This window comes from Pyrus communis, chromosome 4 (assembly GCF_041283825.1).
Source record: "Pyrus communis isolate YQ-2024b chromosome 4, ASM4128382v1, whole genome shotgun sequence".
Classification (NCBI taxonomy): Eukaryota; Viridiplantae; Streptophyta; class Magnoliopsida; order Rosales; family Rosaceae; genus Pyrus; species Pyrus communis.
In genome coordinates this window covers 673274-735000 of record NC_142568.1, presented here as the reverse complement: position 1 = coordinate 735000, position 61727 = coordinate 673274, and the positions used below count along the sequence as shown (strand labels likewise).

Sequence of the window (61727 nt, the reverse complement as noted above, 5' to 3'; positions counted from 1 at the left end):
GAAAAAGAACGGCGGTGCGCAATCCATGAACATAAAGAACTCATGGCGAATTTGAAGATAGGAACATAAAGAACTCGTCGCCTGTGTTCTGCTGGAAGAAACAGCTAGAGAAGCTCAATCGTGAAAATGATCGAGGGTAATTTACACCATTTTCAAAAACAAACGAGGACAATACAGGCATATTGAAAATTTTATTGAACCTATCCGCTGTTAACTTTGTGTAAAAATTGGATTCCAAAATCCGAAAAAATGAACGAAGATTGTGATGATGAAGGCAAGATGAATGTTCTGTAAACTTGCAGAGAGAGTTCGTCACTCTCAGTGCAGTGTGATGTATTGGATCATACTCATCTTCACACGAGAAGCATGAAGGCATATAAACAAAAGGAATGTAGCCGTTAGACCTCACACGCTTCACACGAGTCTAGAGCTAACAAACCCCATCTGAGCGGCACATATTTTCACTTAAACTTCTAATAGAAAAGACAGATCGCACAATACAAGCTATTAAGATGTTTTAATCTCAGTCACACATTGTGACTGAGTGTTCTAGATATAACTAAGAACAACACTTCAACTTTTACAGAAAACTTGAAATCCAAGTAAACTTCAATCCTGCAACAAGCTTAATCTCCAACATCTGCCTCTTCCCAATTCAGTCTGCGAAAAAGCAGAAAAACTGAAATAAAAGCATCAGTTTAGCTGCTTTTGAATTTTAGTATGAATTCAACTTTTTCTCACCAATTCAGATTGAGGCTTTTAGCAAAAGCAGAAAAGCTGAAATAAAAAAGCATTTTAAAGTGTGAATTCAACTTTTTCTCACCAATGCAATTTGCGCAAAAGCTGAAATGAAAGCAGCATTGTAATTGCTTTTGAATTTTAGTGTTAATTTAACTTTTTTCCCACCAATTCAGTTCGAGCAAAGCAGAAAAGTAAAGTAAAAGCAGCATTGCTGCTTTAGAATTTTACTGTGAATTCAACTTTTCCCCACCATAGTCTTATCAAACACCTCAAGCATTGAAAACATAAAATAAAAAAAAAAGCAGAAGTCGCCCAAATAATCTTTCTTTCACAGAACGACTTTCTCAGATTTCCTACAACGCGACATCACAGCGAGCTTACTCTTTCTCTCTGGGAACGACCTCCTCTGCGCTACTTTCGAAATTGAAGGCTAAGGTAATTAAGATGGGTTGATTTAGTGTTTGAATTTAAATTGTGGGAATTAACGAGCATTCATTTGTTTTCTTATATAATATGTCTTCAAACTAGCACACTTTCTCTCATATAATCCCTCGAGTTGAAAGGTGATTCTTTTCTCAATTTACACCGTTTATTAATTTTCTTAAACTTTTTAAATAAATAATTAAAAATTAGTCGATTGATAACTCTTGATATATGTTTACATTATATCTGGATTTCTATTAATGTAGATGGAAGATGAACGAAGATGGGAGGACTTAAAGATGGACTGCTTGGTGAAAGTAATTGAAAAAGTTGGAGTGGAGTCGCTGCTGTTGGATGTCCCTTTTGTGTGCAAGTCGTGGCACAAAGCAACCCTAAATCCTTCATGCTGGAAAAATCTTGTTTTCCCTGAATTTGAACCCGAACCTTTTGAGTTCGATCCATATCCCTTTTACGATAGATTTCTTACTGAATATCGGGTCGGTGAGGATCGCTTCTCTGTCAATGATTTTATAAAGCTTGTAGTCAATCGTAGCCGCGGAAGTGCTGTTTCTGTCAAGCTACCTGGTTGCTGCACAGCTGAAGCGTTTGAGCATGTTGCTAATGTGTAAGTCGTTTCTTCTTGTCTTTTTTTTATGTCTTCTGGTATACCTTGAACTGTTGTTATTTTCTATCTGGGACCTGCAACATCCATTGCGTCTAATTACAAAAATGACACACCCTCTAGAAAAATAGTATAGTTCTACATATAATGGTAGGGCTCGCCTCTCTGTTAGAGAATGTTTCACTCTTCAATTTCTTCGACATGGATTGCTTATATACTATTACATTTTTGCAGGTGTCCTAACCTTGTGATTCTGGGTTTACCCAGATTTCTGCTATATGGTAGCATAAATCTAGAATTAATTGGAAAGTTCAAATGCTTGGCGATACTGTCTTTGGGCTGCTGCCACAAATTGGAGAAAATACTTGCCGTGGTTAGCGTCCACTGCAAGTTTCTTCTTCATTTAATCTTGTCGAATGCCAACGTTGGAAAAGATGAGGCAACGGCGATTGTCAACTTGGTGCCTAATATCAAGCGGCTTACCCTGCATCGGGCAAACATTGATAGGGACAGTCTCGTCGTTTTACTGCAGGGCTGCAAAGATCTTGATTATTTGGATGCCAGAGATTGTATTGGGTTTAAAGAGGACGACGAGGAGATATCTCGGCTAGCTTCCAACATTAAGATGTTTATGTGCGAAGGATCGAAGGAGCGACTTTCTTTTTCTGTGGAAGATATGTTTTCGGCAATGGAGAACATTGATTTCTCTAAATTCGCTGGAATGTTTGCTGAGGTTGATGGTGATGAAGAAGAGGTTGACGAGGAGGTTAATGAGTGAAGGAAGTTCAACACCAAACATCTGATGATGTTCAAAAACATCGCACGGTAAATTATATAATTTGTTTTAAAAGTGCATGCTTAGCATGTGTAGTTTGTAAAATTATTATCGTCCAAAATCCCTATTTCGTTTAGGGGACTGTAACTTGTGTTCGTACTTACGAAGATATCGCATGTTTGACCTATATTTCCAATTCATTCCATTTAGACACACAATTAATAAAACTAAGAGCATTCCAATCCTGCTGAACAAATGTTTAGCTAAAAAGATAAAAGTTAGTCGAATGATAGGCGTTCCCTCCCTGACTCTCACAAAGTTGGGAGCTGTGTTGACTTGGGTCCCACGGCTCTCTAGAAAAGCTCTACTTCATTAGGACTCTCTTTCTTTCCTTTAGATTTAGGAGTTCCTAAATGACTTTTCACCTTAGGAGGTGTATAGAGAGCGTGATTGGTGTTCATTTTTCACTAGCGGACAAATCCGCAATTGACGAATACATATGAGTCTCATGCACTATTATTATGACCATATTATTAAGAGAATGTGTTAGCAAGTATGTCATTTTTTTGTGTCTGAATAATATCATTTTTACAATATATAACATGTATGTATGGAATTTTTTGACTTATTATCTCTTTTTTTTTTATTACTCTAACAGTAAAAATTACAATGCACAAAATATAAACTGAAAAAAAGTATTGAAGAGACGAACACACCTTCACTGCTCAGGTATTCGATTGTTAGTCTGATTGTGATTTCCATAAAAGATTAGGAAAACAAAATTGAAAGTAGTAAGTTACCAAACTCGCAAGGAACTTAACGGCTAGTATTTCCAATTCCAACTCCAACTCCAATTCCCAGCCGGATTTGGAAATAGCCATTTAAACCTATATATCTACCCACCAAACCATCACAATCCTTCTCTCTGAACAATTTTCATCACAACCCTAATTTGCTCAAATCGATCGCGTGCCCCTCTCTCTCTCACACAATACAGAATGAAGAAAATGGGGTCGAAACGCAAGCTACAAGACGAGGGGCTTTCACAGAGTGGAAAGCGCAGACTTATGGCCCCAAAAAGTTCCAATACTCCTGAGGAGATGGAAGGGGAGTTGAAAGAAAAGAGACAAAATATGCGACTGGAAAACAAAGAGATTGACGATAAGTCACGTTTTCTGTGCGCAAAAGTTGAAGAAATATTTAATGGTGATGTAGACAAGTACATCGAATTCCTGGAGCAACTGCACCAATATTCCCAGAAAGTTGTAGACCTGACCGAGTTTCTAAACATTGTCGATGACTCGGTTCGTGCCGACGAACCTCTCATGAACGAGCTCGAAAGTCTCTTGGAGCGCTGCCAGGAGGCCCAGAAGGAGTGGCCGAGCTGTTCCAGGCCGAGCAAACGTCTGAAAATTTGAGGATCATTGAATTTTTTTTGTTTTTTTTTTTTTGGTAGTTACTTCCACGACACAGAACCGAGCACAATAGCGTTTTCAGATACATATAGCCAACCCCACTTACCACAAACAATACTTGGATTCTTACATGTAAGAAATCATGCCTTATTAAACGATGACATGCTATCATTACTGTTTATACAGAACCATTCATTCTTTAATCATCATCATCTCTAAATTTCACTCATTTAGGAGACTGCTTAATGATTCACGTGAATTAAACCAATTAATTATTTATTGGACTAAATTCAAACATTGTCTTTCTTGTATTTCAAATACACCTAACTTTTGAGAAAATGGCTAAATGTTGAACACAACATGTCATGTGACAACATTTCATGTACATTTAATTTGTGAGAAATGATTTTCACCTCCGTCTTTATCCCCTTAATACTCCCCTTGTTTTCAGCCAGAGATTGAACAAATCCACGGTGAATCAAGGGAAAGAAACAAGCAATGGAGTGCTAGAGGAGAAAAAAGGAGTGTGAAAGTCGTTTCTCTTAAAACTTTATACACACAGATTGACATAAAGTAAACAAGACGTAGGCATGATTAAAAAATTAGGAAAACTAATGAAAAAAACTTGAAAACTTAAAGTTTTAACGATAAGGACAAAATAAAAGGTAAAACGAATAATATCAGTATTGACTTTTTAATGTAAAAATACGATTTTTCATTAAAGTGAACAATATCAGTAGCTTTTCGTTAAAAGTTCCCTAAAAAATTTTGCAGTATGACATTTTCATCTTAAAATACTATCCATACAAACTGTTTGGTGGAGAGTGTAAGTGATGTGCTACAAACTGAGTAATATAGTTTTACAAGTCCAATCCCCGCTTAATGACAACGTTGAATATTTTTCGTGGATCAACAAATACTACCACAAATTCAAAGGGGAAATTTTTTTTTAAAGGAAATGTGAAGCTTCTACAAAATACCACTGATTCAAGTATCCTCTTGCAAACTTTGACAAGCAGTAGACATGTAAGACCCTTTCAAGCTGGTAGCTCGAGCTTTACGCTGTTCTTCCAGCTGCAGAATAATAAAAGGAACTCAGCGTTTTGTACAATTATACCATATGCTACTGATATTAAAAAAATGGCTAAGCTTATACCTCTGGAAGTAATAGTAGAAGAAATCAGCATAGAGCAAAGTCTGGATAATCCCTGCAATCCAAGCTGCAGGAACAGAAAAACGGCATCATTGAGAAGTGCACATTTAGCACAGACAAAAGAAGATACAACAAGAGAGAGAGAGAGAGAGATCGTACTTATCCAGTGGACATAGTGTTCCTCAGTAAAGTAGCGATAAATCCAGTTCAATATGTATAATGCTCGGTATGCTCTGTAATAAGAGATTCAAATTACGGTCACATACAGCATAAATATGATGCTGGAAAACATGATGAGCATGAGAACACAACAAAGCGTTGTGATATAAGAAAAACGTATAATGTATCAAATACAATCTAATATATAGGGGAACCACAGTTTATTTTTCTGAAGTACCACATGCAAGTCAAAAGTAGTTACTACCCAAGAAGGAAAACATATTGCCCTGTTAAGTTGTCAATGTTTCTTGTCCTTTGCAACAGCACCAGTTGAGGAAGTATGGCAACTGCTTCCAAATATATGGAAAATGTCCACATCACCTGCTCAATCAATTTAGTAAAAGCACACAAGAATGTGAGCAATGTGAAAAGAACGGTATTTGCTGTCATAATCTCAATTGATACTTTTACTGTAAACCTGAATGTGGTCAAACAGTTCGACTAGAACATGAACATCGAAGCCACAAAACATAGAAGATAAAAGGATATCATCAAATTATCCAATAAGAATAAAATGGAATTAAATAGTTACCTCTTTAAAAGTGAACTTCTCATTTATAAGCAGGGCCAAAACAAGACAAGGGAGCAGAAGGAATAAATGGCGGAATGTGTCTTGGTCCTTATCATATGATCTACGAACAACCCTGTGGCGCCTTATGTACCAAACAATTGAGAAAGAGCTACCCAAAAATATCAACTTCATCACAGTATTATAAAACGAGACGTAGGTAATAAAAATATCCAAATAGCGGGTTGCAAAGACAAGAGCATAGAGTTCTTGAGTCTTCAAGGAAACACCTGCGTGGAACAAGCGAAGTAGAACTTAAGACTTAAGAGACAATACAAGTTTTAAGCAGGCATTACATACTAGATTAGGAGCGAAAAGAATAGGACATTACAATTAATTATTATCTACTCGACAATCAATTTAGCATATGATGTACTGGATGCAGTCAAATGTTTCAACCTATTCTATAGAAATCATTTTCCAATTTGGTGGATTTTTAGGATCACGTGATAATTTGCATATACTACTTTAATTCATGCGCCTCCGTATACATCCAAGAACCCCACATATAGGTATACCATTGTCCTTGGTCCTTTCTCCTTAATGAATCGGCCAAGCACGCCTCATACACATATCTCTACGCCATCATCCCAGTCTGATTGTTCAAACTCCTTGTATGAATTTAATAAAATCTTTCACTTAAAAACTCATACAGAACCCTAATTGTGAAGAAGCTCTTTATAATCTTGCAACTTGTGTGTCCTTTCAGACTAAATAATATGGTCCACATGACTACAAACATCAACCACATGACCTCTTCCTTGATATGCCTAGTCAGTTGCACTGCAGAATTTCTAAATCTTTTATTTTTGCATCAAAAGTTCACTTCAAAGCACCAAGGGGAAGCTACCCATGTGTGAAAAAAGTAAACAAGAAAAGCAAAGAAAATGAAAGTAAGACCATAAGACACTTAAGATACAAGGGCATAAGAATCTATAAACCATCTCTAGCGGCATTGTTTGATAGCTCTGGGGACACATTTTTCCCTATCTCAGTTCTATTTGGTGCTTCCAAGACCAACTGTGCCTTACTTTGAGGATGACATGGCATATTTTTGAAAAGAAGAAGCCAACGGGTTTAGAGGATCAGTACCGGCTTGCATGAACAAAAGGGAAATAGAAGTATTTTGAAGGGGTAGGACATTCTTTGATGGAGATGAAAGCTTAATCTTTGATGTGCCTGTTTGAAAGCTCCCCTTTAATTTCTGTATACAGCTTATTTACTTGGGTAACTCCAATGATTCTGTCAGCAAACTCTTAACTCTTTAACCTACCCAAAAGAAAAAAGAGAGTCCTGAATCCGTTTATTACCATGGGATGAGTGTCTTCAAAGAACAGCGTTTTAACTAGTAGTTATGACTCTATAAACCTACCCCTTTACCCATATTGGGATCGTATTACCAATAACACATAGAAGACCGTCTACCGGTGCATTAGTATCCTTTCCCTCCTCGGAAACATACAGCAACCAATCAAACTAGCATCAATAGAGGTAAAGGGGAAATTGACAAACACATCTGCCTCATCAATACATCTCACCATCACCTCCATTAAATTCAGAGGTGACATTTAACTACCCCGTAAACACCACAACCCAGCTATCTTTTACCGAAAAGGAGGCCACGACATTTCCAAATAATCCTTACAACCGAAGTACATAAGCAACAAGTAATGTAATCTTAGATCTTACACACAACAAATAATCCTATATGAAACTGTCACACCGCAATCATTTCTACACTCGTATCTTCAACCTAAACCTTCAAAACCTCCAATTCCAAAACACTATTTAATTACTGAGAGAGAGAGTAAATCCAATTTTGCAAAAACATTAAACCCTAGTGTTTAGCTTAAACTAATAGACTCTATAATGGATTTTTTAATGAATTTTTTAAAGTGATAGATTTCAAAGGATTTTAATAGACTCTATAATCCTATATGGATTTTGGCGGATTTATATGGATTTCTATCATAGATTTCTATGTATTTATATGGATTTCTTTCATGGATTTCTATGGACTTCTTTCATAGATTTCTCATTTGAACTGAGATATAGTTTTGTGTTCATGTGGGTTCATTTCAACCGAGTGAGGGCTTAACTTGAATGATACAGCCTTGGTCCATTAATATTTAGTTCATCAGTGAGGAGAGGATCTTGTTTTGTGGGATTAACCATACCCATATGAAGCATTTTGGTTTGGGTGCAGTTAGGACAATTAGGATCAGAAAAGAACAGACCATAAGAATATGTCAGAAAAAATGGCTGATGAAAACATTGGAGAAAATGATAATAGAGAAAAAATTTATTGGCTCAAAATTACTTCAAAATATACGTTTCATGACAACAAATTTTCTTTGCACGATTTAAAATTTTTCATTAGTTGGGCAGGATTGACAGGAAACGTATGACACTGCATAATCTTCCATTAGTTGGTCCACGAGCACAAGGACTATTGCAGCTTCATCCATCGACACAACTGCACCATTCCACCAAGTAAAACGTATGTTATCTGGGAAGAAAGGTGAGAGTATGAACACGAAGATGGGGATTTTGATTAATACAAAATTTTCTATTAAAGACAATAGACAACCAAATCACATTCCACAAGGATCTGTCTCTTCTTTTAGATGAAATATATCTAATAGCAAAAAAGCAAGGAAAACAAGTTCGAAATTCACTATGATTTGGTCAGTTATAATTTGTAAATGCAAGGACCGGGAAGTTGAGATTGCTCCAGTGGAAACACCAGCAAGCTGCTGGTGTAAATCACAGAAAGCTAACAATTGACTGACTATTTTCTAAGTTTTTATTTTGTGTATTCAATATAATTTCAATTGCTTAGTCACCTCCCCGAATTTCTCAATCTTCAAATGTATATGTCACTGTCTAGATTTATCCTTGATGTCACATTTATAAAATTCAAAATTGTATTCTCTAGATTATTTACAGCTTAGTAAGAGATGTTTGAACGGTAAAAATGCTTATTAAGATAACTCTTAGTTTGCTGGTGTCAGATAACAATAGCATTTGCCTAGTAAAACCATTACAATTAGTCTTCCTCTTGGTTATATAGTCCTTTCAGCTCCTGTTTTATCTTGCACAGAGATCATTTCCTGAATTTACATTCTTGGAAGTAATTTATTTGATCAAATCTTTGTTTGTGAATAAAAGACACCTTAATTTTTGTGAAAAAAAACCTCTGATGTGAAAGAATATGGAGGGTACGGCGAATGGCAGCCATGGCTGCTATGCGTAGCATAGAAAGGAAAGGAAAAAGTAGGGCGTGGTGAAAGAGAGAAGTCAAGTTGTGAGAAAGCTTGAATAGAAATCCTAGGGGTGGAGATGAGATTCTTTATAGCCTTTGTTATGCATAAAATTCACTCTCAAAGAATCCTTCAAAATCTATGAATACCAACAGATTTGTATGCACACTTTTAAAATGTTAATTGACTACAGCTAGATTTGGATGTATTCTTTTAAATCCTGTCAAATCCTACCTCGACTACACCATGATTTCAAAGTCTTTTAAAATCCTCCTTTAAAATCTTAATTGATTACACTCTGATTTCAAAGTCTTTTTAAAATCCTTCAAAATCTTGGTTTGATTACACCCCCTAAATCTCATAATGGTTAGCTTAAACCAAGTAAACTCATCCTCCAGATATCTAGAAAACTCAGCCATGTAACCCAAAACAGCGAAAACAAAACGAAAATGCTTCAAATTTTTCCTTTTATTCCGCCATTTCTCAGCAACCAAACAAAACCCAGAAAATGAAATCACAAAAGACGACTAATTGGGAGCTAAATTCACAGAAATTGAAAAGAGGAAGAGAAAGCTAACCAGAACAGGATTTGATAGTGTGGATCTTGAGAAGCAAAACCAGAACGCTGGCCAAATGGGTCATATCCCCTGCTAATCTGAATATATTCATCTTCTCTCTTCGATGGAGGAAACTTGAAAGTGTGGGGGTGTTTGGATCAACTGGATAATATTTTTATCCGATGCGTTTCCAGATCTCTCCTCCTATTTGATCCACCTCCCACAAAGAATGGGTTGCTTCTTCGACTATATTATTTATTTCGATTCCTTCCTAATTTGCGCTTTCCTGGATTTTAGGACAGCAAGAAGCTAGATAGATGAGCAAATAGTAACTGTCAAGAAATTACCAAAAGTAAAAAGGAAAAAAATAAAAAAAAAGGACAACCTATGGATTTGTCCAGTATCTCTCATATTATTGGAAGGGAAACGATAAGGCCAACTCTAATTGAGTGGGCTAAAGCTTAACGGATACGTACGTTGAATCGAATTATTTCGAACTATACTAATTTTATAGATTAAACTGGATTAATTTAGTGAAGTATTTGGTGCAGAGTAAGATTAAGAAGCATAATAAGGACAAAAAGGAAAAAAAGCTTTTTGTTAACAAAACTTTCTCCTGAATTTTCTAATGCAAAAAAAATTGAACCCAACATCAAAAATTTCTGCAGAATCCAACTATACCTAGCAACCAAATTTTATATTCTCTCAGAATCGGGATTTGAACCCTCAAATTTTACATTGTCTATACCCAAAAGCAAAACTTTCCGATAAATCAATGAGAACTCAACTTTCTCTTGAATTACCACTCATACACATTAGAAGAACCCAGATAAAAGTCACATTGATTTTTCGAACTATCAAACTCATCTTTCCATTGATGTTCAATCTTTCCTCATTTTCCAAAGGGAACTTTAACGAAAAGCTCTGGTACTGTTGACTTTAACGAAAAACCAAATTTTTACACTAAAAAGTCAATCATGGTACTATTCATTTTACCCTTTATTTTGTCATTATCGTTAAAACTTAAAGTTTTCAAGCCCTTTTCATTTTTCCAAACTACCCCTTCATTCCTCTCTTTCCCCCTCCCCCCCCCCGGTCAAATTGTCAAATATGCCCCAAAAACTCAACCCCTTTTTCGTTTTCCCCAATTTTTCTTTTAATAAAGAAAACTAATGAAAATGCTTGAAAACTTTGAGTTTTAACGATAATAACAAAATAAAGGGTAAAGTGAATAGTACTAAAATTGACTTTTTAGTTTAAAAATGTGGTTTTTCGTTAAAGTGAACAATACCGAGAGTTTTTCGTTAAAGTTCCCATTTTAATATCCAACCCAACTTGCAAATTTCTTAGGGCAGCAGGAAGCCAAACATCTGTTTTCTAGAAAAGAGAGAAAAAGCATTGAAATTTCCACAGAGCTCAAACACTTGTTGCTTATTTGAGTTCTTCAAATTCAATGCGATTTTTCAACCGGGGACTTGAAATTCAACCTAGAAATGGGCGTCTGCCATGGCCAACCTCTTTATCCGCTTCTCGGCTCGCAACATCGACAGGTTCTTCACCGACATGCCGATTTTGGTCGTAATGTCCACCTTCGGCTGTGAGCTACAGTTCTCGACTTAGGCCACAAAAGAGCAAGCACCACGACGCCCTGGTGACGGCGCTGCAGAAGAAGCGAGGACTAGATGTCAGTGAGCAAAACTTGGGGATTAGATGTCGGCCTTCCTTTCTAGTCCCCCTTAATACCAAGCAAAAGCTTGGGATTAGATATCTTGCTTTAGCGAACCCGGAGGGCCTCGTAGTCAAGGCGAGTCCCACTTATTTTAGTCCGAGGACATACCAAACACAATATTATAGTCATACTTAAGCCAGTCCAAGCCAATCCCTCCTAAGAAGTTAAAACAAACGCACCCAACGTGTTTTGATTTAGATAAAACCCAACTCTAATCAAAGGCTCAACTGAAAATTGATGAAGCTCACCAAGCCAAAATATGACCAATGGGGCATTGGGCTAGCCAAGTTTAGGCCATCTTCAACCGAATGTGTTATGTTTAGCCCCTATGTAGATTATATACAATCTCTAATTGAAAGGGGCCATTTTTTAGCCCCATCAATAATTTATTATTTTAAATTTGTTCTTTAATTTTATCGGTTAATTGAATTAAACTACCATATTAAAATAAGGTTTCTGGACATATTTTAAGGGCCACTTGTCACTAAATGTTGTTTTAAGTTTCATGTTTCTAAGCTTCATGTTATTAATTATTTTAATTTTACTTGCATGTTAACAATAAAAATAAAAAAAGGCTACAATGACATCAACTAGTAGCATAGATGGGCCCAACTTTCAAGGCTAGCTGGCTGGCTATGTTTGCCTAGCCTTCTGGCCATTTGGCTATATTTTGGCCCAGTGGGTCCCAAATTTTTTTGACCCAGCTTGTCATTGGAGATGGGTTTTATGTTAAAACGGACTATGTTTTGGCCTATAACCCTTTGGCCGGCTCGGTTGGAGATGACCTTAGCCTGATAGCTAACCTATTTGTTGGGACCCAGCAACAGATGCGTCAATTTGCCATTTGATCCAACGACCATATTTATCCCAAGGCTCCAACGACTTTCTCACATCTTCTTCACCTTTTTTATACTATTTTCAATCCAAATTTTTGCATTCTATTCACCTCAGACACTCTTTTATTTAAGGAGTTATGTTTAGCCCCTTTGCTTGGAGATGGTCTATGAATATGGCCTAACATTGTTCATTAAAAAAATAAAAAAAATTCTTGCACGACTATAATTCTGAACCAGACTATGTTCATTCGGTTGGAGATGTCCTAAACAATTACAGACATCCTAAACACTTACTAACACAGCTATACGTGTATTGTACATGTATTCTTTTACACATTTTCAATAAGACAAGCAAAATTCACGTATTGCATACATATTTCTCATTTGGTTTTCAAAAGAAAAGAAACTTGCCCAAAATTCAAGTATTGCATACATATTTCTCATTGCAATCCCTATTTTGAATTGTGACAGATTGAATCATAGAGCTAGGGTTTGAAGTTGTCGTAAGACGAGATGCTACGAATGAATACAAGTTGCGTCGGGCGATGAAGGATTCAAAATGGAAGCAATTACAGATTGGCAGAGAAAAATTGAGAAGAAAATTGCACAAGAACAGTGTTTGGTGAGCGAGAAAATGAGAAAAAATGAGAGAAAAAGATCACAGTAAGTCGTTAAACTCCGGCGATTAATATCATGTGAAGACGTGTAAAATAATCTTTGTATTTCATAAAATCAAAAGTGAATATGTGTCAATTGGTATTTATGCATAAAATTAAAGTTTTAGTATCAATTCGTACATTAAAAACTCAAATATTTCAACTTCTAGTTCACCATTATTAGAATTAGAAAGAAAAAAAATAAAAAAAATAAAAAAAATAAAAAAAAACTAATAGAAGAGAGAGTGAGTGAAGAAAGTGCACGACGAAGAGGTCTGGTCATATATGAGTTAAGGGAGAGATACTCTCTTGAAACCAATACATGTTATCTCAATAACACTATCGATGATATAGATGTTGTCATGAATTCAAATAAAACAGCATATGTTCATTAGATAATTGTCACGTGATGTCACTGGTTACAACAAAGAATCTCTCAAGTTAGATTTCATCTTTTTAGTTTTAAATTATTTAATGGCAAAACAAGATTTCCAAAGTTTGTTGGGTGAGGACAGCGAAAAAAGTGATGGGTGCTACTAGGAGCTCTCAATCCCATACCTAAAGACTAAAGCAAGAAACCCACTGCTTCAAAGAAAAAAAAAAAAAAAAAAAAAAAAAAAAGCAAGAAACCTACTGTAACAAACTATAACAAACTGATACCAGAAAGAGAAACATAGCACCTCAGCACTCACATTCAAGTTTGGTAGGGAAAGAATCGACGCGCGTTTTGTGTTTGATAATTCTCAAAGAGCTTGAACTAGCAACATGAAAATCTGAGTATTTTGTGTATGGTTTGCCAAAGAGGTTATCTAATTTCAAGGGCTCGAACTTGCTTCTTTCCTGAATGTTCTCTTTGCTTGAATGCGAGTCTTATATTTACAAGAAGGAATTGAGCTAATTGAACACATCTTGAGGAGCTTGAATAATTTGTGATGATTTTACATTAGTGATGTTGGCCTTTTGAGATTTTTTTTGGTTGAATTTGGATTTTCTTCCGTTTTGGGCTTTTGGCATTCATGATTCATGAGTAAATCTTGGGGTCATTTAGTCAGTTTTACCGCACCTATTAAAGGTTAAAAAGTAAATTTTGTTGACCAGGTTAAAAAGTAAATAAAATTAAACATAAATATTTTGAAATGTCATATGAACTTTTACACTTTTTTTAATCAGTCATATGTACTAAAAATTTTACCGACTTGTCATATCAAAATTTTCAAAATCGTTGATTTGTTATTTCACGCTAACTCAGCTAAGTTTTCCATCCAAAATAATCACGTGCATTGCACATAACTTGTGTTCATGATTATTTCGGACTTTTGACCATTTTTACATTTTTTTTTTAAATTTTTATACAATAATATATTTACACTATGAGGTGGATGAATAATTTGGCATCAGTCATTTGACATCCTTTTCACAAGTTGTCTACTTCTCTTTGGTACAAACCCAAAATTTGGCTAAAGAAAAAAAACATCATGTTCGTTTCAAAAACTTTATACCTAACTACTAAAAAAGTACATTAGCTTACTAACATAGAGTTTAACTAATTGCAAGCTTTGAGAATTCAATGCGGTCCATCGCGTTTTTTTAAAACAGAGTTGAAATGTCCAAAATAATCTCGAAGGGGCATGGTGCGAGTTAACAGGTTTGAAATAACCTTGAAACCAAGTCATGTGCCTTTGCACATTACTTATTTTGGATGAAAAACTTATTAGACTTTTTTTAAGTGACAGATTTCAAAGGATTTTAATGGATTTTACAATTCTATATGGATTTTGACATATTTATGTGGATTTCTATGGATTTCTTAGGATTTGTTAGTTGAATCTGATAACATAAAATAAATCCTTAGGATTTATTATGTGTTTCCCTTTCTCATTTGAATTGTAAATTTTTAAAAGAAAATTAACTCACCAAAACAAAGATAGATGATTTCAATTACATATCTTATAGTCAAAGCTAATACAAGTACATAAAACACATATAAATCAAAATTTAAGAAGATAATAGATAGTTTCAAGATAAACAAGATAATAATGTTGCTTTTAACATGCATTTTGCTCCCTGGCCTTCATATGGTGCTCCTAAAAATCAAAACACTAGCATTATTAACGACTCATTATCCTCCATTCACATTGTTATCATTCTGAACATCTCTCCACATACATTGTTATCATTCTGAACATCTCTCCACATGTCCAAATCTATGTTATATCTCCATTCATTAGCAATATTTCGTTGTTGTTCTTGTGTTTGAAAATCTTGGTCAAGATCCCCTTCTGAAACTGACAATGGTTGAGACTAAGAAGATTCATCATCTGGCTCAACAAGAAATTCGTCCGATCTACACTCCTCTTCCACCATTTGCTCCACTTCCAACCAAATAAACAAAATCATAAAGAAGTTTGTACTTCGTGCAGAAGAACAAGAACAGGAAATAATATAGAGTGAAAACGAAATGAAGCCAAAATCAAGTGAAAGAAGAGCAAGTACAGAGAAAGCTTGAATCTTAATAAAATTCAAATAGCAGAAAGTTTACTTCGCGGTCTAAGGTTCACACATTCAGTTAATGAATTAGAGGAATATAATTCACCAGTGAAGCTAGTGACAATAGAGAACTAAATACAGATTAAGAACTAAACACAATGAGGGAAGTAAGGGAGCAATCGGTGGAGCTCGGGAATTGCTCCACGTCCGATTCAATTCATCTTTATTCCAAAAAATATTGTAATAAATAAAATAATAACCAAAAAAAAAAAAAAGCAAAAAAAAGCAAAAAAACAAAATAGCAACAAAGAAATAGAGAGCAGACCTTATGGGTTGGTGGGGGAAGTTTGGAGATTGGAATCACATCCAGTCGGCCTGATAAAACAAAATTATAACAACAAAACTAGACACATGAAAGGGAAAGATGGGGTTTTTTTTGAGATTACTGGCAAGACTGAGTACAAATACGTACTGTGCCTATATGTTAAGAACAACTATATATAAACATCATGAAAATAATAAAGAGTCCTTATACAAATTCGGAAGAGAAAAAAAATACCTTGAGGAATGGGGGAAGACTGTTCTTCTTCTGTCTGAAAGAGGAAGAATGTTCTTCTTGTCTTCCATAACGTGAAAAGAAATCAGAGGGGTTAGAGTTGGATTCTTGATGGCATATAATATTTATATCACCCATCCTCAAATCCATCCAAATCTACCATTCATTAAAATCATAATAAATCTTTGGTATTCTCACTACATCTAGAATTTGGTACATTTTTTTTAAAACGTAATTGATTACCCATGGATTTGGATATATTCTTTAAAATCCTTTAAAATCCTAATTTGACTACCTATGATTTCAAACTCCTTTAAAAATCCTCTTTTAAAATATTGATTGACTACATTCGGATTTTAAAGTTTATTAAAATCATATCAAATCCTAATTTAACTACACCCCTTTGTATGAAATGACAAATTAATAATTTTAAAATTTTGATGTGACAGATCCTTTAAAATTTTAGTTTATATGATAATAAAAGTGTATAAGTTCATATGAAATTTAAAAAAAATTAAAAACCTAAATGTAAATGGAAAGTATTCTCAATCCAATGCATACATAACAATTCGGATTTGATATCCCGTGACTAATTAGTTACCATAAATCAAGCAAGCCTTAACAACTATATAGCACATGTGTTCATAGAGAAACAAAAGAAGCCTCGGCTTGAAACTGACAAAATTGTTAAATATAAATTAACTGCTTGCGACAAAATTATTAGTTTCTTGAAAAGAAACTCCAAACCCGTCATCATCTTCATTTCATTGAATCTGATCGCAAATGTTTGATTGTTCTGTTGAATAAAACGTTTATTTTCATCCGTAGTATCTAAGAATTTGAAGGCTCTCTCTCCCTCCTTAGAGTTTAGAATTAGATACATCGTTTGTATTCAAAAAACAAATCAAAACCGGCCATATTTTCTTTGTCCTTGTCTGTTTAACTTTTAGCTTCAACAGAGGATTTTACAACGAGCCTTCAATAATTTTGTTGGGTTTCTTTTTTTGTTTTTTTTGGAAGTCGTGTTGGGTTTCTATTTCTATTTAAGATAGAACTTCGTTGCTGAACAGATCAGCAGCAGCTACTGAATACGATTGGATATGTGTTCAAGTTTTGAAACTACTGATTACAACTGAACACGTGTTCAAATTTTGAACGAAGTCGAGTTCTTCTATTTATATTTGAGTTTCGTTTTTGTTTAATTCAAACAATAATAATAGTAAAAATAGATGGGTTTGTTTTTGTTTCCACCGCCCAAAGTTGCAACCTTTAATCTGCTGCTTGTGCTGACTGTGAGTCCCGTGAGCTTCACGTTTGTCAATGGAGGAATACCGACAACCCTCGAAGGACCCTTTAAGCCTGTCACTGTTCCTCTCGACGACAGCTTTCGAGGCAATGCCGTTGACTTGCCGGACACTGATCCTCGAGTTCGAAGAATCGTCAAGGGTTTCGAGCCTGAACAAATCTCTGTCTCTCTCTCTACAACCCATGACTCTGTCTGGATATCTTGGATTACAGGTCTCTCTCTCTCTCTCTCTCTCTCTCTCTCTCTCTCTCTCAAGTTTTTGTTCTTTTGTTCCTTTGCTTTCTTTGCTTGTACTTTCGGTTGGATATGTTGTTTCCAACTTCTTATGCAGATTGAGAGTTTTTAATCTAACAAATGAGTTTTATATTTGGTTTTCACATTTTAGTGAGATTGTTACGAGGATATGTTAATTTTTTGTCGTAGTCACGTTGGCCAGAGTGAATGTACTTCCACCCATGCATGCATGCGAGTTTGAACACCTCTTTCCGTAGTTTATGTTAGATTATAAGAAGAATATCTTCCTTTTGAGAAAAATAAAATCTTTTAACTGTTTCCTATTTGGGGCATTGATAAATGTTTGGTTGCACAGAAATCATAATTACTGTTAGAATTCAATTGACTGATGCCAGTGTATGGATGGAAATGTTACTTCTTTTGGTCTTTGGATGGGCACGTTTTGGGGTGGACTTGGGCATTTTAATGTTGTAAACCAAAACTATTGAGTTATGTAGTAACAGAAGACTTGGCGGAAAATCGAGCGCACTGGTATTCTAAGATTCATATAACGAACCCTACATAGTGAGATAAGACTTGGTTGTTGTTGTAAACAAAAACTCTTGAGTTATGTAGTTGCATGATGAATTGAAGACTCTCAGTCTATCTCATGATCGAATTTGCAGGGGACTTTCAAATTGGAGACAATATAAAACCGTTGGATCCGAATAATGTTTCAAGTATTGTTACATATGGAAGGTACGGATTCCCTATGGATAGCCAATCAACGGGGCATTCCCTTATTTACAATCAGCTGTATCCTTTTGAAGGCCTCCAAAACTACACTTCCGGAATTATACACCATGTTCGCCTCACAGGTACGTATCAGTCTTGAATCCCTTTATGAATAATTTGTATCCAAAAATATGAAATTGTTTTATGATCTGCTCCTTAACATATAGTTGTATCCATTGTTTAATCATTAATGTTCGTCTCACAAACGCTCGTCTGAATTTGCTTTTGTTTGGACTTACGGATGTATGATTTTGTGTGCAATTCTCTAAATTTTAATGGGTTTGTGCAGGATTGAGACCCAACAGTTTGTATCAGTATCAATGTGGAGATCCTAGCATTGCAGATATGAGCAAAGTATCTTATTTCAAGACTATGCCAGTATCCGGTCCCAAGAGTTACCCCAGAAGAATAGCTGTGGTTGGGGACCTTGGCCTTACATACAATACTACATCAACGGTCGATCACTTGTTGGCTAACGGACCTGATCTTATGTTATTGGTTGGGGACGTTAGTTATGCTAACTTGTACCTCACAAATGGCACTGGGTCTGATTGCTACTCTTGCTCATTCTCGCAAACTCCTATTCACGAAACTTATCAGCCTCGTTGGGATTACTGGGGAAGGTGAGTTTTTCTGTGCTTTATTTTGATGAGGAGGCACCTGGTCATTTTTCGCACAACGTACCTAATTGCAAAATTATGGTATGTTTTTTATCAGGTTTATGCAGCCGCTAGTGTCTAAAGTTCCAATGATGGTGGTAGAAGGGAACCATGAGATCGAAGAACAGGCTGGGAATCGAACATTTGCTTCTTATAGTTCGCGATTTGCATTCCCCTCCAACGAGAGTGGATCATCATCTGCATTGTTTTATTCATTCAACGCAGGCGGGATACACTTTATAATGCTCGGTGCTTACGCAGCCTATCACAAATCAGGTTATTGCATCTGCTTTCCTAAAAAGAAAATTTTCACTTCTTTCGCATGGTTATGAGTTAGGGACATACTAAGATGACTAGGTTTTCTCTCGCAGACGATCAATACAAGTGGTTGGAGAAAGACTTGGCCAAAGTTGACAGAAATGTGACTCCTTGGTTGGTAGCAGCATGGCACCCGCCATGGTACAGCACCTACAAGGCACATTACAGAGAAGCGGAATGTATGAAAGTTGAGATGGAAGACATACTTTATAAGTATGGTGTTGACATCGTCTTCAACGGCCATGTAAGTGTAGTATGTACGGTAACACATATCCTATGATCAAATACGACGCTCAATCTGATGCCCTCTGTGCAAGCAGGCCTTCTAGGATACTTGTTTTTGAAGTCCCAAATACGATCCAGAATTCTTAGTAGCATTAACAATTTCCATTATATGTGTTCAATTCTTTGTCAAGCTGTTGAAAAAATAAGACGACCTGCTTCTGATTGTTTGGAAACAATTAATAAACAGGTTCATGCCTACGAGAGGTCAAATCGAGTGTATAACTACACATTGGATCCCTGCGGCCCTGTTTACATCACAGTTGGTGATGGTGGTAACCGGGAGAAGATGGCAATTGCGCATGCTGATGAACCCGGAAACTGCCCAGAACCATCTACAACTCCGGATAAGTTTATGGGCGGCTTCTGCGCATTTAATTTCATAGAAGGGCCAGCAGCAGGAAAGTTCTGTTGGGACAAGCAGCCTGAATACAGTGCGTATCGAGAGAGTAGCTTTGGCCATGGGATTCTAGAGGTACTTCACTTTTCTCTTTGCTATGAAATCACAAACTCTTGACAGTATTACGGATAAATTATTTTCATATTTAAGTCCTTCTTCAACAAATTGCATTCAGTTTTTAGTACTATGAACGTTCACTTTCACATGCATGGAAAATAATATTCCGAATCCACGTTGAGCTGCAAAACTAGAACTTCATTAAACTGTGAAATCGTAATTCTGTGACCGCATCAACTGCCAAGGTCTCGACTCCTGATGAGTGCTGTTTAGAAAAACTCTACTCGAAGCCGACTTGAAAAATGTCTGCATTTGTGTAGAAAAATAGATCCAACCAACGCAATTTGTATAAAATTACGCGGTTACAAGATTAACAAGTATTTCTGTGCGACTTGCAGGTGAAAAACGAGACTTATGCTTTATGGACTTGGCACCGGAATCAGGACATGTACAGCACCTCTGCAGACGTAATTTACATTGTAAGGCAGCCCGATAGGTGTCCGGTTACAGACAACGGTGCATAAACAATGGCGAGCGGGAAACCGAAGGACGTTATTGAATAATATCATAATTAACAACAGATCGGTTCATCCCTACATTTTTGTAATACTTCTGCCGATTTCTAGTTCTGAGCCCTCTGTCTTCAACTTGTGGACGACAGGGTTAAATTATCTTCCACATAATCTAATACAATTTCTTCCAATAAAGTTTCATATCTCCTGTAATCTTCCAGCGGTTCACGTGCATAGCAAACCATAATTAATAGGTGCGTAGCAAACCACCATTGCAGCTTAGATTAAAAACTGATAGGAACTGATAGGTGCGTAGCAAACCACAATTGTAGCTTAGATTAAAAACTGAACTGGCTTGTACTGACCGATTTTTCCATTAAACAATGCTTGGGCACTCAAGAATGAGTAAGAACTCCTACTCAAAACTCTTCGTGTTATCATAGAGCTTAGAGAGATGAACATAAGGTCTTAGAGAGAGAAAAGTGAAGTACCTCTAACAAAATCAAGAAGAAAAGATGAACATAAGGATGAACACAGAGATCTTAGAGAGAGAGAGAGAGAAATATGATTTGTATTAACTGAAAGAATGAAGATTACACACTTTGTTTTTATACTAGTAAGCCTAGCAACTCTAACAAAATACTAACAAACTTGCTAACTCTATTTCTAACTGTATTACTGACTTGTACCCTTAATAAAGATTAGAACCGTTCATATTATGAAGCACATTGTAAAGATCATTTCTGCTAAAAATGAAATAAAATTAAGATCGTTTAATCAATCTATAATAGCGAATACATAAACGGTTTGCAATGCTTTTGCCAATTTTGTTCATTGATTTGTTTTTATATAGTTCGATAACTCAACCGATCCTAGTTTTAATTGATTTTTTACGAAAAACAATCATTATATAATAGTTTATAATATAAACGGTTTTAATCATAAATATGAAGTTGTATGAGTTAATAACAAACAATTTTGAAAAGAACAAATTTGATTTCGGTGATTTCGGTTCAGATTTTGGTCTTACCGAACCAGGAGGTTGAAGTTTCGGTTTGGCCCACCGAACCGATTCCAGCCTACGAAAAAGAGGGAAAAAGAGCTTTCTGGAAACACGGGGAGTGTGCAGTGATCTATACGTATTCATTCATATATAAAATTTCCATTTCCTGAAGAAAACGCAATCGACGGCGACGCGGTCGAAATCCCTAAAACCTTCTCAACCAACAGAGATGCTGATAAAGGAAGAAGAAGAAGGGAACGGATGCCGTAGCGATATGAATTCCCCAAAGCCCTCCTCCTCCTCTTCCACCGCCACCAAAAGAGATGCCTCCGACGGCTTCGAAACCGCAAGCGACGGCGAACTCAACGACGACGAAATCCCTCAACAAATCCATCTCCAAGACGAGCCGCAACAAACTCCCTCCCAGAACGACGACGTTGAATCGAATCAGGTATCTCCCAATCGAAGCGACTCTTCATTTCTTCTTCTGGTTAATTTCATTGGTTATATATGGGGTTTTACGAATCAATTACTTACTTGATGCTTGAGGAGTTCAATTTTGTTCTGAAATCTGAAAACTCAATTTGTTCATATCTGATCGGAGAACTGATTTTGTGTTGAAATATATTTTTTTTGATTTGTTCGTATTTCATGGGAAGCAGAAAGCGTTTGAAGAAGCAAGTGATGTGAAAATTGAAGGCAATAGACTGTTTGGCAGTGGGCAGTACCAAGAGGCATTATCCCAGTATGAGCTTGCTTTACACCTTGCACCTGACATGCCGTCGTCTGTCGAATTACGTTCCATTTGTCATTTAAACAGTGCAGTATGCTTCTCGAAATTGGTACGTTATGCGGTTCACATCTTTGGAAACTCTTGTGGACTCTGATTCCCCCTTGATTCTCACATATTAGACAATCTGTGATTCCGAATTTCTTAATATGTAACAGGAAAAGTATGAGGACGCAATCAAGGAATGCACGAAAGCACTTGAACTAAATCCTTCGTATATGAAAGCTCTGCTTCGAAGAGCAGAAGCTCATGAAAAGCTCGAGCATTTTGAAGAGGCTATTGTTGGTAAGTTGGAATTTAATACCACAATTTAACCACTAGAAGCAACTTGTCTTCTCATTTGTATGGGTTGTAGATTAATGCTATATGTAATGCTCAATTCTTGTTTATATTCTGCAGATATGAAAAGTGTCTTGGAACTTGATCCTTCAAATGACCAAGCCAAAAAGGCCATTCGCCGGTTGGGGCCACTAGCTGAAGAAAAGAGAGAAAAGATGAAAGAGGAGATGATAGGTGAGTTTCTCTAATTTTTTGGTATATATGTGAGTGGTGATTTGATTTAATTGTTTCCTCGACCGCTTCATGTTTCGTGGTTTTATATTCTCTTTCTTGTGCCCACTCAATCAAATTATTCCCAAATGCTATCTGTACCATGATTATATAATTTTCCAGTAAAGTACGGAAAAGAATCCCAATCCGTCTCATAGGTGGACCATTCTGCAAGCCTTCACATTAACACAACTTATCTCTTTATCTTGAGAAACGAAGACCAAAGGATAGGCGAATTGGACTGTATTACAGGACAATAAGCAATGTGGCTTTGTGAAGTCGAATAATTACTTGCTGAAAGACCAAAGTAACTATTTTGCCTTATTTTGTGAAAGTGTGGAAAAACTAATAGTGGAAATAAGAAAGTACTAAGATGCAGCCTACTAATCAATTTCTTTAATGACATGATCTTTGCTTATGACTCGCTAGCTTTTCATCGAAACTTGTTCGTGATTTCCATGGGAGTTGCTAGGGAGCAGTAGGGCAATATTTTATCCTTCTTGACGCTGTCAACTAGATGAATGTTTAACACATTGGTTCTCTTTTAGAAAGTAATTATGTTATTAAAGATAAGTGATTATGTTATTAAAGATGGTTGTTTCAATTCTTCTACCTCATGACTCTGGTGATTATTCGCATATTCAGTGCTTTCTGGTGACATCAGACGTCATGTCCAAAATTGCTATGTCTATGAGTAATATATTTTGCATGTATGTGGCATAAGTCTTGGCCTAGGCTGTTAGTGGGACGCATTGATCTCTGTAATCTACGTTTCTATACTTTTCAGTCGCTAACATTAAATTTTCTCATAAGAAGGATAAAAGTAAAAGAAATCTTTTTAAGTACTAAGGGTTTGAAATTGTTCTGTGTGTGAGCAGGGAAGCTGAAAGAAATGGGCAATTCTCTCTTGGGCCGTTTTGGAATGAGCGTCGACAACTTTAAAGCTGTCAAAGATCCAAACACCGGCTCATATTCTCTTTCATTCCAACGTTAGCACGGCTGTGGTCAAATCCTATAACAACGTGGGAGGAATCGGTGTGGTAAATGTGTTTCGGTAGGCAGGATCTTAAGACCTTATAGTTTCTATATATGAATTGAATTGTCACCATTGCAGTTTGTTCAGACTCTTGCTCTTTTTCATTCTCTTTTTCGTTGTTGGTTTCTCCATTGCAGTTTGTTTATGATTTCTTTACATTATTGCCGTGCAAACGAGAAAAATAATTCCTTACTTGGAAAGAGTCAATCCCATTTTTCTTTTCATGAGTTTTCATTAAGTTATTTTTACGTACGTGTCAAATGCAATTTGTTCTTGCGCCCGATGTTGAGCTCAAGCCCAGGGTCAGCCAATTTGTTCCGCAGGTTCTTGCTGGTAGCAGTTGTGTCACTGCTTGTACATATTCATATTGATGCCATTCTTGCATATATAGGAAGTGATATCGAACATTGTTGCCATCGAAATTGACGCTGGAACTAGTAATACTCAAAGCCTCAAAGAGGCGGTTCAATGTGTTTTTTTTTTTTAAGGTACATTTTGTTTTACTTAGTACATGTAACCTGGCTGTAAAAAATTGAAATCGACGAAATATTTGGCAATGAATTAATTGAACTATTGGTTCGAAATTATGAGATTGAGACCCAAATTAGTTTGGAAAAATACTAATGGGGAGGCTTAGCAAGATAGAAGCAGACAAAGAAGGTTCCAACTTCTAACAAAAAAATGTATATAGCCTCTTTTCCGCATTCGGGCAATGTTAAAAAAAATAAACGACCTACATTGGGGGTTTAATTTTGGGCGAATAAAAGAATAAGCACAAGGGAGATGGGCATCAAGATTGTTGGGGACATGGAATCGAGGGACGCTTTTGAGTTATCGTCGGGGATCATCGGGGTCGATCCGGGAGTAAATCCGCCAGTGAAGGGTGGTGCGAACGTCGATGGTGGCGTTTGTGGATTCAGAACTGTTGGTGGTGTGGAAGGTGAAGTTGTCCCTCCAGCCGCGCTGCAAATTTGCAATAGACATAGCGCAATGTGATTAAAAATAAATTAAAGTGGCAAACAAAATACCTTAAATTAGTACATAATGTTACGTAATTGTGTACTGGTGTCATGTAAATTAAACTCAAGATGTTCTCGAACTACAGAGAGAGCAACTCTCTTCTCACACAATCAAAACCACCATAAATTATAAGGCACAATAATAAATAAAACAGAAAAAAAAAAGTTTTAAATTAAAAAGAAAACAGAAGATGACCAGTCAAAATACTTAATACAGAATAAGAACATTCACATGTGACATATAGATACTGTCCCAAACTGGACAATGGCCCACATGCCCAAGCCTTCTTTTCCATCTTTGAATTTTTGACAGTTAATTAATCTTGGGCCCACATTCAAAATTACGAGGGTAAATGAGAAGACTAATCCTCTATAATCTACCATTATGTACTACTTAAGCAAGGGATCAAGAAAATGTAATTACATTAAATGTTTTAATAAGAAGATAAATAGAATTCATAACATACCCAAAAAAAAAAAGACCTAACGGAAAATTTAAACAAAACCGAACCTAATGACGTTTTAAAATTCGGACAGCCGAGCTGACTCCACTTAATAGAATAAAGTTTGGTTTTTGTTGTACCCAAAAAAAGAAAATCTTAGTTCAATCAAATAAAATAAAAAAAATTTAATATGCTTTAGTGTATCTTGTACATTTAAATTTTTGACCGTAAAATCCTTTATTAAGAATTTAATGATTAAAATCTAAAGGTTAAAAATCTTGATACTCTAAAAAATATTAAAAATCAAAAGAAGTCCAAAATGGTCAAAGTATGGTGAAGAAAGGAGATGGATTGCAGAATGATCAGAAGAGTGCATAATTACATGACACCAGAATAGGTGCCATATCATATGCCAGTCGCTGACTGTGCCCACTAAAAAAGCAACCAAGTGAACCATCAGATGTGATCTTGACCATTGGTTTGGTTGCAACTAAGGACTAATCCGACGGTAAGAAATTAAGGTCAAGTCTGATTTCAGAACCAAAAACCGAGTACAATTTCCAAGCCAAGCATACACCCAGAAAAATAATTATAAAAAAAAAAAAATCAAATAAATAGTCTTTTTTTTTCTTTCCAAAAAATAAATAGAGTTAAAATACACAAGTACAAAAACAGTGAGCAACCCAAGATTTAGAAGAGAGAGACAGCAATAACTTAGAAACGGACGGTTTGATTTAAGTGTCAGTAACAGCATCTCATGCAGAAAGACACGTGTCAAACATCCATAAGAAGTTTCACTCGAGAGACACAATCCACTCTCCATAAACCAAAGTGTTTTTTTCTTCTGTTGGGCACAGAGAATTACAGCAACCAAAGAGAATGGTTTTCTACAAAGTGTTCTTCTTTTCAATATCCATCATATAAAAATAAACTCTTTATTTCTAATCTCTTAAAAAGTTCGAAAGAAGAAAAAGAGAAAGATCTAATTGCGTGAACATGAAGAAACTTAATTTCAATCACCAAGAAATGTACAAACTATATGTGATTCAATCGCTTTATATACTGCTAAAATGTAACGTTGAATTAAAACACGTAAATCCAGTCATCAACTGAAACAGTGCATCCTAGGAGTAAAATATAAGACTAGTTTATTTTTTTGGTAAAAGAAATTAAAAGAAGAACAACGTACCTTGTGGAAGATGGGTAATCACAAGATCCATAACCTACACAAAAGGAAATTAACAACAATAAACAAATTAGTCCCCCTCTATAAAATAAAGAAAATATTATAAAATATCAAAAAATATTTTGTGTTCGTTTTTTTGGAGGATTGGAAAAGGAAGAGAGAAATGAACGACGTACTGGGGTCTGTTTGGGCAATGGTGGCAGTGCCGGAGAAGCCGCAAGAACCAGGGGCCTTGGCCTGGCGCTGGTAGTAACTGTTGAAGGCATAAGAGGCATGAGCTTGGATGGTGTTTGGGAGATAACATAGTCCGTCGGGTTGGATTGGAGAACAGTCCGCACCAGCTGCGCATGCATAGTCCAAGGCTGTCTGAAGAGCCTGTGCGCTCGCATCACTCCTAGCCACACACCATGTTGTGCTGGAAGACGTCGGAGAATTTGCTCCGTCCACCCCCAGAACTCCAAGCATGCCCACCACCATGACAACGGGTGTGAGGAAGAAGAGAAAGGAGATTAATGGGTGCTGGTTGGAGAGTGAGAGTGGAGCCATGGAAAGAAAGAAAAGTTATGAACTTAACGGCTGCTACTAAACTAAGTTGGTAAAGGAAGAGAGAGAGAGGGAGAGAGCTTTAGCTCTTTTTTATGTTTCTTTGGCCTTGGTGCCTAGTGGTGCTTTTTCTTTTGCTCTGTATTTATACTGATAATCTGAAATCTGAATTGAATGAATGTTTTCATTTTTTATTTTTGTAAGGTAATGAATGTTTTCATTGGCCAAGAGGATAATAAATAATAGATAGTGTTATTCACACACTTTTTATTCCTTCACACACGTCTTTATTAATTTTTTGTTATTGATTTTCTTCAACTCATTCGATCCGACGGTCGAAAATTAAAAGGAATATGTGAGAAGTAAAAATATGTATGTGGATAGCACTACGCTAAATAATAGTAAATAGAAAATTAATTTTTACGTACTATTTTTTCATTCTACGCACTATTACCCATTCATGTTGTTTGATTTTTCTTTTGATTTACATTTTATTATGATTAAAAACGTCACTTACCATTGCAATTTAATATATATTCGTAAGAGATATTATGACCGTAAAGAAACACGAGTGTGCAGAGGAGAAAATAAGTAGGAGAATCAACAAGTTGAATGAATGTTATAGCAAAAGAGAATGCATAGGGTTACTAACTGGCAACTCTTACACTATTGAGGATCGCATGGTGTCAGTGAAACCAAATTACAGGAGAATTGTATACTAAGATTGACAAATTCGTGCTCTTTGTTATATTTGAAACTTGCAACCGAAATAGTTAAGAGCATTTATTTATATATTTAAATTCTATATTCGATTTTACCCTCCCCACTTTTATAAAAGATTTTAAAAAATAAAATTGAGTGCTGTTATGGGGTGTAAAATAGTGTTCACCCCACTTTTAAAATAAAATCTTTCATTTTCTCAACGAAATCAAAGCTTTCATTTATATTGGCTTATAAGTAACTTTGCCATGCCTGAAAGTTGCAACGTTAATGCACGCATTATTTTATTTTGTCAAATCGAAAATGCAAGCATTAGTCACACACTCTCCAGTCAGGGTTATATGCCATTTTAGCCAGAATTTATGTTAAACTCGTCTTTAGCTAAGAGCCAAAGTGAATATGCTAAAAAGAAGTAGGGCTAAATTTGGCCTAGCGTTGCAAATAGCAAGCTCTCAAGTTATCTCTGGTTGTGGAGGGCTAAGCATAACCCTTAGCTATGTATTAGCTGTTCAAAAATTAATATTTGAGAGAATACTATAGGATTAAAATTTTCCATCTTTAGCCATGAAGGACTAAATATTTCCATCTTCACTTGGGATACACATGTCGGGCGTTGAAACGTGGCAAATTTAGGGTGTTAATTTTACGGCCCGTACTATTCACACGCTCCTAAACCCAAAACTTCATGGGCCTCCATTGCTTCTGCTGCGTCTTGGGCCTTCCCATGGGTATGGGATGTGACTAGCACTTGAGCTCGCTGGGCTTGGGCTACTGCTGCATCTCCTTGTGCCCAAACCGTCAATTTTATTTGTTTTATGTTTTTGCTTAAAAAAAAAAAAAAAATTCCTTACCATAATGCCAAACTATCATCTTCATGTTCTAAAAAATGTATTTTCTGCGAAAATTTTCTTATAATCCACATCAAAACACTCAAAAACAATGATATAAATCTAAATCTAAAGGTATTTGAATTTAAATAAAGTACGGTAGGATGAAAAAAAAAATTCAATGGAAAAAGAGAAATATAAAATTTAAAAAATGACATGATCGATATTGTACTACCGATGGACCACTGGAACTGTCGCTAGAATCATAACAATCCCCTCCTTTCAATTTTTTTTCATTTCTAGTTGTTTTTTTCTTTGTTAATTTTTCTTTTATTTCTCTTACCATAACAACAAACGTGTTGCAGTCCTATTAGATTTGGAATGTAATTGTGTAAATACTAGTATATTTTGGAATATCTCTTATATTCCTATTAGGAGTTGATTACCTATTAAGAGTTGTAATTCTAAAAGAGTAAGGAATTAACCTTCCATACTACTATAAATAAAGACACAATGGGGTGGAATAGAACACACCCACAATTACACATCTCTTGGTTCTCTCTACTATTGCCGCACCTTTCTCTCTCTCTTTATGGCCTCCATAATTGTTCAGTAAATTATGTCTACAACACGTTATCACCATGCTCTTGACGCTGCGCTAACAAGAGTTTATTATTCAATAAGGGGAGTATTACATGTTAATCATTCTTTTTATGATTAATTTAATTATTTTATTGAATTCATCTACATGCTATTGTTTCAATTTAATCTTTTTTGTGTTGAACGTGATACAACGCATTGGAAATGCAATTCTAGCTTTATGAGAATGATCTTCTACAAATTCAAGGGCTTTTATTGTTTTCTGCCAATCAGGTACGCTTAAAATAAAGTAAGATATTTGAAACGACCATGAAGCATCAAAACATTCCCCATGATGCATGAACCCTCTATGTTTATATTTTCATTCTGATATATATATATATATTGTATATGTTCATATATTTGTCAATATATATATTTGTTTCATGCATCGCACAATTAAATTGTTATGTGGAATATGTGAGTCAATGTATAAAATTAAATTAGAAGCAATTTTAGGGTTTCCTAAACCCTAAGGGATTTTTGAAAGAAGGGGGAATGGGATATGGTGCAGCACACCATCGCACCATCACTATGGATACAGCAACTAGGCCACGACCTGGACTTCATCTCTGCAGGGTCTAAAGCCCCGAGCCCAAAACGCTGAAACCAGCGCCGTTTAGCTGAGTCCCCTCACCTGCATACCGCAACCTTATGGTTGTTGGGCTTGTGCAACAGCCTGCAACCCTAGCCTTCAGTCCACGCCAGCAAGCCGCATAGCTTACTGGGCCTTGCAGCACCCCGGCCCGCCTTGCATGACAGCCAGTCCATTGCAGCTGGGTTTCCTCGCGCCAAACCCAAGGCTATCTCATGTTGGGCCTTGTCTTGTGCCCTCCCTTGGTCCAAAAATTGAAACCTAGTTGCGGCTGGGGTTTCTCCCTCACCCCGTGACTTGAAGTTCACACCTGAGGCCCTTTTGGGCCATGCCTCTTACTCAGGGCCCCCAACCCGTGCCCAATTATTTTTTTTTTGGGGCAATTTTTCAACCCAATGCTATTATTTTAGCATTTACAATCGACCATGTATGACCTGATTTATTGAATTAATTAAAAGTGACATGCAGTCCATTAATTTGATAATGAATCCAAAATTATTGACATGAAGTTCACTTTTGGACATTAACAATTCAATAATTTATTTTTATACTTTGAACCGTTGACACATTTTGGTAGTCCCAAAGCGCTCACACTTGAGTTCCTGAAGAACCTTAAATCCACTACACTTAGTTGTATATTGCATTTTATGTTCTTGCAGAAACCTCTCCTTTATGAACTAAACGTTCATAAACTAAATTGAATTTGTAGTTTCAAATTTAGTGCCTTATGAACTAAACGGTCAAATCCTATAACAACGTGGGAGGAATCGGTGTGGTAAATGTGTTTCGGTAGGCAGGATCTTGAGACCGTATAGTTTCTATATATGAATGAAATTGTCACCATTGCAGTTTGTTCAGCCTCTTGCTCTTTTTCGTTGTTGGTTTCTCCATTGCAGTGTGTTTATGATTTCTTTACATTATTGCCATGCAAATGAGAAAAAATAATTCCTTACTTAGAAAGAGTCGGTCGTATTTTTCTTTTCGCGAGTTTTCATTATGTTATTTTTATGTACGTGTCGAATGCGATTTGTTCTTGCGCCCGATGTCGAGCTCAAGCCCAGGGTCTGCCAATTTGTTCCGCAGGTTCTTGCTGGTAGCAGTTTGTCACTGTTTGCACATATTCATATCGATGGCATTCTTGCATATATAGGACGTGATATCGACCATTTTTACCATCGAAATTGACGCTGGAACTAGTAATACTCAAAGCCTCAAAGAGGCAGCTCAATGTGTTTTCTTAAGTTAGTAATCAACGTTATTTTACTTAATACGTGTAATCTGGCTGTAAGAAAAACTTGTAGCTGAAGTAGTTAAGAGCATTACTTCTGCTGCGCCTTAGGCCTTCCCAAGGTCATGAGTATGGGATGCAGCTAGTGCTTGAGCTCATTGGGCTTGGGCTACTGCTGCATCTCCCTGCGCCTTAACCGTCAATTTTATTTGTTTTATATTTTTGCTTAAAAAAAAAAAAAAATTCCTTACCATAACGCCAAACTATCATCTTCATGTTTTACAAAATGTATTTTTAGCGAAATTTTTCTTATAATCCATGTCAAAACATTCGAAACAATGATATAAATATAAATCTAAAGGTATTTGAAACTAAATAAAGTAAGGTAAGAAGAAAAAAAAAATCAAAGAAAAAAGAGAAAAATAAAATAAAAAATGATATGATTGGTACTTTGATACCGATCGATCACAAGAACTGTCGCTGTAAAGGTAGCAACGATATCACAATTAAGTCGCTAGTGAGATAGCTACCAACTTCTTAGCTGTCGCTAGCATCATAACGATTCCCCCCTTCCCCCTTTTTCAATTTTTTTTTATTTTTTTATAATTTTTATTTTATTTCTCTTACCATAACAACAAACTATCATATTCATTTTCTTCAAAATATATTTTTCCGTATAAAATCTATTCTCATTCATATTTAGACACTTTTAATCAACGATGTAAAACCCAAATATAAAGACATTTGAATTTAATAGTGGTTAGTCAAATAAAGTAAATAAATTGGAATAGGGAAAGATCGGTACCACGCTACCGATCCTTGCCCAATCATACTTAAGTCATCATTCAATCTATTTATTTTCCTCTTCACCTCGCCCAGTCTTCCATTAATTTAAGTCATCGTTCATATTTAAACATGTTGCTCAATAAATTGTAAATCCGCTTTTGAATGCCTTCTAAAGTTTTTCTTAATGCTCACAGAAAATATTTAGTGAAAATAAAAAAATTGCATTTCTAACAAAAAAACGTGGGCTAAAGAGTTATTGTTTTTAGTCGGTTTTGCAAATTCGTACATAAATCATCGTTCAATCTATTTATTATCACCTTGCCTCACCGTGAAGTTTTGAAAATTAAAGTAAGACTTTCCATTAATATTCTTAAGGACGGAACCCCATTTGAATAATGTTTTGGACCTCACTACTATATTTTTTTAGTTTTTGGCTTAAATTTACATTTATTGCTCAATAAACCGTAAAACTGCTCTTATGAAAGTTTTCTTTAGCCCTTGGCTGGAGACATGTTTTGCACAAATTCCGGCTAAAGGTTGTTGAAATTTGTTAGTAAACATGTGGGTTATGGCCATAATAAAGGATTAAAGATTGCTTCAGTATGCGTATAAATACGCTCTTTTTTTTTTTTTTGTAATAAATACGTTATCATTCAGACTCTATTCGCCCCCACATTCCGACCTTACGCTTATTGTCTGTCTAAATTGTGCACACTCCTAAGACAAACCCTAAACACTCAAAGAGATAGACAAGAACGCTCAAGATTCAACTAGAAACTAATCTGCACACATTAGTACTAGAGCTTTTGTATAAGAAGATAATATAAATTGAAGGAGGCTTTGATTCATTCAATTAGATGGCCATAAATAACGAAGAGCCTGAGAAACTAAAGAGCGAGAATCGTCGAACTTCTAGCATGAGGAAAATTTCAGCTGACAAGATTGTCTACCAGTTGCAATAGATTTCAGTACATACAGTGCATGCGCCAACCCTCTTTCAAGCCACAAGTCGTGCTCATATTCAAGCCTGGATCATGTAATGTAATGTAGGGAGTATTAAGTTGCCGAAACAATTCTCAATCAAAGGGATGAAAAGAAATTCTCATTGAAGGTCGAATGAGCAATGCTTCTTGACTAAAATGTAATCGAAGTAAACAACAAACATTACTTAGAAATCTTGAGTAATTGATGCAGCTAAGGCCCCTGGGGCGATGGGGCTGTAAAACAAAGAAAACCCCGTTTTCTGATGATACAAGTAGCGGTATACATCTAAAAGATCATTACATCTTCAAAGAATGGGTATAAAAAACATATGGTTATCGGAGTTGTACACTCATCTTCAAAAAATAAAAAAATAAAAAAAAAGAATTCCTTACCATAACGCCAAACTATTACCTTCATGTTTTACAAAATGTATTTTCAGCAAAAATTTTCTTATAATCCATGTCAAAACACTTGAAAAAAATGATATAAATATAAATCTAAAGATATTTGAATCTAAATAAAGTAAGGTAGGAAGAAAAATAAAATAAAAAATGATACGATTGGTACATTTCTACCGATCGACCACAAGAAGTATCGCTGTAAAGGTAGCAATGATATCCTGAGTTAGTCGCTAGTAAGGTCGCTAGTAAGGTAGCTAATAACTTCAGAGTTGTCGCTAGAATCATAACGATTCCCCCCTTCCCCCTTTTTCAATTTTTTTTCTTTTTTAGTTTTTTTATTTTTTTACTTTTTATAATTTTTCTTTTGTTTCTCTTACCATAACAACAAACTATTATATTGATTTTCTTCAAAATATATTTTTCCGTACAAAATCTATTATCATTCATATTTAGACACTTTTAATCAACGATGTAAAACCTAAATATAAAGACATTTGAATTTAATAGTGGTTAGTCAAATAGAGTAAATAAATTGGAATAGGGAAAGATCGGTACCACGCTACCGATCATCGCCCAATCGTACTTAAGTCATCGTTCAATCCATTTATTTTCCTCTTTGCCTCGCCCAGTCTTACATTAATTTAAATCATCATTCATATTTAAACATGTTGCTCAATAAATTGTAAATCCGCTTTCGAAGGCCTTATAAAGTTTTTCTCAATGCTCACGGAAAATATTTAGCAAAAATAAAAAAATTGCATTTCTGACAAAAAAATGTGGGCTAAACAGTTATTGTTTTTAGTCGGTTTTGCAAATTCGTATATAAATCATCGTTCAATCTATTTATTAAAACCTCGCCTCACCGTGAAGTTTTGAAAATTAAAGTAAGACTTTCCGTTGATATTCTTAAGGACGGAACCCCATTTGAACAATGTTTTGGGCCTCACTACTATATTTTTTTAGTTTTTGGCTTAAATTTACATTTATTGCTCAATAAACCGTAAAACTGCTCTTTTAAAGTTTTCTTTAGCCCTTGGCTGGAGACATGTATTGCTCAAATTCCAACTAAACGTTGTTGAAATTTGTTAGGAAACATGTGGGTTATGGCCATAATAAAGGATTAAAGATTGCTTCAGCATGCGTATAAATACGCTCTTTTTTATTTTATTTTTAATAAATACGCTATCGCTCAGACTCTATTCGCCCCCACATTTAACGTGCAAAGTGGATATGCGAATAAGCCTTGTGAATACAATAAAGTCCAACCTTACGCCTATTGTCTGTCAAAATTGTGCACTCCTAAGACAAACCCTAAATACTCAAAGAGATAGACAAAAATGCTCAAGATTCAACTAGAAACTAATCTGCACACATTAGTACTAGGGCTTTTGTATAAGAAGATAATATAACAATGAAGGAGGCTTTGATTCATTCAATTAGATGGCCATAAATAACGAAGAGCCTAAGAAACTAAAGAGCGAGAATCGCCGAACTTCTAGCATGAGGAAAAATTGCAGCTGACAAGATTGTCGACCAGTTGCGGTAGATTTCAGTACATACAGTGCATGCGCCAACCCTCTTTCAAGCCACAAGTCGTGCTCGTATTCAAGCCTGGATCATGTAATGTAATGTAGGGAGTATTAAGTTGCCGGAACAATTCTCAATCAAAAGGATGAAAAGAAATTCTCGTTGAAGGTCAAATGAGCAATGCTTCTTGACTAAAATGTAATCATAGTAACCAACAAACATTACGTAGAAATCTTGAGTAATTGATGCAGCTAAGGCCCCTGGGGCGATGGGGCTGTAAAACAAAGAAAACCCCGTTTTCTGATGATACAACTAGCGGTATACATCTAAAAGATGATTACATCTTCAAAGAATGGGTATCAAAAACATATGGTTATTGGAGTTGCACACTCATCTTCAAAAAATAAAAAAAAAATAAAAAGAATTCCTTACCATAACGCCAAACTATTATCTTCATGTTTTACAAAATGTATTTTCAGCAAAAAATTTCTTATAATCCATGTCAAAACACTCGAAAACAATGATATAAATATAAATCTAAAGATATTTGAATCTAAATAAAGTAAGGTAGGAAGAAAAATAAAATCAAAGAAAAAAAAGAAAAATAAAATAAAAAATGATACGATTGGTACGTATCTACCGATCGACCTCAAGAACTGTCGCTGTAAAGGTAGCAACTGTATCCCAATTTAGTCGCTAGTAAGGTAGCTAATAACTTTAAGGTTGTCGCTAGCATCATAACGATTCCCCCCTTCCCCCTTTTTCAATTTTTTTTCTTTTTTAGTTTTTATATTTTTTTATTTTTTTATATTTTATATTTTTTTACTTTTTATAATTTTTCTTTTATTTCTCTTACCATAACAACAAACTATTATATTCATTTTCTTCAAAATATATTTTTCCAAACAAAATCTATTATCATTCATATTTAAACACTTTTAATCAACGATGTAAAACCTAAATATAAAGACATTTGAATTTAATAGTGGTTAGTCAAATAGAGTAAATAAATTGGAATAGGGAAAGATCGGTACCACTCTACCGATCATCGCCCAATCGTACTTAAGTCATCGTTCAATCTATTTATTTTCCTCTTTGCCTCGCCCAGTCTTACATTAATTTAAATCATCATTCATATTTAAAAATGTTGCTCAATAAATTGTAAATCCGCTTTTGAATGCCTTAAAAGTTTTTCTCAATGCTCACGGAAAATATTTAGCAAAAATAAAAAAAATTGCATTTCTGACAAAAAAATGTGGGCTAAATAGTTATTGTTTTTAGTCGGTTTTGCAAATTCGTATATAAATCATCATTTAATCTATTTATTAAAATCTCACCTCACCGTGAAGTTTTGAAAATTAAAGTAAGACTTTCCGTTGATATTCTTAAGGACGGAACCCCATTTGAATAATGTTTTGGGCCTCACTACTATATTTTTTAAGTTTTTGGCTTAAATTTACATTTATTGCTCAATAAACCGTAAAACTGCTCTTATAAAGTTTTCCTTAGCCCTTGGCTAGAGACATGTATTGCTCAAATTCCGGCTAAAAGTTGTTGAAATTTGTTGGTAAACATGTGGGTTATGGCCATAATAAAGGATTAAAGATTGCTTCAGCATGCGTATAAATACGCTCTTTTTTATTTTATTTTTAATAAATATGCTATCGCTCAGACTCTATTCGCCCCCACATTTAACGTGCAAAGTGGATATGCGAATAAGCCTTGTGAATACAATAAACTCCGACCTTACGCCTATTGTCTGTCAAAATTGTGCACTCCTAAGACAAACCCTAAATACTCAAAGAGATAGACAAAAATGCTCAAGATTCAACTAGAAACTAATTTGCATACATTAGTACTAGAGCTTTTGTATAAGAAGATAATATAACAATGAAGGAGGCTTTGATTCATTCAATCAGATGGCCATAAATAACAAAGAGCCTGAGAAACTAAAGAGCGAGAATCGTCGAACTTCTAGCATGAGGAAAATTGCAGCTGACAAGATTGTCTACCAGTTGCAATAGATTTCAGTACATACAGGGCATGCGCCAACCCTCTTTCAAGCCACAAGTCGTGCTCATATTCAAGCCTGGATCATGTAATGTAATGTAGGGAGCATTAAATTGCCGAAACAATTCTTAATCAAAAGGATGAAAAGAAATTCTCATTGAAGGTCAAATGAGCAATGCTTCTTGCCTAAAATGTAATCGTAGTAAACAACAAACATTACTTAGAAATCTTGAGTAATTGATGCAGCTAAGGCCCCTGGGGCAATGGGGCTGTAAAGCAAAGAAAACCCCGTTTTCTGATGATACAAGTAGCAGTATACATCTAAAAGATCATTACATCTTCAAAGAATGGGTATAAAAAACATATGGTTATCGGAGTTGTACACTCACCTCTGGTTTTCCTCTCTCTCTCTCTCTCTCTCTCAATCTCTTCTTTCTCCCATGTGGAAGCTCAGGTGGCTTTTAGGCCGAGAACTGGAACTTTAGAAACGCCAGCAACATCCTATTGAAAGTTGGATTCACCTCAAGTTTTTTCATAGAATAAGATATAGGCCTCAGAGCGAAGAACGTCATCTAGGGAAACCTGACGCACATGTGCATCGCTAGCATAATACCACCCATGACCAATATTTTCTCTCTCAGTTTTTCCTCTGCTCCTTTCGCCCCCTCTCACGTATGCAACATAGTGGCCCCCTCTCATGGTTCCAGAATGCTCCACAACCCCAAGTAGCTGGTATTCATACTTTTCCCCATCTATGCACCTGTAAAGCTCAAAAGAACACCATGGCCACACTATTAATACACTTGGCAATCGGAAATTTAACTTGCAATCTGTATAACCAATTAATTCAGTCTAAACCACACTAAGGAAACTAGGAACAAAACGAGCAAGCAAGTACTATGTGAAGCACATGTAACTACATTATGAGTCCATATACGCATCGGCAATATCTTCTACATTATGATAATTTCACAAAGATAAGCTCAACCATGTATTGGCATTAGGAGTAAATCAGATGAAGCAAATTGTAATTGTTTTTAGAACTGAAACATTTCAACCACGTGAAAAAAATTAAAAATTATGCATAGATGACTTCTTGATTCCGTTTCCAAAAGACATCAAAACAAGCTCTAGTATGTAACAACACATGGACCAACAGAACAGAAAGGCTTAAACAAGTCTGGAAACCTATGAAAAAAAGTTCTAAATGTTGAAAGCATAATGTAGCTTAATTTCTCCTTGGTGTTATTGACATATTAACTATCATTTAATATGCTTCCTCCTTTATGTGTAATAATTTCACTACTGTTTTCTCCGACAGGAAAAAAAGGACTAAATACCTTGTTTCTTCCTATTTCCAAAAAAAAAGTTACCAGTGCCAATGACCTTAGAGCATCCCCAACGCGGGCTTTATCCTCCTTGAGGCTACCACATTTATAGCTCTAATGAAAAATTTCATCCCCAATGGGCCGGAAAATGGGGCTACATCCACCACATGGGCTAGCAACTTCAATCCTTGGGTAGCAAAGAGTTAGGCTACATCTAGCCCCAAAAAGTACGGGGACCCACACCAAATTGAGGTAATAATTCCAAAACAAACACACAAATTATAGTCCATTATTTAATGATAATTCCAAAACAAACACACAAACTAGAGTGCATTATTTAAAGGAAACAAGGTATAAAGATAATATTAACAGTATGGTTGCCATTCAGCTCTATGCAGGAACATCCCATGGAGTCATAGAATAATTCTATTTCAGAGTAGTATATTAAGAGTTCAAGTTCTTGAGGTGACAAATGATCGGCCAACCACGTGCCACAACCCCCTCGCAAGCTGCTGTTGTCTACCTACTAGTGCTAACCCTGCTCTCCCCCTCCCATTAAGATGGTATAAAATGGTTTTCCTAACAATTTGAATGTTTCTTCCAAGAAAGGGCCAAAACAGAATCATGAGTCCATGACAAGCAGTAATGTTTCTGTGGCATTTTGAAATGTAAAATAAACTTTAATAAAAAGTAAGATAGATACCTGGAATCCATATATGGCCTAAGATCAATTTTTTCTCCGAAACTGATATGGCCATTCGATTTACTCAAGCGACCACGAGTATCTTGGCTGAACCTCTTAAGATGAATAGTCAAAATAGGTGGGGCCCTGTTGATGAGGTACCTTTTAGTCGCATTCCTCTTCACATTCACAAGTTTGGAATTTACTTCCTCATCCTCACTTTCTTCTGATTCACGATGTCCATCCAATATCCCATAATTAGTCTGTGGTACAATGTCACAGGTGAAACTAGCACTTCTAGACTCATCAGCCCTAGAATCAATGACTTGATCACTGAAACTTTCTAGACTGCAAGCGTTAGTGCAATCTGAAGTATTTGACTGCACTGGAGGAGCATCTTCCATCTCATCTTGTTGTTGACAAACAACAGAATTCGACTTATCTGATTGACCATTCTCAATTGCTGAGCAATTTTGGTTCAAGCAATTTATTTTTCCATCGTGCAAAACGAAGTTTTCACCAAACTGATTACAACCAGTATTGCTTTTGACATTCCCATTACCAAGCCTTCTGACATCAGCAGGACCCGTATTTAAACTCAGTGAGTCACCTTGTGTTCTAGCCTCACATCCATTTAACAAAACTTTAGCAGCAGATTTTACCTGCTTCTTTTCTTCCAACCTTTGGCGTTGAAGAATTTTGGAACAGTTCTCACAATGCCAAGCATTTTCATTGGCAAGAAGCTCGGGCTTTATGAAATGAGACAAACAACTCTCTACAGTCACTGGAGAATCAGTATCATCAACTTCATCAGGATCAGACTCACTAGCTATGATACTAGTGTCTGTGCCTCCCTCACCTACAGAGGGTCTTGTAGGGGGCCCATAAACTTCAGGTTCGTTGAATAAGTCCCCAAAGCCAAAGTCATCTTGTCCACAACCCACAACCGATGAGGAGGCCTCACCTTCGCCTCCCATGATTTCCTCGGTGGTAGAACACTCTGCTTTATATGGAAGCAACAAAACTTCAGAATCCTGAACCTGTAATGGGAGCTCTTCCTCCCAAGAATTCACTGAAGAACGGTCAGGTTCTACATTGGGTTCCTTATTAAGCGTAAAAACCTGATTACTAGATTCAGAGCCACTCTGTAGAAAGACATCATTAAGATGTGAACTCTTGTTTTCGGAATCTTGAACAATTGAGACATCATTATTTTGTGAAGAGAAATCATTGTCATCTAACATATTTCCCGAATCAAGATAATCCAACCATGAACAGTCATCCAACAAAGTTAATGTTTGCTCTGCTGCATCCTCACAGACTTCATTGTCATCTAACATATTTCCTGAATCAAGATAATCCAACCCTGAACAATCATCCAACAAAGTTGATGTTTGCTCTGCTGCATCCTCACAGACTTGTTCATTTGGAGATTCTTGGACAGCAGATAGACTATTTACAACTAATTCCTTTTGTTCAGCCACATTTGGGTCGGTTGACCTAGACTGTGGCTGGTCAGAATGGTCAGAAACCTCACCGCTGGTTGATGGCGTTGGAACACTTGGTGATGGTACAGAATTCTTCTCTTTGTTATTTTTAGGCCGAAGCTTTCCACTCCTCTTAGGCGGCAACTTCGTCTTCTTTGCTCGAGAGATGGGTTGGGCAGCCTTAGATGGGGATTTTCTGGTTGGAACTGACAATGACAGATCTAAAAATGACTCGTACACAGTTGAGGAGTGACGACATTCAACACAGCAAACAGTACTTGATGTTTGGCCCCCAAATGTAGCATCCACAAAAGTAGGACCTGAGTTTGATGGATTCCCATTTTCCTGAGAAGAATTTATACGTTTCCTCATACTCAACTCCTCAGTGCACAATCCATCCAGTAAGCAACGAAGCAATTCATGACTGTCTTGCTGCTGATATCCCCTAAATTGGGGAGCCTTGGAACAAACACAACCAAAAAGTGACCTTGGGTTTATCACATTCTTAAGTCCTGCCTCTGGTTTTGCTTCAGTAAAGAGTTTCTTCAATGAAACAGTAAGAGCTCCAGTAGATGCATCTAAATTTAAGAAGTAACCCCGCAACTTATCTATGGCTAGAAGGTTCTGTAAGACGGAATTAAAGAAGCAAGTGTTACCAAGATTAACCAAGCCTCTAACCATATAACCACCTCTTCCATCCAAACCACATGATATGTTGCTAGCTGATTTGATTTCGCTTGTCACACTGCCACTTGCAAACCACATATCCTCAGCATTAACCGATGATCCCTCCGATGAATGACCCTTTATCAATTTCACAACATCCGCAAACACATCTTTTTGTTCACCATCCTCTTCCGTCTTTTCAATTGTAACAAGCATGTTGCACGGGAAGCACCACCACATCTGTGGCTTTTCAAAGTGGATCACAATTGGGTGACGAGTCTGCCTGGCATGCCGAACTGCATGACACTGAGGGGTTGTAGGAAGCCCAATCCCGCCACAAGAATAATGACCACACTCCAAACAAACCCAAATGGCTTTGGACTCCGATTTTGAATCCACTGAGGAACTTCCTTTCTTCTTCCCATGTTTTCCCTTTCCCTTACCACCCCTCCTATCAAGCGCTCCTTCCCTGCAATCTTCACACCTACCAGGTCCTGAAGACCCAATTTTAGCTGACAATTTATCCAAATCAACACCTTTTTCAACATGAGGACAAGGCCTTCTCTCTTTCGCAACTGAAACCCCATCATCACCGTCCTTAACACTTGGGTTGCTTGGTTGGGGGACTTTTTTGGGGGAATCGGCTGCAACCAACTTCTCCCTTGGAGGAGCTCTAGCCTTCTTCTTAACTTTCTTCCCCATAAATTCCTAAAACAAATCAAAACACGCCAACTATAACAACAACAATAATGATAACAATATGAGCAAAAGATCAATAACCATTAGCAACTACTGCAAACAACCAAATACCGAAATGTAAACCGACTCCCATTATCTACTCAAATAAATACATTCTGCTCAAAATTACATGAAAAAAAAAAAAAAAGCAAAACCCATAACAGATTCTAAATTTGAAGAGAAACCCTTTTGCAATAATTGAAAAAAAATCGAAGAAACGAGGAGAACAATCAAAACCCACTATCTGCTACACAATAAACTAACCACGAAAGAGCAAGAGACGCCTATGAAGATTTAGTTTTTACAGAGAACCCAACAAAGATTTGGATTGTAAAGTGCAAATAACAGGTTACGGGCAATCGATAAGGTGAAGCCGAAGCACAAATCAATCGAAAATTAATTGAACTAAAACATTAAAATATTTCAAAATATTCATTGTTTTACCTCAAAATCTGGAGAAGAAGACCAGTAACGCCCGGAGAGCTTTTCAGGGAAATCGTCGCATAGGATGAAAGGAGAGATTGGTGTTCGAGGTTTAGGATCTATCCAGGTCGGAGAGGCGGAGAGAGGGTGGGGTGTTGTAAATTTAAGGGCTTTTGGCGCACCCCCTAATCTTTCTGCTTACTAGTTACCCTCCCCAATGAATGGCAGAGATGGTAAAGAGTAACAGTGGGTAACTGGTAAATAGAGAGAGAGCAGAGAGACGAAGGATTTTGTTGTTGGTGGAATTTGAAAAGGGTTACAATTACAGTACTGCCTGCCTTATCTTTTTATCTTTTTACGAGTGAGTTTTTAACATCTCCATTGTCGATGCTGTTAGAGCATCATGATATGCCTTTTTTTTTTAAAGGAAGACAATATATTATCGACTTGAAATCGAAGGTTACATCATATCTTTGAGGAGGAGATCCTGAATAAGGTTAAGGGATTCTCAAACCAAACTATTACATTGCCAATGGAAGTAGCAAACTAAGCCAATCTATGGGCTATTCCATTACAAGTTCTAAGGGCGTGCAGAAACTTAGAAGGGTGTAGAGTTTCCATAATCTGAAAAGTATCTCTAGTAGAGTTTCCGTAATCTGAAAAGTCTCTGCTAATAATCCCAATGCAGACAAGTCTCGTGAGTGATCTCTGAAAGCGGCAAGAGCTTGAGTTGAATTGCTCTCCATCTCGACTTGGACCTATAGTTACGTTAACTATTATAAAATAATTAAAATTGATTTTAGTTTTTATTCTATTGGTTCAATGAGACCCTTACTTTAAATTTTTAATTAAATATATTTGATTTCTTCTTTGTTTATTGTAAGGAAAACTAAAAGTAAAAAGTCAAATAGTTTAGCTGTCATATCATATATCATATATCATATATCAATTGAAGAATATTTGAATATTTTTTAATCTTTTTTGACATCTTCTTTGAAGAAGCGTTACCAATTTATTTCACGTTGCAAAACTTGATCATGAAGGAGGCTTCAAAATTTAATACGAGAAATCAAGAAGGAGATATTGACTTTGCGGCAGCGGGTTATTTGTTCCACGATATTTTAGAAAAGCAACGTGCCGTTTTGATAATTTGGCACATAATTACATCACTTTTGTGTTTGGGTTGGTAATTTTCTTCCCGTAATAATTATAGTTACTCTTTGACCGGTTTGGCAATGCAGTTTATGTAAAGCAAAATTTGTAAACTCAGATTTTGCATTGCAGTTTTAAATTTATTATAATCAAAATACTTAAATTTCATATTTGAATAAATTTTTTTTTTATTAAACGATAGATTTTGTTATATTAAATATTATATTAATTACTTACGAGATTTGAACTCACGCCGTCATGCAATAACTCAATTCATTTGTACCACTATGGTAAAATGTCATTTGTTAATATTCGAATATTGAATGTGACTAATTTGACTATTATAAAAAATAAATTGCAATACAAAGTCGGAAAATATAAAACTGTGCCTGATGTGGATCAAAGTCCAAATGGAGACGATGGTCTACAAAAAAATGACTTCATTAAGTGACATGGCTAAAGAGATAACCATTAGATCACTTTTTTAATCGCTATAGAAAAGTAATTTTCTAACTATTTATATGAGCCTAAACTCGTGTGGTATTCTTCAGGATAACGATCAAATGAGGAGTGAGGAGTTGACCGAGTGTGGTAGTGGAAGGTAAGTTACTTATGTGGACAAATGTGAGCATGGCAAGAAAAGTCGAAATGGTGTCAATAATGTGACGATGCTTGCTTTCAACGAATTTATTTTGTTGTGAAGTATGAAGACACGAAAAACATTTTTGAATACTTGAGACTCAAAACTCAAAAAAACAAGTGATTTAACACCGTCACTTAGAAGATACATTAAAAAAGGTATGAAATAATTAAATTGCTAGCCATAGCCACATAAGTTTGAAAAAGCGTAAAAATTTCATGTTTCTTTTCGTTGGATAGATCCACAAGTAACATGAATAATCATATGTAAATAGTACGTAACAACGAAACAATAGGCTTCCACCCACCAAAGTGTGTTGTAAAGAAAGGGAATACTAGCACGTTCATGATTCAAGACAAAAGGAAGCTGTGTGGAGTTACAAAATTTTTGAAAATTAATAGAACTTGAACCTAAGCTAGAACTTAAACTAGACAAAAGAGACGTAGATGGATAACCAAGACGTTGATGCCAAACAATGAATGACACATCAAGAGTTTGAGGAGACGAAAACAATAACAAATAGAGTCCATCTTTACATGGGACCTGAAAAAAGAAATAAATCAATACGTAAATCATAGATATGATAAAAAGCAAAGAAACGTTTTCATATGTAAAACGTGCAATGGAAAAAAGATTTTTGCATAAAAATAGGAAGAGAAAAAGAATTTCAAAGGTGAAACGCTATACTTGTTTCATTTCAAGTACTGCATCTACTGGCTTCTTTGTCTCACAACATGCGATATTCCTACTCTAAACTACACTAAAAGGGAGCGGGAGAGTTTGAACTCATAATGGGGCCTAACCATCACTTGCTTATAACCAATTTCCATCATAATACAATTATTATGACTTTATTACCAAATTGTATTTGTGTATGATTATGCAATGTGTAAATATGACACTTGTGGTGTCACTCAGTACTACGATTTAGTGATATTTCTTTTTACTTGTAGGTTCGATTCTCGCTAAAAGCAAATTTGAACCACATTATTACTAACTCATTGCAAAGTTCAACCCACTCTCTCATCTCTTAATGTAGATAATATCGTTTATTAAAAAAAAAATTGATGACACTTAAGGTAAAGACTCATTCAATTTCTTTTAGTGACATTATTTATAGTGCACAATTAGTCACTTTATCATAAATAATACTAGTTTTGCAATTCAGGGTAATATAGTGCTTACAATCCACTATTTTTTTTCGGTAAACAACTACACTCCTCTTTTGACTCCTAAGTTTCTCCCTCACCCTTGTAATACTGGGAAAAATAACTTCCTTTGACACATGCAGAGCATGCATGTATGACTCTTTCTAGTAAACCCAAAATTTTCTCAGATTTGGCCTTAATTAATTAATGGCATTAAACTTGACACCACGTATCTCCTTGATTCAAAGGAAATTATATATGCCGTGCAATGCATCCAAATTTCCTATATCTTAGCATCACTAAAACTACCACAACACAAATTCAAAATATAAATACCGACCACTGGACAAGTCTTAATACATACTCATTACTCAAACTACATCTCAGACTCAGAGGGAAGATAGCTTGGAGAATATATTTGTTCATCGAACAAGAAAAATGGCCAGACTCTCGTGGATTCTAACTGCTCTTTTTGTCATCCTAGCCTTGATGACCTTTGCCATTGATATTTCTTTGGTACTTGTAGCCCTCTATATCTCATCTGTTGATTAATTTGTGCTATGCTGGGTGCTGAGTGGATTTTTCTGAGTTATTTATCACTCTCACTGCAGGCTCAAGAGAATCAGAATGCTGGTGCAACCGTCCACCCTCTAACTGTAAGGCTTCTTCGTTCTTCTTTTTTGTCTTTTGAGAAACCTAGTCAGTATAAGGGGATTTTACATGGTTAAAGATTACAATGGGAGGCACTACTGTTTGACCCTGAAACAAATAAATCCTCAACTAGGGCGTCCTACACTCATACTAATCTATTCTCTATACCCAGCTCATACTTCACAAACGATGAACAATCTTCATTCTTCTTCTTTTTACATGTAGTTCATACAACAACAACAACAACAAAACCTTAATTCTTCCACTAAGTGGGGTCGGTTGTATATGATTTCTTTATGTAATTATTATGAAAACTAGAAAGAAATCAACTGATGAGAGTATTTAATTTTATTGAGATCAGTTCGATTTCTTTGCTGATAAAGTGGTTTCAAATTTTCAGACTGGAGGACACGGATCACCTCCTAGTAAAGGTACGTACTAATTAATTACTGCACATGTTTTCTCTTACAATCCCCCAAAACTTCCTTACAGCCAGTTGAGTTCTGTACGTGGATTTGTTTTTATTTGTTTTTATTTTTTTGAGCAGCGATAGATTGCCCAAAGGCATGCAAGCTTCGATGTTCACCAACGTTACATAAGAAGCCATGCATGTTCTTTTGCAATAAATGGTGCGCTAAGTGTCTTTGTGTTGCATCGGGCACACATGGACACAAGGAAAACTGTCCCTGCTACAACTACTGGAAGGCGAAAGAAGCCGGTCGTCCCAAGTGCAAGTGCCCATGAATTATGCTAAACCATTGATTTAATTTGCGAAGAAGTATGTTTTTTTTATTTTATTTTTTCTGTTTTTGTGTTTTTGTTTCGCTAGGCATCTCTTGTAGACGGCTTTTTTTCTAGAGCAATATGATGGAGAGCTTTTTGTTAGAATTATAATAACTAGCAATCAGCACACATTTTGTGTGTGGAAGTGGAACCAAGTTTGTCTTTTATTTTACTATGACTTATTAAGGATGATAACTGAACAAAAGCAAAATGAAAATGAAAAAAAAAAGAAAAAGAAAGAAAAGGAGAGTGTGAGAGAACGGGAAGTATCTAACAGAGAAAGACGAGGAGAGAGAAGTGAAGTTTTCTTATTTAATTTTTAATTTTTAAATGGGGCATGCTATGTCTAGATTGTTGTAAGGTTAGTATAAAAACAGTAAAATTATGTGAGATGTAATTATTAGGCTGTCCACGTCTTATATTTTTTTGTTCAATTTTGGCGAAAGGGTTAAAATAGTAATTTTATGAAGTTTTGATTAACAAACAGGGTATATTAACATGTAGTTTAAATAATAATTTAAACTTTTATTGAGTTATGACATTTTTTTTATTATAACTATTCCACACAGTGTGTGAGAGCAGACTATTCAAGAACCTTATATCCATATCCAAAAATTCTCAAAACCCCAAATCCAAAATCAATTCATCCAGTGCGATTTAAAAAGATGTTGTGCTTAGATTATTCACATTCACCCATAACAATTTGTGCTACAGTGTCTTTGCATAGTATATATCAAATTTTCTTCGTGCACATATGTTGGAAAAATTGGATCTAATTGCTATAATAAATCACATAGAAAATTAAAAAATAATTCATGCAATTATATATCATAATAATGTATGTACATGAGTAACCAATGTTAAATGAACATGATATAATGGATTAGAAAAACCTAGAAAATACGGTCGAGGCAAGTGTTGGACACATTGTCCTTAAGACAAGTTTATGCCCCACTACAGTGCTCATGGTTGATCGGCGCATGTTTTCCAAGATACAACGATCATGTCCTTGTAATAGTAGCACTTCAAATCATAAGGCTCCATGAACCATGATTGTATTGAAAACTCTCTCATATGGACTCAATGAGACTCTCTAATATTTAGTGCACCCTATATATGTTTATGTAAACAATGAAAAGTTCTCTCTATGTGATTATAGGGGGCTTCCCTATTTATAAAATGTGAGATACCTTTTTGAAAAACATGTAACTATTCATGAAGAATCAAAAGTTGAAACACTTCATTTAAGTAGACATATCTTTCTACCAAAAGGCTCCACTTCTAATTTTCATTCAATTAATAAATTTAATATAATATTTAAATTTTCCAACAATCCCCCACATGAATGAAAATTGGATCAATACCGCTCTCAACACCAATCTTAAGACCAATTATGGTTTGGTTGCTATGTTTGTTTAAGATCAATATTCTATCATGTATGTTTATGCGTGGATTTTCCTTTTCGTGGTAGAATGGTTTGGTTTCTAGTTTTGCATAAAACAGTACATATGTTAACTGTTTCCAAATGTATTGCAAGTTAATTTGATTCAAAAGATTCCAACTCGTAACCTTTCATCATTATTTTGTTCGTTTGTTTATAGTTAATTGAGCCAAATATTCTTTACAAGTTTATTGGTTTATTGCTATTATAATTTGGCTTGTGGGTTTTAATTTTCTCGACAACATTGGTCATGCACTGCCTTGAAATCGATTGTGATTTTCTCCTGTTGTGCGAGTAATGATGGCACAGAAAAGTTATACTAATATATATACCTGCATATATGCATTTTATTTCTGACATTACATTAATTAAATTCATGTATTTGTTGACAATGAGTTTATTAATTTCAATTCTCTGAAATATGCATGCAAAAGGATAAAGGTATTGTTTCACAACTTTTGTTCTAGTAGTCTCAAGTGTGTAACGGTTTTAAGATTGGTATGTAGGGAAAACCTATCTTCTGAAAGGATGCGTTTTTTAGACTGGGTAGATTTACCTTGCATTTCGCATAAGATACTTATCTTTGGCACTGAATATTATGTTAAACGTTATGTGCTACTGTTGGTATGACTGCATTTACAGTAAAGGCCTTTTATTCATGTCTGTTGTTCGATCTCGGATATTGCTTTGAGATTTATACATATGTTGTTATTACATTTGGCTGTTTGAATGCTTGTGCTATGTACATCAGTTGCATTGCACTGAAAGGTTGGCTGCCAACCCAATGGGTAATCACTGAATGTTGTCATTTCCTCATGAACCGGTATAAAGATAGTGTGGCGATGAGGATGTGATCCTTCGGGTTTTCATTGCTTTACAAATTATTGTGATTTAAGAACACAACCTTTCTTGTTTTAAACAAATGAACAGACATGACCATCCAAAGTTCGTGACATATGATATGTCACTGCGAAGTGAGTTTTACCCGACTCATGATTATTCATAAAGAAATTAATTTGACATTCTGTTGGGACAATAAAAGTGACGTTTTAAGTCAAAACATTTGGTCTTTGGAAAGGAAAAGACTAGACATTAAAACATGGGATATTTGGAAAGAAAAAAAAAATGTATTAGACATGATAACGCTTATTAAGTAAGCATATGAATGGTCATGCATGTTAGTCATAAGAAGGGAAAGGATAAAAGCCAAGAAGTGTTTTTCTCATAATGGCTAGTGAGGCATGAAGGCCTAAGAAGATAGATATATAAGGTCTATCTTAGTTGTTTCCTACTTCTTAAAGAGAGAGAAAAAAAAGAAAGAAAAAAAAGTGATCGATTTAACGATGACGTTAAAATTAACCACAATTATCAAAGAATTATGGGGGTAGCTTATCTATTTTTGGGATATAAAATTTGTAATGGCCATATATTGAGTAGTCAACCTAGTGGTATCAATTTTTAAAGGTTTGACTAGAGAGTAAGTTGAATTATTGAGGGGAATGGGTTAAAAGCCTACATCTTTAAGAATTGCCATAATGGCAACCCAACCTAGCTGACCGGAGATCCCAAGATCTAGTTTCAAAGGGACAACCGAATTGTGGATGATTCAATGGGAGCAATGCGGAGATAATCTCCTACCCATGTCCTATGATGAAATAGTGTTATCTGTAGCGTATTTAGAATAAGCTTTTCTTTTAATGATTCCTATACTTGGAAATAACAAGTGGGGTATTGTGCAGGATGCTCTTAATGAGATATCACCTACATGAGTGTGAAAAGTGGTCGTTTCTATAAGAATTATAAGGCTGAATTCTCTAAAGCACTCAGGATTACTGGGAATTGTTCAGGGCCAAAATGAACACAACTGTAGAATCATATGTGTTCGGAGGAATACCGTGTGAATATTATTGTCTTGGTTTACATCAACGACTGAGTAGTTCAAGACATTGCATTCACTGATTAGCTAGTAAATCCGATAATATTTCACTAAGGAAGGTTCAAAGCCAAAAGATACCTCTCCCCATACGGTATTTGTCCAATTAAACTCTCTCTAAGTGTCTGCATCTTCATTTGCATTAAATTTTACTAATTTTCATTTATGTGGGATTGTTAGAAATTTAATAATTTAAATATTAGTATTATTAATATTTAAATATTAAATATTCAAGTGAATGAAAATTAAAGTGGATAAGGGGGTTAGTCTTGAACTGCCTATATATTGCAGAATGCAATTGTTCCTTATAATTTATTTTGTTATGAAAGTGGTCATAGGATGGGTTTTGACCGGCAGCTTTTCACAAGGTTATGTATGTTTGAACAAAGGTTGCAGCTTTTTGGTAACAGATGCAACTTTGAACAAAGGTTGCATCCTTTGTCTTTTGTAAAAACGGAAGAAACCTTTGTCTTTCGGGAGCAGACACAACTTTGAACAAAGGTTGCATTCTTTGTCTTTTGGAAACAGACGCAATCTTTGGAAAGGAGGCATGTCCATACCTATAAGTAGATTACCAAGTCAAGCATTTTAGATGTAGTTTTGCATCCAGAAATCAATTAGAAATTAAAGTAGTTTAGTGTTCGATAAAAAAGAGAGTTTTACACACTTTGGGTTCGTTGTTCTTTGTGGATTGGAGTACTACTTCCGCAAAGAGAAAAATCGTTGTATCCTGGGAGACATCTGCCAATGCAAACCTTGAGGCACCACTGAGGGGCAATCTTGTCTTAAGGCTACAGAATCAAATTCTAGCCTCGATCTCTTAAGATTCTTCTATTCCTTGTTTTTCTTGCATTTGTAGAGATTTTATTGTGTATTATTAATAGTTTATAATAAAATATATAGCAGTTTTTTCCAAAGCTTTTTCCCAACAACTCACTAGTCTGAAACTTGAGGATGATGGTGATGATATGAGCATAAGATTAGTTCTCCATTGAAGTCGATTTGCAAAGTGCTATAATTAGTGGCTCACTCGAAGTTGAGTGATTTCTGACATAAGATGCAACTCAATTTCACAATAAAAATTACATACAACAGTAATTTTGAGTTACGCACAATTGACAGATTTGCATGTGAAGTCCTTAATATCCATCATTCTTTATGAAACCATCGTATCTATGTCTAAAAGCAAGTCCACACATGCCCAAATTACCAAGGTAAAAGGGAAAGAGTTGCCTAAAGACCCTAAAAACAAGCTCCACCAGTCAAATATTGTTAAGGCAATTGTCAAGTCTTACCACGCTCGACTTAGAGTCCAATCAATTCTAGCATGAGTTGGCCTTTTTGCGCAAGACTAACTTTAACCACGTTATATATTTTTATGCCAAACACATAAGTTTCACGCATTTACAGTGCAAGTTGGCCCGACAACTTCTGATGTTGTCGGCCCACTGCTGTCAAAGTGTTAGCCTTCCCTGATGCTTGTACATGTGGTACGATCTAGAACATTTGAGTGTACAACGGTCCCAAGATTGAATGGTCCACATGTATCAAGAGTTTGAGGAGACGAAAACAATAACAAATAGAGTCCATCTTTACATGGACCTGAAAAAATAAACAAATCGATACGTAAATCATAGATATGATAAAAAAGAAAGAAATGAATAGCCAAATAATTTTCATATGTAAAACGTGTAATGGAAAGAAGATTTTTGCATAAAAATAGGACAAGAAAAAGAATTTCAAAGGTGAAATGCTATACTTGCTTCATTTCGAGTAATGCATCTACTGGCTTATTTGTCTCACAACGTGCGATATTCCTACTATAAACTACACTAAAAAGAAGCGGGAGAGTTTGAACTCATAATGGGGCCTAACCATCACTTGCTTATAACCAATTTCCATCATAATATAGTTATTATGAATTTTTTACCAAATTGTATTCATGTGTGATTATGCAATGTGTAAATATGACACTTGTGGTGTCACTAAGTACTACGGTTTAGTGATATTTCTTTTTACTCGTAGGTTCAATTCTCGCCAAAACTAAATTTGAACTACATTATTGCTAACTCATTGTAAGGTTTAGCCCACTCCCTCATCTCTTAGTGTAGATAATATCGTTTTTTTTTTCTTTTAAATTATGACACTTGTGGTAGAAGACTCATTCGATTTCTTTTAGTGACATTATTTATAGTACACAATTAGTCACTTTATCATAAATAATACTAGTTTTGCAATTCAGTGTAATATACTGATTACACTCCACTATTTTTTTTTGGTAAACAACTACACTCCTCTTTTGACTCCTAAGTTTCTCCCTCACCCTTGTAATACTGAGAAAAATAACTTCCTTTGACACATGCAGAGCATGCATGTATGACTCTTTCTAGTAAACTCAAAATTTTCTCAGATTTGGCCTTAATTAATTAATGGCAGTAAACTTGACACCACATATCTCCTTGATTCAAAGGAAATTATATATGGCGTGCAACACATCCAAATTTCCTATATCTTAGCATCACTAAAACTACCACAACACAAATTCTAAATATAAATACCGACCACTGGACAAGTCTTAATACATGCTCACTACTCAAACTACATCTCAGACTCAGAGGGAAGATAGCTTGGAGAATATATTTGTTCATCAAACAAGAAAAATGGCCAGACTCTCGTGGATTCCAACTGCTCTTTTTGTCATCCTAGCCTTGATGACCTTTGCCATTGATATTTCTTTGGTACTTGTAGCCCTCTATATCTCATCTGTTGATTAATTTGTGCTATGCTGGGTGCTGAGTGGATTTTTCTGAGTTATTTATCACTCTCACTGCAGGCTCAAGAGGATCAGAATGCTGGTGCAACCGTCCCTCTAACTGTAAGGCTTCTTCGTTCTTCTTTTTTGTCTTTTGAGAAACCTAGTCAGTATAAGGGGATTTTACATGGTTAAAGATTACAATGGGTTTGACCCCGAAACAAATAAATCCTCAACTAGGGCGTCCTACACTTATACTGATCTATTCTCTATACCCAGCTCATACTTCACAAACGATGAACATTCTTCGTTCTTCATTCTTTTTACATGTAGTTCATACAACAACAACAACAAAGTCTTAATTATTCCACTAAGTGGGATCGGCTGTATAATTTCTAGAACGACATTGTACTCGGTTTTGCGCAAAGTCTTTCGAAACATGATGAAGATTTCTGATCCCCTTTTTGTTTGAGTCCATATCTACTGAATTAATTATGTAATTATTATGCAAACTAGAAAGAAATCAACTGATGAGAGTATTGAATATTATTGAGATCAGTTCGATTTCGTCGCTGATCATGTGGTTTCAAAATTTTCAGACTGGAGGACACGGATCACCTCCTAGTAATGGTACGTACTAATTAATTACTGCACATGTTTTCTCTTACAACCCCCCAAAACTTCCTTACAACCAGTGTTTTGTACGTGGATTTGTTTTTATTTTTTTGAGCAGCGATAGATTGCCCAAAGGCATGCAAGAATCGATGTTCAGCAACTTTACATAAGAAGCCATGCATGTTCTTTTGCAATAAATGGTGCGCTAAGTGTCTTTGTGTTCCATCGGGCACACATGGACACAAGGAAAACTGTCCCTGCTACAACTACTGGAAGGCGAAAGAAGCCGGGCGTCCCAAGTGCAAGTGCCCATGAATTATGCCAAACCATTGATTTAATTTGCGAAGAAATGTGTTTCTTTTTAATTTTTTTTCTTCTTCTGTTTTTGTGTTTTTGTTTCGCTAGGCATCACTTGTAGACGGCTTTTTTTCTAGAGCAATATGATGGAGAGCTTTTTGTTAGAATAGTAATAACTAGCAATCAGCACACATTTTGTGTGTGGAAGTGGAACCAAGTTTGTCTTTTATTTTACTATGACTTATTAAGGATGATAACTGAACAAAAGCAAAATAAAAATGAAAAAAAAAAGAAAGAAAGAAAAAGAGAGTGAGAGAACGGAGAGAATCTGGTAGAGAAAGACGAGGAGAGAGGAGTGAAGTTTTCTTATTTAATTTTTAATTTTTAAATGGGGCATGCTATGTCTAGATAGTTGTAAGGTTAGTATAAAAACAGTAAAATTATGTGAGGTGTAATTATTAGGTTGTCCACCTTTTACATTTTTTGGTCAATTTTGGCGAGAAGGTTAAAATAATAATTTTATGAAATTTTGATTCACAACCAGAATCTATTAATATGTTGTTTAGATAATAATTTAAACTTTTCTTGAGTAATGACATTTTTTATTATAACTATTCCACACACTGTGTGAGAGCAGACTATTCAAGAACCTTATATCCATATCCAAAAATTCTCAAAACCCCAAATCCAAAAGCAATTCATCCAATGCGATTTAAAAAGATGTTCAAACAATAATCCAGCCTACATTAGGTGGTGCATCTGTTTCACGACACGCAAGTGCTTAGATTATTCATACTCACCAATAACAATTTGTGCTAAAGTGTCTTTGCATAGTATCCTGTCATAGTTCAATACTAGGTTGATGCCTAAGGTCATCTTTAACCGAATGCTGATCAGATGGTTCGTTTTAGCCATCTTGTCCTCTAAGAAATTAATATTTTAATGAACAGTGTAGGATCATATTTCTTACCATCTCCAACCAAGAGCCAAATGACCATATGACACGTTTTAGCCCTGTCACAAAAAAACATCTCCAACCGAAGGCCAAAGGGCCAAACATAATTTATTATTTAAATTTAAAAGTTACAACAACTTAAATTTAAAAAATACAACTTAAATTTAACTACAAGTAAAATTTAAAAAATACAACTTATATATTTCAAGTCAAATGTGTGAGATTTTATTTAGAGTTACAAAAAAAAAAAAAAAAAACAAAAAAAGAAAAAAGAAAAAGGGGAGTGGGTGGGAGAGTCCCACATCAGCTGTGGGAGAGATTTGAATACCCAAACATGCTTATAAAAGCCACATCGCAACGCCCAGCTTTGAATAAATCACCTTTGGACCTACAATTAAATATTTTAAAAAAAAATTGGCCAAAAAAAAAAAAATCAAATAAAACAGTTAGCTGACGTCAAACGTCAGCTAACTGTTGCATTCAAATTTCTAGCTCGACCCGGGGCTGGCTGGTTGGGTTAGGCCAGCAGGTTGGCCCTTTAGCCCTTTTTTGTCCAATGGGGCCCACGAGCCCTTTGGCCTAGCCTTCGGTTGGAGACGGTTTTCAGGTTATTTTCAGCCTTCTGGCCCTTTGGACCCTTCGGTTGGAGATGGCCTAAGGTGCCCTCATTTTCTGTATGTGCAACTATCAAATTTTCTTCGTGCACACACTAGAGTCTAAAACCTGAGGATGATGGTGATGCTATGAGCATAAGATTATTTCTTTATTGAAGTCAATTTGCAAAGTGCTATAACTAGTGGCTCACTTGAATTTGAGTGATTTCTGACATAAGATGCAACTCGATTTCACAATAAAAATTACATACAACAGTAATTTTGAGTTATGCACAATTGACAGATTTGCATGTGAAGCCTTTAATATCCATCATTCCTTATGAAACCATCATATCTATGTCTAAAAGCAAGTCCACACATGCCCAAATTACCAAGGTAAAAGGGAAAGAGTTGCCCACAAACCCTAAAAACAAGCTCCACCGATCAAATATTGTTAGGGCAATTGTCAAGTCTTACCATGCCCGACTTAGATCTCAATCAATTCTAGCATAAGCTGGCTTTTCTAAGCAAAACTGACTTCAATTACGTTATTTATTTTTATGCAAACACATAGGTTTGATGTTGTCGGCCCACTGATGTCAAAGTGTTAACCTTCCTTGATGTTTGTACATGTGGTACGATCTAGAACGTTTAAATGTACAATGGTCGCAAGATCGAATGGTCCACATTTATCAAACGACCCATAGATGCTTCTAAATTAACGTAATAGTTGGAGTCCAAGCCCAACCAGATGATGAATAGTTCATGACTTATTTATGGTAAAGATTTGCTGCCACCACCCTGCAACCCTAAAAAAATAAAAAAATAAAAAACCAAAAATCCTTTAACTTGGAACCCCAGATCTCTCTTTCCCAATTGACTTGCTCTCTTCCTCTCCGCTCCTCGGCTATTCCTTTGCTTTGGCACTCTGCAATCTGCATCATGACTCATATCCTTTCTTCTTTTAATTCCATTTATTTATTTATCAATCTTCTGTCATTTGATTTTTGATTCATTCATTATCTTCTTCAATTTTTATGATTGATCTCGTAATCATGGTTTTTTCAACGTTTCGAATCTTTTTTGCCAGGTTTCCATTGCCTTCGAGTCCATGTATTTTTTTTCTTTGTTATTGTGGATTGAAACAAAAACGAAATTGTGTGTTTTCTTTGATTTTTGAGATTTAGTCACGCGGCAACCAGAGAGAGCGTGACCGGGAGAGAGCCGCCGCCCGGGCCAAGGCTGGGAAGAACAAAGACGACGGCTTGACGCCGGAGCAGCGCCGAGAGAGGTCCAATTTCCCTTCTTTTATTGAATATTATACTTTGCTTTAAGCTTTTGATAAAACCCAATTTGTAAATTTATCTGTTTCTTTGAAAAATCGATTGCAGGGATGCGAAAGCGCTGCAAGAAAAGCAGGCGAAGAAGGCCGCGGGGGCGGCGGGAGGGAATTCCGCCGGAGGTAATAAAACGAAATAAGAGAATGGAGTTGTCTAATTTGGAGCTCTTGGCTTAACTTTGGCTTGATTTATAGCTGTTGAGATCTAATAGTTTGTGGCTTCCAACTTTATTTTTATTTTTCAAGTGCCGAATGATTGATGTTGGAGATGTCGTTGTGAGTTATGTTATACTTGAATTTGAAACAATTGAAGTTCGCTAATGTGATGTGTACTCTGTATTTGTTGAATGCTGTTTCTCTTTTATGAATAAGTCATGATTTAGAATTGTTTGATTGGAATTTCAGAAAACTGAGTTTGTTTTATACGAAAGCTAATAGCTTTGGTGTAGTTTTAACCTTTGATGTTTTGATGAACCATCGCCTGATCTGGGTGTGTAAGCTCGTTCTGATTTGTTTCCGAATCAGATGTTACCATAGAGATGGTTGCTGGTTTATTTCTTTTGAGTAAGGGTACAAATATATTTGATGTAGGAGAACGTAAACCTAAATAATTTAGGAGTCCATTACAAATTCATAACTAATTTAGGACCTTTGATTCTATTTGCGACTTTACGATTGGAGGCTTTGAAAGAACGACACTTTGATGCCCATAAAATGGTTCGAAGTAGGAGGCATAGATTTTATAACAGTACCAATAAGCTTATTTGTACCTTCATGCCCATGTGTGTGTTCTTGTGCATGGTCTCTTGCCCTTGGCTCGGGGGTTGACTTACCACTGACTAAAACATGTCAATTTCTCTAGTTTGTTTTTCTATTTACTATGCTACTGTCATTTGGATCTGTAATTTATTACTGTAAGAGAGGCTTGTCGGCTAGGGAATAATTGTTGTGCATAGGTTCACATATATGAAACATGCTCAAAAGTGTTAATATCGTTCTCTAATTGTTTGAGTGAGTTAATACTCTCTGAAGTTGAAAGAGGACTCAAAGGATACTATATGTTGCTTGTCCACGTATTGCATGTGCTCTGAATGACTAAAAGGTAGGAAATTGAGCTCAACATCTCTTTGTAAGTCTTGAAAAGGGAATTAGGAAAAGGGATACACACCGTCACTGCTGGTGCTTGTTCAATATATAGAAGCATGCCTAGTTGCACATTCCACCACAAGCCTAGGACATCAAAGTTATACCATCGTGCTTAGGTACATCTTTCTCATGGTAATTGTGCTACATCACCCCTGCTCAAAGAATCTACTTCCTTCTTCACTTAAGCCGAGATGGTCTTTAGTTCGGGCGGGCATGGCATGTTTTCTAATGCGAAGACCAACTAGGCGTGCAATCCTCGCCTACAACCAATTAGAATGTTAGTTAAGATGATAGCGACTTAGAATGAATTAGAATTGTTTAGTTGATCTATGTTTTCAAAATGTGAGGCCTGGACTTTAGGCTTCATTGGTCTGAGTGAGTATATCTCATGGCATGTAGACATGAGATACAACCTTTGTATAACATGCATGTCAGATTTACATAGCATTGGATCTGTAGGGTGTGGGCCGGATGCGATTACTTTTAAATTATGATGTAGGAGGGATTGGGGCTGGGTTTGACGGAGGAGGGATTGGGCTGGGTCGTCAGACGAGGGATGGATGACGGTGGCTGATGGTGGTGGAAGAGGACGGTGGCTGGTGGTTATGGGTGAAAATGTATATTTGTGCCTGCTTGTGTCCTTGATGTGGGAGAAGTATGGTTGGTTAAGGTTGAAAGGAGAAAATTGCTGTTTGGGTAGCAAGATAACTATGAGTTTGGGAGAGAGTTTCATATGACAGGTGTAATCATTTGATTGGGCCACATAAGAGGGTTTGGGTACTGATTAGTGAGTGCCCAATTGTCCGTTGAGCACATTAATCATTCCCCAATAGGATTCTCTCCGGATTCTCTCTAGATCCTCTATGAGGATTCTGGAGGTTTATGAATCATGTCTGTTAATCGTACATCGTACGGTCATTTTTTGTTAAGTATTATTTTTGTTTAATTTTAAATAAAATAATTTCTGACCGCACAATATACAATAAATAAATATGATTTATGGATTTTATGAGGATCCGACGAGGATTTGAATTCAATCATTCCTACATTCACAAATCATATAAAGAGTAGGAGACTAGATCTCCTTTATAAACTGTATTAAAAAATAATAATAATAAAAAAAGAAAAAAAAAAAAAAAAAAAGAAAGAAAGATCTTTCATTTTGATTTTGGACAGTTTTTATAAGAAGCACTTTAGCAAAATTGCTTTTATATAAGGAAATTTTAACGAAAAGCTTCCAGTACTGTTCATTTTAATAGGGATTTATTGTTATAAATTAGGTGAGCTTCCTGGAAAGTACCTACAACTAACTGTATTAGCAAACAATTTCAAAAGTGTTTTTGACTGGAAACATTTTTAGAGCATTTTTAATGATTTCTAATGGTGTAGGCAAACAAAATAAGTAAAACTGTACTGTAACGGGGAATGTGTCAAGTTGCATGCTCAATAGTCTTATGAAAAAGTGTCACTCAAATGGAATAGCCAAACCAAATGGGTGATGCTAGACCAATTTTTAAACCATTTTTGTTAAACCACAAGATGTGACAATTAATGGTTGGACTCCTTAAATGATTAAAAAAGGGTCAAACTATTAACCACTACGTCATGTGGTCTACAAAATATAGTCTTAAATGTTGGTCTTCCTAGTATTTTGTAAACTAAGTAGGTAAAATTTCATTTTATTATTGTCCTTCACCTTTAAGATTTGTTTTTATCTTTTATTTTTGTCTTCTTTCCCTCCTACAAAATACTTTATTATAGATGGATAGATAGATATGTAGGTTCAGTTTTGCCTACACATGTAGAAGTAGGCAATGCTGTATACATTGGGGGAGTAGGCAAAGTTTACTTACTCAATTGCCTACTCTATTGGAGCTTGATTTTGCCAACGTGGCTCATCAAAATTTGGCTAATCATTTTCCTACTATATTGGAGATGCTCTTAGCCGTTGTGAAAGTAAAAGGAGGTTATTCAATATATACTTAGGCCTCCAATCATAGATGGCAAATATAAGCTCTTGGGCACAAATTTAGCCCTTAAACTATTTTCTTTTTTAAGGAATGGTAGCGGGCTAATGTTCCCATCTCCAATTATGGAGGGTTTAATATTAACTCCTCTATAATTTTTAATACATTTTAGGATGCTCACCATGTTATCAAGTGATGAACTTGACAAAAAAGAAATGTCCAAGTACCTAGAGGTTGACATTTTTTTAAGGGAGTTTTAACGAAAAACCCACGATAATGTTCATTTTAACGAAAAATCATATTTTTACACTAAAAAATCAATCTTGGTACTATTCACTTTACCTTTTATTTTGTCCTTATCATTAAAACTCAAAATTTTCAAACATTTTTCATTAGTTTTCTTTTTTTTTTTAAACCTTCTTGGAGGCTTATTCGATTTTCTAAAATACGTCGTTTTCAAAGTACTTTTTGGTTGGAGATGACCTTAATTTTTTATTTGCTGGATATAAACTGCTCTGAGCAGGATTTGGATCCTCTCCGGATCCCCTTCCTGGGGATCCCAAGGATCAAGGCACAAGGACCGTTCATCAAAGATCGCACGGCCACAATTAAATGCTTTTTATATTTTTAAAAGTAAAGCAATCTCATTTTGCGTAAAAAACATTTAATTATGATCGCACGATCTTCGATGAACGGTCCTTGTGTTTTGATTCCCGGGATCCCCAGGGAGGGGATCTGGAGAGGATCCAAATCCCTCTGAGCATGCACATTGATTTTCCTGCCCCCACTAGTTGTCAACACTTGTCATGTAATATAGCTGTTGCCATTGTATTCGATGCTCTATTCATCGGTGACTTTGTGTTATTTGGAGACTTAAAACATGGGTGAATTTAAAACCTTATCTTAAGACTTTAACATGTCAACGGGGAATCAATTTGGGCACATTTTCAGACACATTTTTCTTTGAATTTTGTACTATTTTGTTAAATAAAGTATAGGTGGAAAACGAATTGCTTTGATTTGAGAAACTCTCTGACTTGATTGTTGATGTGTTATTTGAGGATACCCATAATTTGTAAAACTGATATGTAACACCAATTTTTTTTTTTTATCGAGTTGAAATTTCTGACAAAGTTTCTATCAAAGTTCAGATAATTGCATCTTGGTGTGATGGGTACTATTTAATTTTGTATTTTGAAATTCTAAGAAACAAACAATTCATTTTGCAAGAAAGCAGGTTTCTAAAAGCGGAATCAATAAATTACTGCATACAACTCTGATCATGTTGGGAGGAAGAGTCGATGCATTACTCTATTAAATTAAAAATCATATTGAAAGGTATAACTAGAATTAAGAAATTTGTATAAAAAAAAGCCCTCGCTTTGTCTTCATTTCCTCTACCTGCCCATATGCGTGCAATAGTACATTATAAGGAATGTTACTATAGTTTAGTCATATTTTCTTCATTCGTAAGTAACAATATTAAGTTCTAATCTTATGCATATATCATTGTATTAACAGATAATTTTGATATCCCTAATGGAACTCCGTCTATGTAAATTTATCTTACATTGTTGGTCCCAAGCCTGAATAAAAGAGGAGGGGAAGAGCGTTAGGTAGTCGACAGTTGGCACTTCATTTTTCACGTCGAATTGGTCTAATAATGGATCATAAACAAAATTGTGCTAAAACTAGGTCATCGCCTAGAAATGACGCCTGTGTGGCCTGGACACAAAGCAATGATTGTTGTATCTCCATCAGCCGACTACACTTCACTTAATGAGATAAGAATTAATTTTTGTTGTTTTAATATCCCTAATGGCCCACATATTCTCTAAACAAGATTAAGTTTGCCTACCTTTGTTATACATGATTAGATTAACTAATGACAATGATAAGTTGATAAGCATAACGGCATTGATGATCATACTTTGTCAAAACAAAGATAAAGCGCACTCCATGCTACTTTTTTCTTTTCATTAAAATATATATTAGTTTAGTTTGATCGATTGGTGGAGGTCATGATGTTACTCATCAACAGATAAGCAAACTACAACTTAATTTGGAATTAAAGAAAAACAAAGTGCAACAAAATTTTCACCAACAGGATAAGGGTTTTTAGGTCATCTTCCAAGAGGTTTTGCTGCCCACCAACGAATTGAA

General features: G+C 35.7%; 9 protein-coding genes across 12 annotated transcripts; 6 read left to right on the top strand and 3 right to left on the bottom strand.

The window, feature by feature from the left end:
* Nucleotides 1-1012: 1012 nt before the first annotated feature.
* LOC137723657 (F-box protein FBW2) lies at nt 1013-2757 on the top strand. 2 transcript variants are annotated; one of them, XM_068462857.2, is made up of 4 exons: nt 1053-1176; nt 1270-1304; nt 1431-1789; nt 2021-2757. In XM_068462857.2, exons 3-4 carry the CDS (start codon nt 1431-1433, stop codon nt 2562-2564), a joined length of 903 nt encoding a protein of 300 aa, XP_068318958.2. In that variant the 5' UTR covers nt 1053-1176; nt 1270-1304; the 3' UTR covers nt 2565-2757. The 2 variants fall into 2 exon arrangements, with proteins under 2 accessions (XP_068318957.2, XP_068318958.2); XM_068462856.2 differs by lacking the exon at nt 1270-1304 and having other exon boundaries at nt 1013-1176.
* Nucleotides 2758-4730: 1973 nt separating this feature from the next.
* Nucleotides 4731-10147, bottom strand: LOC137722985 (ER lumen protein-retaining receptor). Of its 2 annotated transcripts, none has more exons than XM_068462127.2 (6): nt 9758-10147; nt 5881-6146; nt 5554-5669; nt 5289-5362; nt 5133-5196; nt 4731-5050 (listed from the first exon to the last, which is right to left on the bottom strand). In XM_068462127.2, the coding sequence occupies exons 1-6, from the start codon at nt 9846-9848 to the stop codon at nt 5014-5016; spliced, it is 648 nt and encodes a 215-aa protein (XP_068318228.2). In that variant the 5' UTR covers nt 9849-10147; the 3' UTR covers nt 4731-5013. The 2 variants fall into 2 exon arrangements, with proteins under 2 accessions (XP_068318228.2, XP_088548216.1); XM_088692090.1 differs by having other exon boundaries at nt 5881-8392; nt 9758-10023.
* Nucleotides 10148-16762: 6615 nt separating this feature from the next.
* LOC137722642 (purple acid phosphatase 15) lies at nt 16763-20737 on the top strand. Its single transcript, XM_068461691.2, has 7 exons — nt 16763-17518; nt 18206-18397; nt 18604-18937; nt 19032-19249; nt 19345-19535; nt 19764-20048; nt 20429-20737. The coding sequence occupies exons 1-7, from the start codon at nt 17230-17232 to the stop codon at nt 20552-20554; spliced, it is 1635 nt and encodes a 544-aa protein (XP_068317792.2). The 5' UTR covers nt 16763-17229; the 3' UTR covers nt 20555-20737.
* Nucleotides 20738-21563: 826 nt separating this feature from the next.
* Nucleotides 21564-24112, top strand: LOC137722665 (uncharacterized). The gene is made up of 5 exons (XM_068461718.2): nt 21564-21996; nt 22208-22387; nt 22494-22620; nt 22735-22848; nt 23763-24112. Exons 1-5 carry the CDS (start codon nt 21775-21777, stop codon nt 23876-23878), a joined length of 759 nt encoding a protein of 252 aa, XP_068317819.2. The 5' UTR covers nt 21564-21774; the 3' UTR covers nt 23879-24112.
* A 346-nt stretch (nt 24113-24458) lies between these two features.
* LOC137723169 (Carbohydrate-binding X8 domain superfamily protein) lies at nt 24459-27217 on the bottom strand. Its single transcript, XM_068462345.2, has 3 exons — nt 26745-27217; nt 26572-26605; nt 24459-24883 (listed from the first exon to the last, which is right to left on the bottom strand). The coding sequence occupies exons 1-3, from the start codon at nt 27112-27114 to the stop codon at nt 24667-24669; spliced, it is 621 nt and encodes a 206-aa protein (XP_068318446.2). The 5' UTR covers nt 27115-27217; the 3' UTR covers nt 24459-24666.
* Nucleotides 27218-36644: 9427 nt separating this feature from the next.
* LOC137723502 (ubiquitin carboxyl-terminal hydrolase 2) lies at nt 36645-42557 on the bottom strand. Of its 2 annotated transcripts, XR_015961295.1 has the most exons (4): nt 42174-42516; nt 38860-41699; nt 37218-37588; nt 36645-36907 (listed from the first exon to the last, which is right to left on the bottom strand). XR_015961295.1 is itself a non-coding variant. In XM_068462695.2 (3 exons), the coding sequence occupies exons 2-3, from the start codon at nt 41691-41693 to the stop codon at nt 37351-37353; spliced, it is 3072 nt and encodes a 1023-aa protein (XP_068318796.2). In that variant the 5' UTR covers nt 41694-41699; nt 42174-42557; the 3' UTR covers nt 36986-37350. The 2 variants fall into 2 exon arrangements, 1 of the variants encoding a protein (XP_068318796.2); XM_068462695.2 differs by lacking the exon at nt 36645-36907 and having other exon boundaries at nt 36986-37588; nt 42174-42557.
* Nucleotides 42558-45463: 2906 nt separating this feature from the next.
* On the top strand, nt 45464-46494 carry LOC137721774 (gibberellin-regulated protein 12-like). Its single transcript, XM_068460793.2, has 4 exons — nt 45464-45608; nt 45704-45748; nt 46144-46174; nt 46291-46494. Exons 1-4 carry the CDS (start codon nt 45531-45533, stop codon nt 46485-46487), a joined length of 351 nt encoding a protein of 116 aa, XP_068316894.2. The 5' UTR covers nt 45464-45530; the 3' UTR covers nt 46488-46494.
* Nucleotides 46495-52497: 6003 nt separating this feature from the next.
* On the top strand, nt 52498-53777 carry LOC137721775 (gibberellin-regulated protein 12-like). The gene is made up of 4 exons (XM_068460794.2): nt 52498-52638; nt 52734-52775; nt 53252-53282; nt 53386-53777. Exons 1-4 carry the CDS (start codon nt 52561-52563, stop codon nt 53580-53582), a joined length of 348 nt encoding a protein of 115 aa, XP_068316895.2. The 5' UTR covers nt 52498-52560; the 3' UTR covers nt 53583-53777.
* Nucleotides 53778-55899: 2122 nt separating this feature from the next.
* On the top strand, nt 55900-56799 carry LOC137723094 (uncharacterized). Its single transcript, XM_088692088.1, has 3 exons — nt 55900-56061; nt 56304-56403; nt 56504-56799. Exons 1-3 carry the CDS (start codon nt 56055-56057, stop codon nt 56589-56591), a joined length of 195 nt encoding a protein of 64 aa, XP_088548214.1. The 5' UTR covers nt 55900-56054; the 3' UTR covers nt 56592-56799.
* Nucleotides 56800-61727: the final 4928 nt, after the last annotated feature.

Excerpts from the sequence above, each read along its gene's own strand:
- LOC137722665 (XM_068461718.2), top strand. The coding sequence starts at position 21,775 with ATGCTGATAAAGGAAGAAGAAGAAGGGAACGGATGCCGTAGCGATATG. Across the intron at positions 22,621-22,734 it reads TTTTGAAGAGGCTATTGTTG|ATATGAAAAGTGTCTTGGAA; the intron begins GTAAGTTGGAAT and ends TATATTCTGCAG. Across the intron at positions 22,849-23,762 it reads GATGAAAGAGGAGATGATAG|GGAAGCTGAAAGAAATGGGC; the intron begins GTGAGTTTCTCT and ends GTGTGTGAGCAG.
- LOC137723169 (XM_068462345.2), bottom strand. The coding sequence starts at position 27,114 with ATGGCTCCACTCTCACTCTCCAACCAGCACCCATTAATCTCCTTTCTC. Across the intron at positions 26,606-26,744 it reads CATTGCCCAAACAGACCCCA|GTTATGGATCTTGTGATTAC; the intron begins GTACGTCGTTCA and ends CCTTTTGTGTAG. Across the intron at positions 24,884-26,571 it reads GATTACCCATCTTCCACAAG|CGCGGCTGGAGGGACAACTT; the intron begins GTACGTTGTTCT and ends GCAAATTTGCAG.
- LOC137723657 (XM_068462856.2), top strand. The coding sequence starts at position 1,431 with ATGGAAGATGAACGAAGATGGGAGGACTTAAAGATGGACTGCTTGGTG. Across the intron at positions 1,790-2,020 it reads TTTGAGCATGTTGCTAATGT|GTGTCCTAACCTTGTGATTC; the intron begins GTAAGTCGTTTC and ends ACATTTTTGCAG.
- LOC137723094 (XM_088692088.1), top strand. Across the intron at positions 56,404-56,503 it reads CCGGAGCAGCGCCGAGAGAG|GGATGCGAAAGCGCTGCAAG; the intron begins GTCCAATTTCCC and ends AATCGATTGCAG.
- LOC137723502 (XM_068462695.2), bottom strand. The coding sequence starts at position 41,693 with ATGGGGAAGAAAGTTAAGAAGAAGGCTAGAGCTCCTCCAAGGGAGAAG. Across the intron at positions 37,589-38,859 it reads AGGCCATATATGGATTCCAG|GTGCATAGATGGGGAAAAGT; the intron begins GTATCTATCTTA and ends TGAGCTTTACAG.
- LOC137721775 (XM_068460794.2), top strand. The coding sequence starts at position 52,561 with ATGGCCAGACTCTCGTGGATTCCAACTGCTCTTTTTGTCATCCTAGCC. Across the intron at positions 52,639-52,733 it reads TTGCCATTGATATTTCTTTG|GCTCAAGAGGATCAGAATGC; the intron begins GTACTTGTAGCC and ends CTCTCACTGCAG. Across the intron at positions 53,283-53,385 it reads CGGATCACCTCCTAGTAATG|CGATAGATTGCCCAAAGGCA; the intron begins GTACGTACTAAT and ends TTTTTTGAGCAG.
- LOC137722985 (XM_068462127.2), bottom strand. The coding sequence starts at position 9,848 with ATGAATATATTCAGATTAGCAGGGGATATGACCCATTTGGCCAGCGTT. Across the intron at positions 6,147-9,757 it reads CACTATCAAATCCTGTTCTG|GTGTTTCCTTGAAGACTCAA; the intron begins GTTAGCTTTCTC and ends TGTTCCACGCAG. Across the intron at positions 5,670-5,880 it reads AGAAGTTCACTTTTAAAGAG|GTGATGTGGACATTTTCCAT; the intron begins GTAACTATTTAA and ends TTGATTGAGCAG.
- LOC137721774 (XM_068460793.2), top strand. The coding sequence starts at position 45,531 with ATGGCCAGACTCTCGTGGATTCTAACTGCTCTTTTTGTCATCCTAGCC. Across the intron at positions 45,609-45,703 it reads TTGCCATTGATATTTCTTTG|GCTCAAGAGAATCAGAATGC; the intron begins GTACTTGTAGCC and ends CTCTCACTGCAG. Across the intron at positions 46,175-46,290 it reads CGGATCACCTCCTAGTAAAG|CGATAGATTGCCCAAAGGCA; the intron begins GTACGTACTAAT and ends TTTTTTGAGCAG.
- LOC137722642 (XM_068461691.2), top strand. The coding sequence starts at position 17,230 with ATGGGTTTGTTTTTGTTTCCACCGCCCAAAGTTGCAACCTTTAATCTG. Across the intron at positions 17,519-18,205 it reads CTGGATATCTTGGATTACAG|GGGACTTTCAAATTGGAGAC; the intron begins GTCTCTCTCTCT and ends TCGAATTTGCAG. Across the intron at positions 19,536-19,763 it reads ACATCGTCTTCAACGGCCAT|GTTCATGCCTACGAGAGGTC; the intron begins GTAAGTGTAGTA and ends ATTAATAAACAG.